Here is a 70,229-nt window from a genome sequence, read left to right on the forward strand (position 1 = left end):
GAGGGAATTTATACTGAAAAGGTAACAAAAAACATTAAAAGGTCAAAATGAAGGCTAAGCATTCCAGCTGACCTGCTACCAGGCTGGCTTTCGGATGGACAGCGCGCAAAGAGTTTGACTTTGAACTCCAATTTTGGGACAGGACATTTTGTAATATCTCCAAAATCCTCCTAGGATGGTGCCAATAAAGCAGGGAGAACAGCACTACCCCTTCCACACAGATGCTGTGCAGGTAACTGTACTCACATGTGAGGTGCACAGATACTACAGTAATTAGGGCCATATCAACACCCTACGCAGAAGCACCCCATATACTTTCTCTGTCCCATTCATAGAACATCACCCGTGGGATTAGTCACAGGCATTTTGATGGTGCTGCTTCTGCCAGAGGCCAAGACGCTGCTGAACCAAGGGTAGGTCTCTCTCTCTCACACACACTTCCTGCAGGCTCTGAACGTAAAGGTGATCACGGTAGCTCCACAATGCACAGAACCGCCGCTAGGCTTCAGTGCTGCCAAGGCAGGAAAAGCCAGCAGAGCTCCGAACGCCAGTTAAAGGGATGGGAGGGTGGGTCTCAATCAAGCTCCCCTGATCTGAGCCTCTGCCACGCCATCAGGGTTATTTTGTGGCTAAGGTGGAGGAACAGGAGTCACGAGGACTCTGGGTTCTCTCTCCAGTTCTGAGAGGGAGGTCTGGTGGTTGGAGCAGGAAGGGCTGGGAACCAGGATGCCTGGGTTCTTTCCCCAGCTCTGAGAAGGGGGTGAGGTCTAGAGGGGAGAGGCTGGAATCAGGACCTCTGGGTTGTATCCATGCCTCAATTCCCCATCAGGAAAAGGTGAATGATACTTCCTTTTTCTCAACCTTTTGCCCATCTTGGTCTATTCAGGCTGCAAGCTCCTGGCGCAGGGACGGCCTCTCACTGCACCTGTGCATTACCTGGGACTGATCTCAGCATGGTGCTACCACAGTTCAAAAGTCACTGCTGGGCACAGAGTAGGGTCTAGTGGGTTAGAGCAGGGCATGAGGCGGAAGGTCAGAACTCCTGGGTTCTGTTCCCAGCCACAGGAGGGCAGTGGGGTCCAAGGGTTAGAGAAGGGCAGAACTGGGAGCCAACTGGGACTGGCCTTTGCCACCAACTTGCTCTTTGACCTCAGGCAAATCACTGCACCTGGGAACCGCAGTCTTCCCCAACCTCCTTCCCCGTTTGTGAACTGCCACTGACCCCCCCACTCCTACACACACTGGGGCCTAATACGGACAGATGCTGCCGGCACGGTGACGGCTCCGGGTCTGATCGCAACAGATGCCCTCTTCTCCTCACAAGGGCTTGGCAAGATGCAACCATTCCATGGCCCCTCCAGCCTTCCGACCACCCCGACCCCTGGAAAATGGAGGAGCCCAGTGAGCCTCGGGGAAGGTAGGTCCTGAAATCACCAGCCCCCAAACAAGGGTCCCAGCCAAAGGAGACCCACCTTCCTGGCACAGCAGAGCGCAAGTGGCTCGTGTGGGACTGATGACAGCAAGACACGGCAGGTGGGCACCAGATTCCATCCCAGCTGCAGGATTACTCTCTATTGGCCAGTAACTGGGGCTCCACTCCAGCGCCCAAAGTCTTGGCTACACCCAACGGCAGAGTATGTCTGTTTGTACAGGACTCTAGTGTTACAGATACTGCCTAGTGGGTAAAGCACTGCGCTGGGGCTCAAGACATCTGGGGTCTATTCCCGGCTCTGCCACTGGCCTGCTGGGTAACTGTGGGCAAGTCGCTTCCTCTGCCCGTGCCTCAGTTTCCCCATCTGACCTCCTTTGTAAAGCGCATTGAGATCTATGAAAGGACAGAGCTGTTGAAGTGCCAGGGATTATTATATGGTTGTGCAAAGCTCCTAGCATAAGGGGGCCCTGGTCAAGGCTGCGACGTGCTACTGCCCTACAGATATAGTCACCAGGAAGGGCGGCGGCGGGGGAGGGGTGTGTGTGCATGGGACAGTGGTCTACTGCGTATTTGCCTCCTCAAAGACATCACCTATTGGACTCATTTGAAGGTTGGATAAGGGGCTAGATGGCCCCAATGGTCTGATTCGACATGGCAGGATGGGGGGGGAGAAGAGATTGGTCTGACCCAGTGAGGCAGGAACGCCAGTTAGATGGATTTGGTACTGCAGAGGGGGGGCGGACACCAGGCTAGATGGGCCCTTTGGTTGGATCTGGCATAGCAGGAAGTGTGCCTATATGGGGGAAGGAGGGGAGACCGGGACTGGTTCCATCTGGGATGGGAGCAGGGTTTGAGGAAATATCGGGCTGCATGAGCCATTGGTTTAGTGTGGCAGGGAAGCCAGTGTTAGATAGGCCCATTGCTCAGATCCAGGGAGGCCACACTAGCCAACAGTCTCCTGGAAGAGCACACAACCAGACAGATCAATGGCATGGCAAACCCTGTGTGCGTGAAAGGAGATTCCCCTGTGGCACAAACCTAGCAGGGAGGCTCTCAGACAGAGCTAACTGCCTAATAAAAGTCCCTGTGAGGCTCGATTTCAATAGATCATTTTCATCCTTAGGAAAAATCACAGCACCGACGTTCATTTTTACAGAACCTTTTACTCTTTCCTGAGCTCCCTCCTGGCAACAGCTTGGGCTGCCTCGGCTCTGGCTACGCAGCCCCACAGACTGGGGTGCTGGGATTCAGCTGCCGGCAAAGCGATGATGCTACCAGCCTCAGCACCAGCACTCTGCCCTGCTGCTAGACAAGCTATCCCCGGGATCTGTCCGATTGGCTCATCTCCTTATCCAGCCGAGGGTTCAGAAGAGTCTCTCTGAGCAACGCAACTTTGAGCTCCACCCTGCATCTTCCACAGGGGCGCATTTGTCTGTCTGTCCTGAGCTCTGGACCCTTCCTTTGTTTTTAAAAGAGCCAGCTCTCTATTGTCAGCGCCTGAGTGCAGCCTGTCACACCTGCCTAAGAGCGATCACAATAAAAGCAAGTTAGTTTCAATGCACATTTGGTACTTGAGGCTCTCAGTGAAGTGACCAGCAACTGGACATCATGAGAAAACAAGATCTAACTCCTTTGTGCCCCTCTGGAGTCATCAACTCCCAGCCTTTTCCCTGCCAGGACCCTGCTCCCACCTCACATGAGAGCGGCAGGGAGATGATGACCCAGAGGCTTGGGGTCACTCCCCCCATCCACTTTAGACAAAATATTTTGAGACTTAGACCAGTTAGGTATATTCTGAGGGCTGAAGCATATTCTCCAGCAGACAATAAAAGCATGAAGCCAGCCAGCAGTCTATGGCCAATTCCTCCTCCCACCCTGAGCCCCATGCTGCTTCACAGAGTGGAACAGGAACAGAGATCTAGCAAGCGGAGCAGTGAGAGCACCCATAGAGATGTCAGACGCCACTGGATGATCCCATTTTATACTGCCAGCTGCACCTCTCCCTTTACAGCACCAGCCTCCGATCGGCAAACATTCATTTACTAGCAAATTTTGGGGAGCGGAGACCCACGACCCCCAGGGCTGGTGCTCCCTGAACCGGCCGGACAGGATGCAGGCAGTGGGACTTCTATCCAGGCAATGCAAAGGGATCAGGTAACTGTTCTCAGCTCATGGCTGGAGGGGGAGGTGGGTGAGGGGGGAAGAGAATGGGACACAGCAGTTACGAGGGGATGTGTAGGAGTGGGAAGGTGAAGGACAACGGAGGACCCCAACAAAACCACCCCTGCAAATGCGTCCAACACCTGGTTGGAGAGATCAGGGTGCAATGCTCCAGGGCAGCAGTCAACCTTTTTTCATTTGCAGACCCCTAAACATGACTGAATGGCCGTGCTGGCCCCTTTGGAAATTTTAGACAGTCTGCGGAGCCCCAGGGGTCCGCAGACCACAGGTTGAGAACCACTGCCCTAGGGTCCCCACAGCCCCCACCTGGCCTCCCCTGGGACCTAGAACCAGAAAGAGACACCTGAGGCGTGAATGGAGAGGGGTGTCCCAGACACACGATGAGGTGCGGTCGGTAGGTGGGGCGCAGGCGGCAGCAGCAAAGAGCAGCAGCGTGGGGCACAGAGGGGGACCGGGCAGGGGGCACAGGGACGGCAGAGGCTCTAGGCTACGGGCTGGGGGGGGGGGGGGGAGATGCAGCCAGGGCGGCACAGAGCTGCTGGGTGTCCCAGGCAGGTGAAGGGGGCGGGGGGTGCCTGACCTCGGCACGCTCACCCGGCCGGGGCTCACCGGGCCCAGCCCTCCCTTCTCCAGCCCCGCTCCCCCAGGCCCGGGCAGCTCCCCGCAGCCCCCACGACCCCGGGCCTGGTCGCTCCTAACGCAGGGCGGGTCCCGCCTTCACCGCGCCCCCCGCCTCACCCCCGATCCCTCTGCACGCCCCGGCCGGCCGGCCCCCCACTCCCCGCGGGGCCCCAATCCCTCCACCCGCCCCAGGGCCCTGCGCTCCCCGACCGGCCCCCCACCAGCCCCGGGGCCCCGCGCTCCCCCATCCCCTCGGGGCCCCGCTCCCTCCGCCGGGCCCCCCACCAGCCCCGGGGCCCCCCGCCGGGCCCCGCACCGCCCCAGGGCCCCGCGCTCCCCTCACTCGGCCCCCCGGGGCCGCGATCTCCCCGCACTCACCGCTCTCCAGCTCGCCGCCCTTCTTGGCCGTGGCCGCGTTGCCCATCGCGGCGCTGGGGCCCGGGCGGGGCCGGCTGCGGCTCCCGCTGCTCCCTCCGGCGCCCGCTGCCCGCAGGAGGCTCGGCTGGGCCCGGCCAGGCCCCGATCCCCCCCCCCCCGCCGCCAGGCGGAGCCGCCGAGACCGGTGTCGCCTCCCCTCCCCCCGCGGCGGCGGCGGCGGCGGCTCCTCCTCCTCGGGCTCCGGACCCCGCCCCAGCCCGGCGCACCATTGGCCGCCGCCGCCGCCAGCCGCCCGCCCGAGCCCGGCGCCGATTGGCCGAGCGGGGCACCCCGCCGCACCATTGGCCGACTGCCGTGACGCGCGACGCTCCCTCGACGTAGCCCCGACCCTGACTGGGCCCGTCCACCTCGGTCGGCCGCTTTCATTGGCCGACGGCCATGTTTAGCCCCGCTCCCGGACGCTGATTGGCCTCAGAGGGCTGAGGTCGCAGCGTTCTATATTTAGAACGTCGGGCCAGACAGCGTTCGAAAGAATGTTGAACGTGAGAGGCGGGGCCGTGGGAGGAAAGGGGCGGGGCCTGGGAGCTAAAGGCGGGGGAGACAAGAAGGGGGGCAGGGTGAGAGGGGCTGAGATATAGACCCATGGGGGTGGGTGGCATGTGGCCAGGGGAGGGGGTCTAGGAACCGCCCTGCGGTGCTATGGGGACAAGGGAGGAAGCCTAGGAACCACCCTGGGTCGGGCATGGGGATGAGGAATCATTCTGGGGTGGTATGGGGACAGGGAAGTGGGGCTAGGAGGCATCGTGGGGGGGACATGGGGACAGGGAGCGTAGGAGTGACAGAACCATTCAGGCTGACGGGGAGCCTACAGAGGAGGGGTCCACTGGGTGACTCATTTGTGGGTGCTGCCCAGGGGCACCCTGGTTGCCCCTCCCCCTTCACTCAGCCTTTCTTGACAGGGGGTTGAGCAGCTGACACCTTAGGCCTGGGAAGAGGAACTGCTGTTAGTTTTACCTGCCCTGCTGAGATCTGCTGCCTCTCCAGCTCCTGCCCCTGGGATGTGCCTCCATGACCTTGCTGTTTTAATAAGCATCATTCCTCAGGGGACACAATTGGGGGCCAGTTAGCATCTGGGCTTCCGCTGCAGTGCAGCCCCGGGGTGGGGAGGCAGGTTCTCCTCCCTGGAGATGTTCCCCCCACCCTGTCTATTCAGACTGTGAGCCCCTCACAGCAGTACCCAGCCCATTGGGGCCCCAATCTCTGTCAGTGGCTCATAGGTTCTACTCTAGTTCAAATAAATAAATAGCTTGGTGAGGCCTCGGTCCCAAACTCAGAACCTCTGTCTACAGCTTGAGCAAGTCTAAGTCCCCCTAGATGGGAGCTGCAACAGATTCTAATGCTCTGAGGATTGGATGGGCCGGGGGAGAACCCAACGCATAGGAAAGAGGGGCTCTTCATCCACATGCCACAATGCACCATCAGGGTGATGAGCTGGGGGGGGAAGGGCAAGAGGGGGGAAGAGATTTCCCTAACCCTGTCCCCCCCACCTGACTCTCAAATATGTCTACAGAGCCATTTGTCTTTGTCTTTCACGTGATGTAGATGGCATCCACTGGCAGGTACTTCCCAGGGCAGGATTACCCCCTTTGCCCGAACCCCCATTTCAGATCACACTAGACAGGGCGGCTCTACCAATTTTTACCACCCCAAGCAGTCGCCGCCGAATTGCTGCCGCGGGACACGGACTGCTGCCCCATTCTGAATGCCACCACAAGCACCTGCTTGGAAAGCTAGTGCCTGGAGCCAGCCCTGGCACTAGACATATATCCCCCACCCCATGAACCAAGTATACACTTAGCTAGCTTCATTCAGGAGCCTTTGCCCAGGAGCTGCTGCCACTTGTCTGTTTTGAGAAAGCATCTGTTTAAACAGAAATAGGATTCCCCCCTTGGAGTCCCTGCAGCACACTCTCCCGAAACACTCCTCCTCCCAGGCATGGGGCTTTAACACACCCAAAGGAAAGAACAGTTGAAGGATTCCCTCGCTAAGACATCGGCAACATAGCGAATTGCTGTTCAATCCACACAGGTGTCACTGAGGACAGAAATTTGCACTGCTTCTCCCAATCCAGCAAGCTGATTGGCCTGGGCAAAGCCTTATGGAAGCAGCTGCTACAACTGAGATTTGGGCCCCCTGTGCTAGGTGCTGTAGTTCCACATAAGCCCCGGAGAGCTCTATACCGGCTGTTGCTGGGAATCACAATAGAATCCATCTCCCCCATTCCATCAAGAAAGGCTGGTCCTGTAGTTAAAGCACTGGGCAGGGACCATATGTCTCTCACTGCCAGTGCAGCACCCATGCTGCCAAGGCCTTGATTCCAGCTGCAGCCTGAAGTTACTACTGCAATATTAAATGAATTGCTTAAACTGTAATATTTTAATGTCACCAACTCTTGTAATTTTAGCGTGACAAGCGGGATTGTTGATGTTTAAAGCCTCTGCTCATGGACTTGTGGGATTATGCAAAAAACTCAGCGTTTAGTTTCTAGCCTTCATTGCTGCGGAGAGGTTGAAAAACATGACCTCTAAAGCCTCAAACACACAATAGGCAAAACAATAACCACCACCCTCTTTATTTTAAAGAAGCTCATGGGTGTTTTTTAAGCCAAGTTCACCCTTTTGAATGCTTGCAGTTAGCAATACTTTTCCCTTGACTCTGCTTAGTGCTCTGGGCTTTCTAAAAGCAACTCCTCCATTTAATAGAAGCTGCATCTTCCCAACGAGGGGCCTGGTCGCTCGCCCACTTAGGAGAAAGGAAAGAGACAGGCACAAAATAATAACTGAAAAGCAAAGTCAGACCACCAAATCATTGTGCTTGATGGCAGATGGGATGTGCAGCTGGCAGCTGAGGTGAAGTTATGTCCACATGACTCTCTCCCTCACTCCTTCCCCTGCTCACAGCCTGGGAAAACTGTGCCCTGATCTAAACTAAAATTGATTGCGCACAGAATGACCTAGGAGGCAATTGACTTTTTGATCAAGATAGCAAACCAGAGCAGCTGCTGTAAGGCTGCATAACTCCATTGACTTTAGTAGAGCCACAGCAGTAGAGGATCTGGTCCAAAGGTTCCAGTGGAGCCATGACTGATTTACAGCAGCCTGGGATTTGGCCCAGACTTTAATAGGAAATGAAGGTTGAAGGTTAGGCAGTTTAACCTCAAAAGGGGATTTTGTAAAAGCTCTGAATTGATTCAGTTTTGAAACATTAAATCAATACAAGATGGGTTTTTACGAAGCCTGCTGGAATGAAAGCAAACTCACTGGTTTCAGCTTATCCCGGCAGCCAACCACAGCCTGGTCTCTAGGAAGGAAGTGAAACTGACAAGAAAGTGTGACCTTGTGGGTCACCTTGAGGGACAACAAGAGTGTAGCAAACAGCACCACCTCTGAGAAGACAGTTTGATCTAAGAGACACAGGTGCGATTAGCTGAGGGCAGGCCACTGGGGTTTTAAAGACAGATGGGCTGCAGAACTTGAGGTACGTATTGGTTATGCTTCGGGGGCCTAAATCTCCCTCTTCAACAGAGCCCTTCCCACCATTACCTGTAGTGTAGTAACACCTAGGAGGCTAGACACACAAAGACCATCCCTACCGCAAGCAGCTTAGTCTAGTATCACCATTGCACAAATGACAACATTGATCCCCCCTAAAAATATATAACAAATCACACACAAAGAACCCCATAGCCCTGAGTTTTGCCCTGACACTGGAGAAGAGCTAGAGCTCCCATGAAGCCCACTAGGGACTTAACATGGAAGATGCTCAGGCCCTACGGGACTGGGTGGCTGTTTGTGTGGTGTGAGACAGAAATGGCAATTTCCTGCAATATCCTTGAGAGGTTTATGTATTAGTGGGGGCTGGGGTTGTATATAACCTTTCCGGGGGCAGATGTGACAAATTGAGACCGGGGAGTTCAAAAGGCTATTAAAAATGTGCCAGACAACTATGGACTGTTGGGACAATACATTTTAAGTGGATTTCCTGGAGAATCCCTAGAAGGGAACATTAATGCAAATTTCTCCAACTCCAGTTATCCAAATACCCAGATTGGTGAAGCTATGCTGTGAGGAAAGGGGCAGTGTCTGCTAGATTACCTGTCCCAGAAGGCCAAGAGCAAAGGCCAAAGCTGTGTAAAGAAACAGCTGATCAGCCCGACCTGGGTTCCTGATCTAAGATAGGTGAAGTTGTAACCACTGGAAAAACCCAGTTGTGGGGCATTGAAGGACTAAAACCTGCTAGAGCCCCATGTTGGAGTTGGGGAGACCTCTGGTGAGCTTTTTAGCCTGCGTGTAGATGCTTTTATTGTTTTAATGTTTTCTTTGTAATGTTTTTCCCTTAAGAATAAACATGCTTGCTTCGAAGGAGGTGAGTGGCAACTTGCACCTGTGGGCAAGGCACTTGTCTCAGGCCTCGGAGAGAAAGCAAAGCAGAGGCAGTGGCCTTCTTGGGGTGTCTGTATTGCTGAGGACTGTACAGTGCAACGCAGGGAGCTGGGAAGCCTTGAAGCCTCTGGTCAGGAGGGAGAGAAATGTGGGTGTCCTCCCAAGAGAGGAGACAGCTAGACCCAGAAACCTAAAGTAGGGACGTTTGGTTGGCCATGAAGAGGGAATACAGGTACAGCTGCCCTGAAACCGTGACGGTGTATGGAGGACTACTTGGAATTACAAGCTGTCATTTTAACAGGGTGGGGTTCCTGGTCCTGCTTGCAGGGTTTAGGCTCCGAAGGGAAGTGTGCAAGCAGTCAGTCTGAAACGAACCAGCCTTGAACGAGGTCGGGTGGGTTATGCCTTGCTGCCTTGGGGAGCAGCCTGCTTTGTCGAGTTCTGAATTCTAAGAAACAAAAAGTCATATTATGTTAGAACCAGGCAATTTAGGTTTTTATCTAATCTGTGTGTAAGATTGGAGTTTTATACTCATGTTCCTAAGGTAGATTCAGACATCTAACCATCACCTGCATAACATATCACTATCTAACTCTTATATAGCACCTTTCATCCATAGATCTCAAAGCACTTTGCAAAGGAAGTTTTCCCCATTTTACAGATGGGGAAACAGACACAAAACAGTGACTTGCCCAGAGTCACCCAGATGGCCAGCAGAAGTGCTGAGAATGGTAGCCAGGTCTCCTGTATGTCAGAGCACCATCACACTACTGGCTAAGAAGCAAGTCAATTTCCATTATTCCTAAAATAAGATAGCCTGACACTGCAAAGTGATCTGTCATCCGGCTCACAGCACCTGCTCAGCAGAGTCTGATTTTTGTAGGGCTAGAGCTGTTCAGTGTTTTTAGACTGACCCCTTAACAGCGAGCTGCGTGCCAGAAAGAGTGGGGCACTCTTTCTTTACAATGGAGGAAGGAAGTCTGAAAAGTTGGGGTACCCAAACCCCATTAAATGAGGGAATTTTCCTCCTTGATTTTCTCCTTGGGAATATCATTAGTGATCTGACAGGAACAACTTGAGGCCACAACTGAGATCAGCACCTCATTGTGCTAGGTGCTGTGCATGTACCTAGTGAGAGAATCCCTGGCCCAAAAAGCTTCCCATCTAAATAGAAACGATAGAGGGTGGGTGGGAAACCAGGAAGGCAGAAATGACGTGACCAAGATCACACAGCAGATCAGTGCCAGAGCTGGGAACAGTCCCCAGCTCTCCCACTCTTGTGGTTGCTTGCTACTACTGCGATAAGTCCTCCAGAGTGAGTGTGGCGATTTCACGGCCCTCAATGGAACTGCATGTCAAATTCTAACAGAGATGTCTTTTTCCCCCGAAGCATCCATATGGCCCTAGAGTCAAAGAGGCATTACAAAGTTTTGAGCAAGTATGGAAAAAGTCACTTCCTCTTTTAACTTGTCTGGCTGCCCTAGGATGGCTTCTGCGATCTGACATTCTTGGCAGTTCTCTAATTTATACAGCCTCTCAGGAAAAATAAGTTTGACAAAACCCGCATTCCTCATGTAAAGAGAAAGATCATTCTGGCTGCCTGACGATCAGGAAGCAAAACCAAAGTAGAAATAGAAGAGGCAGCAAAGCCATTCACTCCGTGTGGTTCACCTTTCGCACAGTAAAGGGTGAGATTAAACACCACATTCTGTGGTACTGAAAGGTGACAAGTTCAGAACTGATCAAAGGAAATACTTCATTCTTCCCCATGTGAGCTGGGGAACGTACTGCCACTGGATACTGAGCACAAGAGCTTAGCCGGATTATTATTACTTTAAAAAGATCAGACATTTATGTGGCTAATGAGACCATCCAGAGCGAGAACAGAGAAGATTTAAGCAGCAAACAAGAGATCTAAATCCTTCCAGGGTCATAAGCTAGCCTCTAAATCTTGCAACTTCAGAGGATGCTTTGGTTATGCTGTCAGTGCAAGGTACATCCACCTTCCTCTTAAGCAGCTTGATGCTGGCCTGTCAGGAAAATGGGCTGTATGGGCCATGGGTCTGATACTACCAATGGAGTCAGGGAAGGAAGAGATGCAAGCAGAGATCTCACCAAGAACGGGAAATGCACTTTCCCTGCCATGCTGGGAGTTCCTGGCTGCTGCTTGCCTGCCAAGGCACAGACAAAGGAAATTGCAGCATTGGGGACTAGGCTCAGATTGGTAAATAAGCATTTGATTAAGGGCTCAGGCCGCTCCTCCCATGCTGAAGGGCTGGTTTGGCGCCACTGGCGTGATTCCCATTAGACAAGATCAAAACAAACCGCAAACACAACAAAAGGCAGCAATTTTCCTCCTCTGTCAGGGCTTGGTAGCTCCTGGCGGCTGCTCACTGAAGGCCTGATGCAAAGCACAGTAGAGGCAGCATGGAGAACAAACTCCCATCAACTCTAGCCCTGTCTTCATTCGTGGACCTTCTAGGGGCCTGGCTCAAGTGAACAATTGGTGCAGGGAGGGAGGCAGGTACGGTGCCCTGCAGTCTACATCTCTCACAATCGTGTGGGAGAAGAACAGCAGGGAGCAAACCAAGCAGAGATTGGTGGGTAAAGATTTGCAGGCAGGGGCTCCCCGCCCACCTAGATCAACCCCCAACCTCAGCTGGGAGTACTACTGCCCAAGTTGCAGTTTCACGAGCCATCAGTATTCAAGTCTCCACCGGCCTTGGCAGAGACCTCTGGCAAAGAGAGGATCTGCTGTTTCACATTCTCCCCCAGGCACGAGAGGGCAGAGGTATAATATCGTGCCTCCAGCAGAGAAGGCCTGTTAATACCTGCTTTCCCCTTTGCAATTGACCTTTCACCTTAAAGGGGCCACACTCAACACTAGCCAGACATGGGGTAGCTCCTGATCCTGCTTTACCCAAGGTGTACAGGGAGAACGACAGCCAGGAACTGAATCTGATCTCCTGAGTCCCAGTCCAGTGTCTTAACTGCTAGTCTATCCTTCCTCAGTCCTTGCACACACTTCCCTGGGACACCATCTGGGCAGAAGGATGCATACATAGGATCAAGGCCTTCTTTCAGTCCACAGCAATTGTTTTTCAGTAGCCAGAGTGATTCATTAGTTCCTATAGCAGAGTAGATCATTAAGCCCATCTCAGCTCCTGCCGTGATATCCGATGCTTCAGAGGAAGCCGACTAACCTTTTTAATACACTCAGCTAGTGGTCTGTTGCTGCATAGATGGTGGTACCAGTCCTCTCCCTTGCTGGAAAACAAGCTTGTTAATTGCAACAGGAAATCCCTGGGGGTGGGGGCGTCTGTGATTGGAAAGATGTGTGAGGAAGGAAAAAAAAGGGGGTGGGGGTGGGGGTAATGGATGTTTGTCCCTAAATCCTCCCTCAGGCACCCAAAAACAGTTTATTTTACAGCTTCGGGGCTAAAGCAAAGCATCAGAGAAAGTTCCAAAAAATTCTCTAGCACAGAGTTTAGTCACGCTTTCTGGACTCAGCAAGTGCTTTAATACAAAGGTGACCTTGAAAGGATCCATATAAAATCAGGCGTGTTTCTTTTTTTTGATGGAGAAGTCAGGCTTGAGAAGTTGGAAGTTTTACTGCATTTTTTTTTTTAAGCCTTAGAAGTAATCAGAAACACTCAGCTGGGGCTTCCCCTGGTATTGATTGAAGATCAGAAGAAAGTTTGTGATGGAGCCTCTTGAGAAGGAGGCTTTCAAAAGGAATGCTTCCTCACTGGTGGTGTCATTGATGTTCAGGTGTTTACAGAACACCAAAGGGTCTTACACGGTTTGAGGTCTTGTCTGTGCTGGGATCACATACCCAGGATGAGATGTCTGACCATGCACTAGAAAGCTGCAGCTGTTTACTGTTCAGTTGTGCCAGGTGCTGTACAAACACTGAACAAGATTTTAAGATGTTCAGACACTGACCATCTAGATTTAAAAGTGATCTGGTTAAACTGATGCAAACCCCTAATGTAGACACCCTTAAACCAGTTTAAGTCTCACTCAGACAGGTTTAGCCAGCGCCAGAACATTGGCAAATTAAGCTATGCGTTTCCATTAGAGGTATGCCCTGGTTTAAAATCTAGTTAAGCTGGTGCACCTTTCTAGCATGCACCTGGCAGTCATGTACACCAATGTGAGCTGGGGGACAGGTCATTGCCATTTTAAATTAGCGAGACAAGGTAGGTAGGTGAAGTAATATCTTGTAGTGGGCCAACTTCTGTTAGAGAGAGAGAGAGAAGCTTTCGAGCCACACAGAGCTCTAGATGCCGTGTGGCTCAAAGGCTTGTCTCTCTCACCAACAGTAGTAGATCTAATAAAAGAAATTACCACACCCACCTTGTCTCTCTAATATCCCGGGACCAACATGGCTACGCCACCACTGTATGTTAATTTAGTAGCATTTTTACACTCCCTGTGCACTAACAACTGCACAAAGCACAGCTTTAAGGGAGAATCTGCCCCCACCGGGCATGATTTGGGCAACTGCTTTACACCCCTATACTTGAGGTTTGCACTGCTGGTAGCAACACCAGCGTGGACACAGCTCACCAGCTCACCTTTCCCTCTTGTGATGAGCCTTTCGCCAGTTCTCCCACCTAGGCAGGACCTGAAACGTAACCTGGAAGACACAGACAGAACCCGCTTGGCTGCTGATGAATAAAGCATGCAAGAGGGCACATGCCCAGGCCTCTGACGGCTGCATTATTCTGGAGCCTAGAAGTCTCAACTGAGAGGCTGCACAGACAGAATGTGAGACAGTCCGTGCCCCACAGAGCTCACAGTCTAAATAGACAAAGTGGGAGGGGAAACTGAGGCACAGAGGGGCAAGGGACTTGGCGAAGCTCACACAGAGTCAGTGGCAGGACTAGGAATAGACCCCAGGACTCGTGTCCCATCCACCACACCCATTTCTCAAACTTTTCAGGTTGGCAACCCCTTACCTGAAGTCAAAAATTCTCATGACTCCCTCCCTGTCTCACATTGACTGCAAAGAATAAAAAAAAGCACCAGTGATGATAACACTAAGCCTGCATGTGCGTGGAGAGGCTGGCAGGGTACTTACCTTGAAGAGGACAGCTACGCAGGTTGTCAGGGAGTGAGATTCTCTTTGCTTTAGATGGCAATAAGATTTGTCAATGTCTCAGGACCCCATCCCCAGGGTCACGACTCACCAGCTGACAGACCGTATTGGACTGTACTGCCCAGCTAGAAGCACTGTGACTATGAAGGAAGTGGATGAGGCCATGCTGCCAGGCCCCGCACTGACACCACGCTGTTTGCTCCAGTGCATGAGACAGCAAATCGTTCCAAGAGCTTTATTCCTATGTTGACTTAAGATACTTTCAATCGTTAAAAAAACAACAACAAAAAAAACCACGTATGCAAAGAGAGCTCCTACCACATCAGAGAGGGAAACGGACAAGGTCAGAACAGGGCACTTCGGAACAGAACTGAACTAGCGATTCCCCCAAATAATCTCTCTTTTCCCCCATGCAGGTTGGTAGAGGGCTCAAGATCCCAGCTGGGTTTGTAACTGGCCATTTACTCTAGAAAGCGAATAGAATCGCCATCCCACAGCCAGATGAGCAGGGGCATGCTCCATTCCGGATCAGGCTGCAGATATTGCTCTAAGAGCGATGGATCAGTCTAGTGGAATAGAAGCGGGTTTCCTAGCGCAACACACCAGACCAGTAGGTGTTGCCAGAGCGGCGTTATCAGAGGCTCTTCTTGAGGGTGAAGGAAGGAAGTCGATCCATCAGGACAGGTCTGATTCTAATGCACCCTAATGCCGATCAGACAGCTCTTTGCCACACGGTGCCGTGCATACCCCCACCCCTGAGGTCAAGCTATGTGATCACAAGGGCTCTGTATGTTGGTGCCCCTTCACCCCAAGAAAGGCTGTACAGAGGAGAGATGCTGGAGCGAGTTGTGCTCCAGAGGGGCTGGTAGAACCATGATGTGCCACAGCTGGGATGAGACACAGTCTGATGCCCCCCAGAGGTGGGGATCTCAATCCTCCAGCTGGAGGGAGCTGCTATAGAGTTATTGGGATGCTCCCAGGTAGCAGAGCAGCAGCAGCGCTGCAAAGCCACAGTGGGCGGCATGGGGCTGGAGGGGAGAGCATATCACTGCCCAGCTAGAGCCAGTGAAGGAGGGGTCTGACGGGGAGTCCGCCTCAACTGTGGCCAAGGATACCAGGCAGGTGCATGTCATGGCTGCAGCCACCCTGGAAGGAGCAGAGCTGGGTCAGCGAAGGGGTGGGGATGGTTCCCAGAGACAAGCCAATGGAGCTGGCTCACATTCCCGACAAGCCACCCAAGCCCCAGGAGCTCCGTGAGCTGGTGGCCTGATGCAGGGTGGGTGGGACTAAGTGCTTGTCAAGGATGATTCCTACCGAGCCAGCAGTGATTGGTGCAGAGACAAAGAAAGTGCGGGAGGAGCCCAGCAGACCTACAGCTCCCATTCCTCCCTAGCCCAGCTGCAAAGCAGGTGCCCCCAGTCTCCTCACAGATCATCCCCTAACGCCTGCAGGCTAAGGGGAAGGGCCACAGTCAGACATCCCATTGGTTAAGGAGAGGCGTTAACCCTTTAGTTACCCCACTAGAACATGTCCAGGTTTCTCCGCTGACTGTGGTACTTGGATGCAGCCCCCTTGAAGCCAGTCAAATCCCCTTCCCCACGCAGTGGCTGTGTCCTGGGACTCCCGTGTCCAGGTCTGGCCGTGCCCTGGATCACATGCAGTCCATGGAGTTCTCAGCCAGGATGCCGAGAGCAGTGCCCGTCCCCTTGGCTGAGGTGCAGCTGGCAGACAGCACACCCTCAGGCTCCGGGTCCACGTTCTCGATGTCCTCCATCTGATCGCTGGGGCCATCCCAGTTGATGTGGAAGCGGGTGACGCGGGGGTTGGAGGCCAGAATGTTCCTCTGCAGCTAAGCAGGGGGAGGAGGAGTCAGACAGCTGCAGAGCTTGTTATACAGCAATCTGGGGGCTAGAGACACCTAACAGCCCCCCAGCCTGTGTAGGAGAACCCTATGGGGAGAGAGATACTGGAGAATTTCCAGTCAACCAGCTGGCTGTAGGGGCCCTTGCTGGGATTTCATGCTATGGGGAAAGAAGTGCAGCCTTCCCACCCGCAGGGCGTACCCTGGCCTAAGTCAGTTGAGATGGGAGAGTAGGACAGCACTGGGACATAACCAGGAGTCAAGTCTTTTCTTCCTTAACCAAGGGCATGGCTACACTTGCAGATGTAGAGCACTGCAAGTTAACCCAGCCCTTGGAGAGCACAGCAGGGAAAGCGTTGCAGTGTGTCCACACTGTCAGATTCAAGCACACTGGTATGGCCACATTAGCAGCTCTTGCAATGCCACAGAGAGCAGTGCATTGTGGGAGCTATCCCAGCATGCAAGTGGCTGCAACATGCTTTTCAAATGGGGGGAGGGGTGGAGTGTGACAGGGAGTGTGGTGTGTGTATGTGGGGGGCGAGAGAGTGGATTTGTGGGGGGCTGAGAGCATGTCAGCATGCTGTCTTGTAAGTTCAGACAACAGCAGACCCCACTCCCCCCAGCTTCTCTCTCTCACACAATCACAGCAAGCAACATCGTCCCAGAGAAGATAAGCAGCCGGCTGTCAGAAATGGAGCTTTGAAAGGGCACATCTGCATTCCTACAGCCAAGTTCAAAACAATGACAAGAGTGGCCACTTGACTTAAGGTGATTATGGGACTTTCTGGAGGCTGATCAGAGTGCAGTAATCCAACACCTTGGTCGCGGGGATGCTGGGGTGTTTCAGCCAAGGCACAGCAAGCATTGTGCTTCTCATGGAGGTGGATTACCAGAAGCGCCCCAGCTGCAGAGTCTAGGCACTCTAAGTGCCTTGCCAGTGTGGATGGGTCGTGAGTTAGGGCGCCTGGGGCTGCTTTAATGTGCTCCAACTTGCAAGCGTAGCGAAGCTTAATAAAGGTCTAAAGTACCAGCAGCCTTGCTGCACAGCGGGGGAACCGAGGCACAGGGTAGCAGGGAAGCGACTTGGGCAAGGACCTACAAGTAAATTGGTAGCAGAGCCAGGAAGGGGACCCAGGTGCGCTGATTCCCAGTCCCCTAGCCAGGCAGGGACCAGGAGCTTGAAATGCCGCACTAGGGCTCAGAGCATCAGAGAGCTCCCTGATTCCAGCCCCCTCACCCCATGAGGAACTGGGTCAGACCAAGGCTCTGTAGTGGCAAGAGCCTCCTTGCCCAGAAGGCCCGAGGTGCCCCTTACAAAGACCCCATGGGCAGGACGTGAGTCAAGAGCCCCCCTCTGCCAGCTGCTCGTACCTGGGAGAAGTCTGGCTTGAGGGGCGGGTTCTCCCGCAGCTCAGGATCTGTGTACTCGTTGTTGACGTAGTAGCCCACACGGATGAACTCCTGACCCAGGTAGGTGCAGGTGATGAGCACCACAGTCACCCCCACCGCGTCACTCTCAGGGATCAGGCTGGGGTTGGGGGCTTCGGCCTGGAAAGGAAGCGACATTCCCGCCCCAGGGGAAGATCAAAGAGCGTCAGAGGAGTACCGAAAGCCAGTCACATCGGTGAGTTTTTAAGCCAGAAGGGACAACCAGATCACCCTGTATGACCTTCTCTCTATCACCAAGCCAAACAGCCCAGATCAGACCAAACTATGGGAGACCCAACGGTTGAATGTCACAGGGAGAAAAGAGGAGGGACTGAAGTGCTAGCGATGACCGGGAATTGATTTAGTGAGATCTAACCAGACGAGCTGAGCAGGGACCTCTGCTACGCATGGTAGAGAAAGGCGAATAACCACCAAGGTCCCTGCCAATCTGACGGCGGGGTGAGGGTGGGAGATTTCCTCCCAACCCCAAACCTGAAGATCAGCGTGACCATGAGTACGGAAGCAAGACTCGCCAGCCAAGCATCTGAGAAAGAATTCTCTGTACTCCCTCAGTGTACCAGCCCACGCTGTCCACAGTCCATCTCCAGCTGTGGTCAATCCCTGATGCTTAAGAGGAAGGACAAAAATAACCCTGAACACACTAGGGGAAACAAGTTTCAGAGTAGCAGCCATGTTAGTCTGTATCTGCAAAAAGAAAAGGACGACTTGTGGCACCTTAGAGACTAACAAATTTATTTGAGCATAAGCTTTCATGAGCAATTCGCTTCCTGATTCCCGCTGGCTAACATTGCTCTCTGCAGAAATCATGCTCAGAAGGGTCTTCACCAGCATAATAAGGTGTTGCCCATTTATCCTGCCTCCCCACTCAAAAATACTGCCACAGATTAAGAGTCCCAAGCTGCTTTGGTTGCATTTCGCCTATCCAGTTGCTTCCTAGCCCCAGACCAGGCCTTCTAGCCTCACCCAAGTCTTCCACTAATGCCTCTTACCTCAAACACAAACATGTGCCTCCCAGCTGGGACAGGCCCCACCAGCACAGAGTCAAGCACCTGGTCATACTCCTCACTCTCCGCAGAGCCCACGTAGATGATTTTCCACTCCAGGTCTGAAAGGGAAGAGGAGCGCAGTGACAATCAGCAGCAGCCCCTGAGTAATGCTGGGGAACTGATTCTGCTCTGGATTTACACCAGTATAACTGAGCACAACACCCAGATTTACACCAATGTGATGGTCTGACCCCGTCCCTTGTGTTCCCCATCGGTTCCCCATCCAGAACTTAATAATCAGTGTCTCACAACCACCAACCCTTTTGTGCTGGGCACTGCCCAGACATGCTAGGACACCACCACAAAGCAGACAAGATAAAGGAAGGGTTATTAGGCCCTTTTAAAGGGACACTGAGGCACAGCAAGCTTAAGTGACTTGCCCAAGATCCAACAGACTCTGTGGCCTGGCCCAGAACCGAATTCTGATCTCCTGAGTCCCCAGCAAACACCTCAAACATGAAACCATCCTCTGAGCTGCAAGCTCCTTCCCTTCCTCCTGCCAACCCGTTTTTTCGAGGGATAGGGATCACAGGGGACCCCAGAAGGTTAGATTCTCTAGACCACCAACAAGAGATGGGAGACCTTTTGGTATGAGGTGAGACCAAAGCACTGACCAGAGTCTCCGACAAGTGCAGCCCCAGTGGGAAGGGAGTCAGACTCTGCTACAAAGAGCAGACTCTGCTCTTTAAAGCTCATGAGAGATTTCCTGATTATGGGCCAAGGGATCTTCTTAAGCATTGCCTGCACTCAAGGCTGCACCAGTTACAGCCAGAATGGTTTCGTTGCAAGACCCCATCTGTCTATCTGGTTCCATCTGCAGTTCCTTGTCTGATACTTAGTTCGGAAGCTCTTTGGGGCTGGGTCCTTCTTTTTTGTTGTTTGTACAGCGCCTGACACAATGGGGTCCTGGGTCATGTTACCTCCTGTGTGGGTGCTCTTAATTCCATTTACATTAAGCTCAACTCTGGTTTTAAATCAAGTTAATAATCAGTGCTCCTCTGAATATAGGCACAGGCACTAGGGTTGCCAAGCTGTCCATTCCAAGGGATGAGTTTCAGCTCCGAGCAGGATCTGCCTTCTTTTACCAAAGCCTGGTACCCAAACCTAAGAGGCGCTCAGGCGTGTCTAAGCCTGAGCCAATGCCAGGCCTATGCCCCCATGCACAGACCTCAAGCTAGAACAAGTGTGCGTATGGGAGGGTGGAAGGGTAGTTTTCACTTCCACACCCGAGGGAAGCATGCCATGTAACGTAAATATTTCCCAGGAGACTGGATCAGGGTGGCCTTTGCCAGGCAGAGTAATGCCACATAGCCGGGGGAGTTCGGATGAAGGGGGATATGTAGTTTCTCAAAACAAATCAGAAACAGCAGCTTTTCACATACAGAAGCTGTGTAATTTACAAGAGAGGGGATGCATTAGCCAGACATTACATAATAGGCTAGAGTAGCTTACTAACAGAGGGAAGCCTTCATTGAGGAACAAACTGCAGCATATACCCTCAAGCCGCTACGAGCTATAGCCCCCTTTCCAGAATAGAGAGTAGTGGGGAATGATCCCACGCAAGCCCCTAAGAGTGAGGAAATTCAGTCTGACTGAGAGCTAATCCCGTCCCCAATGCACTGGAAAGCTTATCCAATTGATTTGCAGACAGGTTTCCCAGAGTGGCATGGCCTGTCCTGTTTGGAGAAAGATCTCCCCACAAGGCAAGCCACAAAGTAAGGCAAGCTATGCAGTGGGTGGCGCCACCCGTATCTGGATGATAGCCTTGGAGAAGATGGACGGTCCAACAGCGTGTCAGCGTACCTGCTGTCCCCACTCAGCGGGGCTGTGCTCAGACTCTGCAAACAGCCTATTTTCAAACTGTAAAGCCAAGGAGACATGCCAATTTCTCAGCCCCAAAGACGGCAGAGAGATTTGGCTGCCGCCACTCCACAGCTCTGACACCCCCTGAAGTTAAGAGGCTCAGGGCTTAGGCCATAAAGGGCTTTGCAAGCTACGCTTTCGTGACAATACTGCTCTGCGGCGTGACATCTCACATTATCCTCACACCTTTTGGAAAGTTTCTCTTCGACCCCTGGGCTCCTTTCTTCAGAGAGAGAAGCCAGCCTCCCCGAGATGCCTCAGAAGCACTCAGATCTCTTAATACGATGGCTCTAAAACTGCAGTCTAAGGGCCCTTTTCCTTGATGGGCTCCTAAGAAGAGGCAAGAGGGGGTTTAAGGTCTTTTGGGTGGGAAATCTTAGCGGGGCAGGGCAGACAAAGAACTGGAAACATCCCTGCCAACATTCTACCTTTCAGCGCCATCACTTCACTGTGTTCAGTAATGTCTCATTCACGTGTTTATTGCTGGAAAACATTCAACCCAGGAAGATGGGTCCAAACTAGTTCTGGCTACACTATGCTCTGCAAAAGGCAAATGTTTCTGCCCCTAGGAGTCTCCGGACCAGAAGGGTTCTCTGGCCACGGAATCAAGCTGCGTGTGGCCTGCTTTTCAGAAATACTGGGCACACGTGATTCTCACCCATCAGGGCATAATGTACCATTTAAGCCTCGATGTTTGTAGAAACTGGCACCAAGCAAACAGAAATCTGCAAGGTTTCAGAGTAGCAGCCGTGTTAGTCTGTATTCGCAAAAAGAAAAGGAGGACTTGTGGCACCTTAGAGACTAACAAATTTATCTGAGCATAAGCTTTCGTGAGCTACATCGGAATGCATCCGATGAAGCGAGCTGTAGCTCACGAAAGCTTATGCTCAGATAAATTTGTTAGTCTCTAAGGTGCCACAAGTCCTCCTTTTCTTTTTGAGAAATCTGCAAGCAGACTTCCCCGGGGGCCAGTCAGGTAAGAGTCCCATCCCCACTGGTAAGGGGGCAGGGCTGGGCTGGCAGGGTTAATCAGGGTAGTTCAGCTCGGTTACTGTAACCCCAAAGAGATCCGCTGCAGAACGTGAGGGGTTTCACCTCCCACTCGCGTCCCCAGCGTGGCCCCGTCTGGGCGTTTACACGCTCCGGAGACCTCGGAGGGCCTGACCCAGGCTGGAACCCAGCAGCCTCCTGCCGGCTCCGGGAACAGTCAGCCGGGTTCCTGCGGCCGGCGCCTTGCGGATCAGAGCGAGCGAGGGGACTCGCCCCAGCGCGCCCGGCACGGTCCGGAACCCAGGCGTCCAGGCCCTCGAACCAGGTGTATCTGCCCCTCCCCCACTCCCCCGGGGCAAGCGCGGGGGGGAGGGGGGGCAGGCCCGGCCCATATCTGGGGGCGCCGCCGGATCCGACCCCAACCCCGCAGGGCAGGTCCCCTGCCGTGGGCCCATCCCACCCGCTGGGGAGACCCCGCCCCCGTGCCGCCTCCAGCGTGTGCGGGGGGGGCTCCAGGCCAGGGCGGAATGGGAGCGGGGGGGCAGGGGTGATGGGGGGCTCCCAGGCCTCAAAGGTCCCAGGGCCGGACCCGGAAGGTTCCTGGCTGCGGGGGGGGGGGCAGCCGGGTGCCCCGTTGTGGGGGGGGGGGGGCTCCCGGCCGGCCCGGACTCACCGTGCGGCAGCGCCTCCCCGCACTCGAACTGCACCTGGAAGCGCAGCGGGCGGCCGAACGGGCTCGGGTTCTCCAGCACCGACACCCCCAGCACCGACACGCGGGACATGCCGCCGCCGGGACCCGAACCCGCCGCCGCGCGCCACAAAGCGGCCCCGCCGCCCCCTCGCGCGCGCCTGCCGCTGCCGCTGCCGCGCGCCCAGCCGGCCAATCCGCGCGCCTCACCCGCCTGCCTCCGCCAATCCCCGCCTCCGCCCCACACCGACGCGCCAATCACCGCACGGCGCGCCGGGACCAATCCCCGCCCGGCCCGCTCACTTCCTGCCAAGCGCCGCACCCCTCCCCTCCGTCGCCAATCGGCTTCCCCCACTCCAGCCCTGGCGGGAGCCGGCTGCCACCAATCCGCGTCCGCCTCGCGTTGCTCCCCGCCAATCCGCGCGGGCGCCGCTTTTTGGGCCGCGGACGGCCAATCACCAGCCAGGTCGCGTGGACGACAGAGGCAGGAGGGAGGGGGGAGGAGAGCCTGACCAATCAGAAGGGGAGATGAGGCAGAGGCGGGGGAGCCTGGGTGGGGGACTGTAGGGGGAGGTGCCTGGGCCTTATAGGGCCATATGGGACTGGGCGTCCATTCCTGCAGGGGCTGGTGGGAGCCAGGTGCTAGGGGGCGCTGGAGGTGCCAGCCATCGGATGAGATTTAAAGCCCCGGGGGAGGGAGCTGCGGGTCGGGATCGAGGGGGCATTGCGGGAGCACGGCCCTAGTGCCGCGCTGAGTCTGCTCTGACTCAGAGAGCAGAGTGCCCCCTGCTGGCTCACGGCATCCACCCCCCCACCCCACCCCCCGGCTTCTCCTCTGAGTGTCTGACCCAGCCGAGCCTCGGTAACTCCGCTCTGCCTCCCCTACTCCCCCCTCCTGCCGGCTGGCCTGCATCCAGGGTTCTTCTTCGCTGCCCACCTGGTCTGCCGTGTGGCCGTTCAGCGAATGCCAGGCCCCGCCCTGCATGGTGCTAGGCGAGCAACCCCGGTGTGTGACTGTTACACACCTGCTGTGCCACTCCCCAGACGTAGCTGCATTTCAGTGCTGGGTGAACTATCCCCACGCAGAGTTGCTGTGTGACTGTTACATAGCTGCCATGTCCCACCCCAGAGGTGGCTGGATTTAAATGCTGGAAGAATCGAGACCTGGACCCACCTCTTGGGGTTTCAGAGTAGCAGCCGTGTTAGTCTGTATTCGCAAAAAGAAAAGGAGTATCCGTGGCACCTTAGAGACTAACAAATTTATTAGAGCATAAGCTTTCGTGAGCTACAGCTCACTTCATCGGATGCATTTGGTGGAAAAAACAGAGGAGAGATTTATATTCACACACACAGAGAACATGAAACAATGGGTTTATCATACACACTGTAAGGAGAGTGATCACTTAAGATAAGCCATCACCAACAGCAGGGGGGGGAAAGGAGGAAAACCTTCCATGGTGACAAGCAGGTAGGCTAATTCCAGCAGTTAACAAGAATATCAGAGGAACAGTGGGGGGTGGGGTGGGGTGGGGTGGGGGGGAGAAATACCATGGGGAAATAAGAAAAGGAGTACTTGTGGCTGTCTGTAAGCAAGGACTGATCTATCTCCCAAGATCTGAGAGAGCGATGGCTCGTCCTTCAGGATAGGTTGTAGATCCTTGATGATGCGTTAGAGAGGTTTTAGTTGGGGGCTGAAGGTGATGGCTTGCTTACAGACAGCCCCCCAATCTGAAGCAAATACTCACCAGCAACCACACACCACACAACAGAACCACTAACCCAGGAACCTATCCTTGCAACAAAGCCCGTTGCCAACTCTGTCCACATATCTATTCAGGGGATACCATCATAGGGCCTAATCACATCAGCCACGCTATCAGAGGCTCGCTCACCTGTGCATCTACCAATGTGATATATACCATCATGTGCCAGCAATGCCCCTCTGCCATGTACATTGGTCAAACTGGACAGTCTCTACGTAAAAGAATGAATGGACACAAATCAGACGTCAAGAATTATAACATTCAAAAACCAGTTGGAGAACACTTCAATCTCTCTGGTCACTCGATCACAGACCTAAGAGTGGCTATACTTCAACAAAAAAGCTTCAAAAACAGACTCCAACGAGAGACTGCTGAATTGGAATTCATTTGCAAACTGGATACAATTAACTTAGGCTTGAATAGAGACTGGGAATGGATGAGTCATTACACAAAGTAAAACTATTTCCCCATGGTATTTCTCCCTCCCACCCCACCCCCCACTGTTCCTCTGATATTCTTGTTAACTGCTGGAATTAGCCTACCTGCTTGTCACCATGAAAGGTTTTCCTCCTTTCCCCCCCTGCTGTTGGTGATGGCTTATCTTAAGTGATCACTCTCCTTACAGTGTGTATGATAAACCCATTGTTTCATGTTCTCTGTGTGTGTGAATATAAATCTCTCCTCTGTTTTTTCCACCAAATGCATCCGATGAAGTGAGCTGTAGCTCACGAAAGCTTATGCTCTAATAAATTTGTTAGTCTCTAAGGTGCCACAAGTACTCCTTTTCCTCTTGGGGTTTGTGAGACTTCATCCCTTTGTGTGTGTGAACGCTCTGAGGTGTAGCGAGGAAAGGGGTGGGGGAAGCACTATTACCCTTTACCAAGTCTTGGGCTTGGGACAACGAATCTGGACGAGTGCGGTAGCTAAATAGATGGTTAGGTGCAGGATGGACAGATGGATAGATAGAGAGTGCGGGGGATGGATAGAAGAGGTGTATGTAGATGGAGGGAGGGGAGGAGGAAATGGATAGAGGGTGTGGGAACGGGTGCGGATGTTTGAAGATGAATAGCAGGGATGGATGGATGGGGTGGGGGATGGACAGAGGGGTGTGGAAGGAGGAATGGATGGATGGGGTTGGTGAGTTGGATAGAGGGGTAGGGATGGGTGGAGGTGTTTGAAGGTGAATAGAGGGGATGGATGGATGGACAAGGGTGTGGATGGAGGGATGGGGTGGGTGGAGGGATGGATAGAGGCGTGTGAAAGGAGGGAGGGATGGGGTGCATGGGGGATGGATAGAGGGGTTTGGCAGGAGGGAGTGAGGGATGGGGTCAATGGGGATGGGTGGGAAGTTTGATGATTAATAGAGATGGGGGTGTTTATAGATGGATGGATGGGGTGGGGGATGGACAGAGGGATGTGGATGGAGGGATGGATGAGGTTGGTGTGGATGGATAGATGGAGTAGGGATGGGTGGGGGTGTTTGAAGATGAATAGAGGGGATGGATGGATGGGGTGGGGGATGGAGGTATGGGGTTGGTGCGGGATGGACAGAAGGGTTTAGATGGAAGAATGGGTGGATGGGGTCGATGAGGATGGATAGAGGGGTAGGGATGGGTGGGGGTGTTTGAAGATGAATAGCAGGGATGGATGGATGGAGGGGGGGATGGATGGATGGATGGGGCGGGTGGAGGGATGGACAGAGAGGGTAGGTATGGGTGGGAGTGTTTGAAGATGAATAGAGGGGATGGATGGATGGGGTGGGAATGGACCAAGGGGTGTGGATGGAGTGGGTGGAGAGATGGATAGAGGGCTGTGGATGGAGGGATGGGGAGATGGAGGGATGGATAGAGGCTGTGGAGGGAGGGAGGGAGGGAGGGAGGGAGGGAGGGATGGGGTGGGTGGAGGGATGGATAGAGGGGTGTGGATGGAGGGATGGATGGATGGGGTCAGTGGGAATGGATAGAGGGGTAGGGATGGGTGAGGGTGTTTGAAGATGAATAGAGGGGATGGATGGATGGATGGATGGGGTGGGGAATGGACAGAGGGGTGTGGAGGGGGACAGACAGCTGCACACACTCTGTTACCAGGCACGGTCTAACCCAGACAAGGCCAACCTCCAGGACTTGGATCAGGCCTGGGGAGCCCCAATGTCGGTGACCCCCCACTCTAGCCAGCCGGCCTCCGCCCAGCCCCCTGAGGAGGCTGCTGTCCAAACCAGATGGACAGACAGAGACAAACTGCAGACAAACGGGGGGGCAGTTGGGGGGCTTGTCACACCACTGACAGGCAGGCACCCGGCAGCCACGCAGGATGAGGGGGTGGGGTCAGCATGCCCTTCCCCACCTCCTGCTGCACGGAGCGGTCGGAGTGAGCAGCCCCAGGGCAGCCGCGATCGATTGGATCCATCACCAGGCTCCCTCCCCAGCTCCCCTTTGGCCCCCAGCCGGCCAAGGGGAGCGGGGGCTGAGGCCGGGGATCCCCGCGTACCTGACAGCTTGTCAGCCCTGCCAGTGAGTCTCACTCTGCTGAAGGCAGGAGTTCCCGACCCTCGGCCTGGCCCGCTCCCACCCCCATGCTCCAGATGCCTGGCGTGGGGGGTTGGATGGGGGAGGAGGGAGAGCCCAGATACAGATTTCACAGGGGAGACCAGTATTTCTCACAGGGGGTCCTGACCCAAAGGGGAGCTGCAGGGGGTCCCAAGGTTATTTTAGGGGGCCCAGAGGGCGGTGGCTGTTGGCTGGGCACCCAGCTTGGTAGGCAGCGCCCCGTCAGCAGCAGCGCAGATGTAAGGGTAGCAATACCGCAACCCCCCCTACAATAACCTTGCGACCCTCCCCCCAACTCCTTTAGGGTCAGGACCCCGACAGTGACACCCTAACAATTCAGATTGAAATAGCTGCAATCATGAAATGTATTATTTTTTAAATCCCATGACTGTGAAATTGACCAAAATGGACGTGAATTTGGTAGGGCCCCACTCATACTGCAACTGCACGCACCCCGCCTGCCCCCCAACGCCCGGAGCCCAGAGGCAGTGAAATGGCCACGGGTGCAACCCTCCCTGTGGCCAGCAGGTGGTGCCTTCGCCTCACCGTCAGGCTGCAGGCCCAGTGAGGTGGGCACCAGCCGGGTCGGGCTGTGGGGCAGGGAGAAGGGCTGGGGGAGGCAAAGTGGAAGTCGAGGGCCATAGCGGGGGCAGCGGGGGGATGCCTCCTTCCTCAGCGCTAGGGGGAGGGGAATTATCGACATCACCACACACACCCCCATCCCTCCCTCCTCCCACCCCATGCCTCCATCCACCTCCACACACGACACACCCCACCTCTGCCTCCCCGAATCCCCCCCATGCCCATCTCACAAACCCACTACCCACTCCCACGCCTGCCCATCCCTTCCTCCCTTCCCACACTCCCATCATCCCCCACGTCCCCATCCCTCCTTCTCCCCACCCTATGCCTCCATCCACCTCCACACATGACACAACCCCTCTCTGCCCCCCCTCACTCCCTACCTAGGCATCCATCCAGCTCCACACACAACACACTCTGTCCCTGCCTCCCGAATCCCCCTCACCCATCCCAGAATCCCTCTGCCCACTCCCACACCTGCCCATCCCTCCCCACACCCATCCCTCCCTCCCTCCCTCCCCCCCACACCTCCACATATGACACACCCCTTCCCTCCCTCCCTCCCCACACACCCATCACCCCCCATGTACCCATTCCCACACTAAGGCCTCCAACCTGTACCATGGTGGTGGTTATCCTCTCACAGCAGCTCTGCCAGTGCCCCTCAATCCCGACACGCAGCCCCCCGCTCCCCTCCCTCTACAGCTCTGCCAGTGCCCCTCAATCCCGACACGCAGCCCCCTGCTGTTCCCCATTAGCGGAGACCCCCCTCTGTCCATCCTTCCTTCCCTGGACACCCCGCTGTGGCCATCCATCTGTCCCTGGACACTCCCCTCTGTCCATCCGTCCCCAGACACCCCCCTCTGTCCATCCGTCCTTCCCTGGACACCCCCCTCCATCCATCCTTCCTTCCCTGGACACCCCGCTGTGTCCATCCATCTGTCCCCTGGACACTCCCCTCTGTAAATCCGTCCCCAGACACCCCCCTCTGTCCATCCGTCCTTCCCTGGACACCCCCCTCTGTCCATCCGTCCCAGACACCCCCCTCTGTCCATCCATCTTTCCCTGGACACCCCCCTCTGTCCATCGATCCCCCTCTGCCCATCCGTCCTTCCCTGGACACCCCGCTGTGGCCATCCATCCTTCCCTGGACACTCCCCTCTGTCCATCCATCCCCCTCTGCCCATCAGTCCTTCCCCAGAGACCCCCCTCTGTCCATCCGTCCTTCCCTGGACACCCTGCTGTGACCATCCATCCTTCCCTGGACACTCCCCTCTGTCCATCCATCCCCAGACACCCCCCTCTATCCATCCATCCCCAGACACCCCCCTCTGTCCATCCATCCCCTTCTGCCCATCCGTCCTCCCCCGGAGACCCCCCTCTGTCCATCCGTCCTTCCCTGGACACCCCGCTGTGTCCATTCATCCTTGCCTGGACACTCCCCTCTGTCCATCCGTCCCCAGACACCCCCCTCTATCGATCCGTCCAGGAAACACCCCCCTCTGTCCATCCATCCCCCTCTGCCCATCCGTCGTTCCCCGGACACCCCCTCTGTCCATCCCAGGCTGCATCTGTCTCTTTAGCGTCTGTCTGTCCTTCTGTCTTTCTCTCTGTGCTGACCCCGGAGCTGCGTGGCACACGCCCCGTCTTCCCAGGCCAGGCCCAATTCCGGGCAGCCTCGTTCCGGCCTCTGTTCTGTGCAACAACACGGGATTGTGGGGTGGGTTTGGTTCTAGCCACGTCTTTCTGGCCATACGGGCTGTACGCCCACCCCCACCACCCGGCTGCACCCACACCGTTGAGGGAGGGGGCCACCCCTCTGCACCCCCTCGTGGCCAGGCGTGGCCCTGCAGGTGCACCCCACTTTCCTTTCCCCCAGCTGGGGGTAACCAGAGGGGTTGCTTCGAGCCGGGCAATGAGATGCCAAACACCCAAATGACCGTGGGTCTCTTTTCGAGGCTGGGCCTTGGGTCCCAGACCCGGTGGGGGTGGTGGTTGCGTGTGGCTCTTTTGAGGCTCTGGCAGGTCACTATGTCAAAAGCCTCCCTGGAGGGGGCGAGTCAGACCCCTGGGAAGTGGTGGGGTTCAGGGTCCAGTCTGGCTCGTGTTGAGGTGATGTTTGTTGGTGTGAAGGATAAAACCTCTCCCAGCTGCAGCACTTCTGCTGCTTGACACCGCAGAACTTGGTCCCTCATCTGGCTTTTCGGACAAGAATTTGGGGCCCCTTGAAGGTCTTGGGAGGGGGCGTGTCCCCTTTGCACCCCCAGGAGTTCCCTATAACACAGCCCCATGCCAGGGGCACAGGGATGGCAGTTAAAGGCTCTTGCCACTGAGCCCAAGTTCGGCTGATCCAACACATAAATGTCCAAAGGAAAACGGCTCGGGGTCCTGTCAGGCCTGGTCCGTGGCTGTGACCTGACGCTGGAGGCTGTGACCGAGGGGGAATGCCCTGGGACTGGCTTGTAAAATGGTGTGGTCTGTGATCTGCTCCTGCGATTGGGGGGGGGCGGGGGATTGGGATCTATGAACCCACCCCCAGAAGTGAAAGATTTCCTGGCCCACCACCCTGACATGCAGGAGCTGTCCTGGGACAAAGGGTTGGACCCCAGCCCAGCCCATGTTCAGCAGCCTCTGGGGGCGGCTGGGACTTGCTCAGTCCTGAGCCTGGGGCCCTGGGCCTCAGACCAGCACTGAGGGGCGCCTGGTGATCTGTTGGTGTGGGTAGGGCATCAATAGAGCCATAAGGGGGGGACGGTGCTGCCCCCCCGCACAGCCTTGCTCTCAAGAACTCCTATGATCGCCCGGGACAGTCATGCTAAGCGAAACCCCTCAGTGCTGGGAATGAACGCCCCTCCCATCAGCTCCAGGCCCCAGGGGCTGAGATCCTCTGACCCCCAACCCGCTTCCCTGCCAGCCCTCCAAGGCCACCCCCCGGCAGTCCCAGCTGCCCCAGCCCAGCATGCGGGAAGCAGCTGCAAGACTGCCAGGCAGGGAAGGAGCCAGCGTGTCTGGCATTGATCAGCTTGGAGTTTGTCCGCGTGGGAAGCTTTTAAATCCTCGGTAATTTCCCTGGGTGTTTTGAGCAAAGTGGGGAGGGTCGGGGTGGGGTTAGGGCCGAGGACTGGGGGCTGACCCAATTGTAACAGAGACCGGAGCCCTGGAGGTGCCTCGCCCTGGAAATGGGAAAGAAAGAGGCAAAGAAAAAGAATGAAAAATAGAGGAAAGAAAGAAAGAATCTGAGTCTCCCTGGAGAGTTGGTGCCTGGGTCTGTCTTTTAACCCTGCCCGTGGTTAAAGCAGCTCCCTCCGTCGCAAGGGGGCACCAATGCTGGACCCTTGCTCTAGGGCACCTACACTTTTTGGACCAGTGATCCAGACCTGGCAGCGTTTGGGGCACTTGCTCAAGAACCCAGTGACCTTTTGGACTCGTTCTAGCACCCGACACCACGTGGTTCATTGATCTAGGCTATTGGGGTTGGCATTGTTCTAGCCCACATAATTTTAGTGTCAATCTAGAGCATACCACAGCATTCTGGAGCCTGTGTCTAGAACACCGCAGTATTTTGTTGTTCGTGTTTACACTGGGGTGTGGTCAGGGATCACCCAGTACTGTACATACATGCAATAAAATGACACAAGAGATGACGGCCTTGGCATTTTGGAGGTTGGCTCCAGAAAACAGTGGGGGCAATGCAGCCCAGGGGCCAGCACTCTGCCCTGTGACTCAGAAGCCAACGGTTCTAGTCCTGGGTCTACCAGACCCCTGGGCTGAATAGGTGCCGCTCCATAGCCCAGTTATTACCACTTCAGAGACTGTCAAACAAGAGGGTTTCCATCTAAACCGTCTCTCCACCGCCATGGAAAGGGACCCAGGGCTAGTGTGGAAACAAAAACCCAGTTTAATACTTCACATCACAAATGCAGTCGCTGGTTTCCCTTCCCTTCTTTATCTTTACAAAGAGGTTTGAAGGATTTTTAGTGGGTTGTTTGCCAAGGGACTGAGCAGGGTGATGTCTCTGGATACCAGCGCCTGAACCTTGTTTAATGTGGGAGAGGGACTGGATTCTGTTACCGCCTTTGGGCCCCTGTATTCCAGCTAAATCAATACAGAGCTCCGACGAGACAATCAGGCCAGGCAGCCTAAGTGGGCTGAAGTGTTTCAGGCAGCTAATCTAGAACACCGCAGCATGTGGGGGCAAATACTCAAGAATGCCAGTGTCCAGAAAGAGCATGTCGTTTTGCGTCATTGCTCTAGAAAGCCACGTTACTGTGGGCTGCAACTCTAGAATCCCACGGCATTTGGACCAGGCCTCCAGACCCACCACATTATTATATCGAGAATGCCGTAGTGCTTGGTGCGACTGCTCTGGACCAGCCCTGTGTTTCTGGACATGACTCTCGAATGTCACAACACTCGGGATGATTATTCTGGAATGCCTCCAAGCCTTGGGCCGTGGCTCTAGAATATTGCGGGGTTTGGACCAGGCCTCCAGAACACAGCAGAGCTTTTGGGTTGCGGCTCTAGAACACCACGTTGTGTGAAGCCCTGCCTCTAGAATGCCAGGGCACATGGGGGCCCGTTACGAGAACTCTGCAGTATCTGGGCCCATCGTTCTAGAACACAGCAGCATCGCGCCCTGTGGCTCTAGACCGCCACCGTAAATGGGGTTGTGGTCTTAGAATGCCATCCAGGCCTGTTTATGTGGCTGTAGGTGATTCCCATCGCCCTTTCCTGTCTCTGCCCTACAAACTGTTCCCACCTTGATTTTTCAATCCAGATTGAATGCTGTTCTAAGAGATCTGCTTTAGGAATCATTTGGGGGATGTCCTAAGGCCTGTGTTCTCCACGAGGTCGGACCCAATGATCCCACTGGTCCCTTGGAAGCTCGGACTCTATTTTGTCCTGTTCTCATCACACTGGCCTGTTCAGCGCCCATCTCTCCCTGCGCTGCCCGATCTGTAAAGCTAGTTGTATGCATCCCGGCAGCCCTGACTCTCCATTCACAGCCACCTGGCCTGGCAAATTGGGCTCTTTGATACCAATTTTACTTTTCTGATTTGCTTTAAAGTGCCATACATTGCTCCGAGGCAGACTCTTGGGGGAGCACGGCAGCCAGGGCTCTCGGAAACAGGCAAAGGGAGGGGAGGAATAGCTCCATTTGAAGGAGGAAAAATAATCACAGCTTCTGACAGATGATGTGCTAGTGACGGGCAGTGTGAGCAGGGAGGGGTGCCGGCCCTTTAAAACAGGGAGGGGAATCCATTTCCTACAGCTGCTGGTGAAATTCTGGGCTTGATTTTTGGTGCCTAGCTATACTCTGGTTTCTCTTCAGATCGTATAAATCTTTCGCCTTTTACTAAAGATTTCCATGGAGAGGAACATTTATGAGTTTCTACTGACACAAGCCTGGGAATTATCAGAGCTCCCCCCACCCCACCCCCATAGTGATGGAGGGGCCCGCATCCTGTCCAAATGGCTGAATAGAATCGTTCTGGACCAAGCCCCAGCCAGGACTGATGTGGTCCAGTGCGTAGCACCTGGGATAGGAGTCAGGACATTGGGGTTCTGGCTGGACCTACTCTGGGCAAGCTGCTGCCTTTCTCTGTGCCTCAGTTTCCCCTCCCAAACAGTAGATTGTAAGGTCTTTGGGGGCAGAGGCCATCTCTCAGTGTGTCTTTCTGCAGACTATGGGGCTCTGATCTCAGTTGGGGTCTGTGCAGCACTTGACACAATGGGGCCCTCATCTGGGGCTTTCTGTACAGCACTGGGGACAAGGAAGCTCTGATTTCAGCTAGGGCCTCTAGGTTCTGGTGTGTTTTTAATAGCTCACAGTTTGGGAACACGTGACAGGGAGAATTATTTGGCAATGGGTTGGAATCATGGTTGGCTTTCCGTGCTCGAGGTCAACCATCAGCTATGGGCTGGAGGCAGGAGTAGCTGGGCGTCTTCTATATAGTGGTTCAGCCTGGAGGGCGTGAAAATCTAGGAATCTATGAAAGTTGCAAACAGAAAGAGAAGGGAAATTCCTCCAGTACATTATTTGTTGCAAACTTTTGGGCCCGTTCTAGCAAGGACACTGTTACCCCTTCCCCCCGACCGCCCCATTTCTGTGAGCAGGATGTCAGTCGTATGATGCATATGAAAGGCAGCACTGCTATTCCATGTTAGGGCATTGGGGTCAGCGCTGACTGAGAGGGGAGAGGCCCCCTGCTGAGCCCACACCCTGCTCCCTGCAGCACAACCCCCCCTAGTGCTGCACTGGGGCATTGGGGTCAGCGCTGAGAGGAGAGTGCCCCCTGCTAACCCCTCACCTCACAACACAGCACACTTCCGCCCCCAATTCTTTTCCCTGTCTGTGTGTCCCCTGTGGCCAGGCATCCCCCGTGAAAGGCCAATCACAAAGTGCCGACAGCTCGGCTTGTTCGGTTCCCTTCCTCCACCCTCCCTCTGTCTCATTTTCCCTCTATTTATTCTTGTTTTTTTCCCCCTCGAGAGAAAAAACGTTGCTCTCAGCACGAGAAAAAATAAATAGCAGTGAGCAGCATCGGAGACGGATGCAAGGAGCGGGGCGGCTGCAGAACATCCAGGGGAAGAGCTTAATGATATGATGCTTCCTCGCTAATGAACTTCTCCTTGTGTTCACACGCAGCCTGCTGTTCTAGCTCCCCCTCCAGCCCCCCCAAACAAACAGCCAGCCCTGCAGGTTTGCTATGGGGCTGCCTGGAGATTTGCCTTCAGCTCCCAGCTCTACCACTACCTCCCTGTGTCTCCTTGGGCACGTCACTGCCTCCATCTGTGCCTCAGTTTCCCCAGCTGCATCATGGGGTTAAGGAGTCTTCCTGTGTCTGCTTAGCTCTTTGGGGCCTGGCTGTCTCTCGCTATGGCCAGGTCTGCGCTAGACACATTTTGTGCCTACAGCTTTGATGGCAAACTCCCTGTGACAGGCTCAGCTCATTGCTAGCACCTCCCTCTGGCCAGGCGTGGTGTGGCAGCTCTCACTCTCTACTTCAGTCACCTCCTGCTGGCTGCTCCAGAGCAGCTAATCGGTGCTGGCTAGAAGTGGAGACTCATAGTTAGTGGGTTGCATTGTCCTGAATGCAGAGGCAGGATGGCAGAGGAGCCCGGGACCCCCTACGCCACCGGGCAGCGCTCCCTGGGCCACGTCCTTCCCCTACCTGGTCAGCCCCCTCCTGAGCTGTCCATTTCCCTTTAACAGCCACTTCCATCTTCATAGAATCATAGAATATCACGGTTGGAAGGGACCTCAGGAGGTCATCTAGTCCAACCCGCTGCTCAAAGCAGGACCAATCCCCAACTAAATCATCCCAGCCAGGGCTTTGTCAAGCCGGGCCTTAAAAACCTTTAAGGAAGGAGATTCCACCACCTCCCCAGGTAACCCATTCCAGTGCTTCACCACCCTCCTAGTGAAACAGTTTCAGAGTAGCAGCCGTGTTAGTCTGTATTCGCAAAAAGAAAAGGAGGACTTGTGGCACCTTAGAGACTAACAAATTTATTTGAGCATAAGCTTTCGATGCATCCGATGAAGTGAGCTGTAGCTCACGAAAGCTTATGCTCAAATAAATTTGTTAATCTCTAAGGTGCCACAAGTCCTCCTTTTCTTCTAGTGAAACAGTGTTTCCTAATATCCAACCTAAACCTCCCCCACTGCAACTTGAGATCATTGCTCCTTGTTCTGTCATCTGCTACCACTGAGAACAGTCTAGATCCATCCTCTTTGGAACCCCCTTCAGGTAGTGGAAAGCAGCTATCAAATCCCCCCGCATTTTTCTCTTCCGTAGACTAAACAATCCCAGTTCCCTCAGCATCTCCTTATAAGTCATGTGCTCCAGTCCCCTAATCATTTTTGTTGCCCCCCCTGGACTCTTTCCAATTTTTCCACATCCTTCTTGTAGTGTGGGGCCCAAAACTGGACACAGTACTCCAGATGAGGCCTCACCAATGGCGAATAGAGGGGAACGATCACGTCCCTTGATCTGCTGGCAATGCTCCTACTTATACGGCCCAAAATGCCATTGGCCTTCTTGGCAACAAACAGTCCCAAACCACTTCTTTCTCCACAGAGGGCTGGTCACCTCCCCGTGCTGTGCTGCCCAGTGCAGCAGTCTGGAAGCTGACCTTGTTCGTGAAAAGAAAAGGAGTACTTGTGGCACCTTAGAGACTAACAAATTTATTTGAGCATAAGCTTTCGTGAGCTACAGCTCACTTCATCGGACGCATTTGTGATCAATGGCTCCATGTTAGTGATCAATGGCTCCATGTCTAGTTGGCAGCCGGTGTCAAGTGGAGTGCCCCAGGGGTCGGTCCTGGGGCCCGTTTTGTTCAATATCTTCATAAATGATCTGGAGGATGGTGTGGATTGCACTCTCAGCAAATTTGCAGATGATACTAAACTGGGAGGAGTGGTAGATACGCTGGAGGGGAGGGATAGGATACAGAAGGACCTAGACAAATTGGAAGATTGGGCCAAAAGAAATCTAATGAGGTTCAATAAGGATAAGTGCAGGGTCCTGCACTTAGGATGGAAGAATCCAATGCACCGCTACAGACTAGGGACCGAATGGCTCGGCAGCAGTTCTGCGGAAAAGGACCTAGGGGTGACAGTGGACGAGAAGCTGGATATGAGTCAGCAGTGTGCCCTTGTTGCCAAGAAGGCCAATGGCATTTTGGGATGTATAAGTAGGGGCATAGCGAGCAGATCGAGGGACGTGATCGTTCCCCTCTATTCGACACTGGTGAGGCCTCATCTGGAGTACTGTGTCCAGTTTTGGGCCCCACACTACAAGAAGGATGTGGATAAATTGGAAAGAGTACAGCGAAGGGCAACAAAAATGATTAGGGGTCTAGAGCACATGACTTATGAGGAGAGGCTGAGGGAGCTGGGATTGTTTAGTCTGCAGAAGAGAAGAATGAGGGGGGATTTGATAGCTGCTTTCAACTACCTGAAAGGGGGTTTCAAAGAGGATGGCTCTAGACTGTTCTCAATGGTAGCAGATGACAGAACGAGGAGTAATGGTCTCAAGTTGCAATGGGGGAGGTTTAGATTGGATATTAGGAAAAACTTTTTCACTAAGAGGGTGGTGAAACACTGGAATACGTTACCTAGGGAGGTAGTAGAATCTCCTTCCTTAGAGGTTTTTAAGGTCAGGCTTGACAAAGCCCTGGCTAGGATGATTTAACTGGGACTTGGTCCTGCTTTGAGCAGGGGGTTGGACTAGATGACCTTCTGGGGTCCCTTCCAACCCTGATATTCTATGATTCTATGATTCTATGATTTGGAAGTGAAGTGAGCTGTAGCTCACGAAAGCTTATGCTCTAATAAATTTGTTAGTCTCTAAGGTGCCACAAGTACTCCTTTTCTTTTTGCGAATACAGACTAACACGGCTGCTACTCTGAAACTTGTTCATGAAGACAGAGACAAAAAAAGCATTGAGAACATTAGCTTTTTCCACATCCTCTGTCACTAGGTTGCCTCCCTCATTCACTAACAATTTTATTTGAGCATAAGCTTTCGTGAGCTACAGCTCACTTGCATCCAATGAAGTGAGCTGTAGCTCACGAAAGCTTATGCTCAAATAAATTTGTTAGTCTCTAAGGTGCCACAAGTCCTCCTTTTCTTTTTGCGAATACAGACTAACACGGCTGCTACTCTGAAACCTCCCTCATTCAGTAAGGGGCCAACACTTTCCTTGACTTTCTTCTTGTTGCTAACATACCTGAAGAAACTCTTCTTGTTACTCTTAACAGTTCTTGCTAGCTGCAACTCCAAGTGTGATTTGACCTTCCTGATTTCACTCCTGCATGCCTGAGCAATATTTTTATACTCCTCCCTGGTCATTTGTTCAATCTTCCACTTCTTGTAAGCTTCTTTTTTGTGTTTAAGATCAGCAAGGATTTCACTGTTAAGTCAAGCCGGTCGCCTGCCATATTTACTATTCTTTCTACACATTGGGAGGCTTTGTTCCTGTAACCTCAATAAGGATTCTTTAAAAAACAGCCAGCTCTCCTGGACTCCTTTCCCCCTCATGTTATTCTCCCAGGGGATCCTGCCCATCAGTTCCCTGAGGGACTCAAAGTCTTCTTTTCTGAAGTCCAGGGTCCGTATTCTGCTGCTCTCCTTTCTTCCTTGTGTCAGGATCCTGAACTCGACCATCTCATGGTCACTGTCTCCCAGGTTCCCATCCACTTTTGCCTCCCCTACTAATTCTTCCTGGTTTGTGAGCAGCAGGTCAAGAAGAGCTCTGCCCCTAGTTGGTTCTTCCAGCACTTGCACCAGGAAATTGTCCCCTACACTTTCCAAAAACTTCCTTGATTGTCTGTGCACCGTTGTATTGCTCTCCCAGTAGATATCAGGGTGATTGAAGTCTCCCGTGAGAACCAGGGCCTGTGATGTAGTAACTTCCGTGAGTTGCCGGAAGAAAGCCTTGTCCACCTCATCCCCCTGGTCCGGTGGTCTATAGCAGACTCCCACCACGACATCACCCTTGTTGCTCACACTTCTAAACTTAATCCAGGTTTCAGAGTAGCAGCGGTGTTAGTCTGTATTCGCAAAAAGAAAAGGAGTACTTGTGGCACCTTAAATACTAACAAATTTATTAGAGCATAAACTTAATGCAGAGACTCTCAGGTTTTTCTGCAGTTTCATACCAGAGCTCTGAGCAGTCATACCGCTCCCTTACATACAATGCAGCTCCCCCATCTTTTCTGCCCTGCCTGTCCTTTCTGAACAGTTTCTATCCATCCATGACAGTACTCCAGTCATGTGAGTTATCCCACAAAGTCTCTGTTATTCCAATCACATCATAATTCCTTGACTGTGCCAGGAATTCCAGTTCTCCCTGATTGTTTCCCAGGCTTCTTGCATTTGTATATAGGCACTTAAGATCTTAACTCGCTGATCATCCCGCTTTCTCAGTTTGAGGCAGGAGCCCTCCCCTCTCGCGCTCTCCTGATCGTGGATGGGGAGCTCTCCTGCTCATGCGGTGGGGCAGGGTCATCCGGGGCTGGAGCTGCTCTTTAACCCCTTCAGTCCCAGTGGGGGTTTAGTCACCCCGACACACTCCCTTGTTGGAGGTGCAGAGAGCTCTTGTGCTGATGTAGCTTATGCCAGAGACCCCAGCAGAGCCTAGAGGACCAAGCCCCAGCTCTCAGTCAAACAGAGCAAGGAGCAGACCCTAGGTGAGTGCACCGAGAGCTGGGCTGGGAGGGGATGCCCGTCTCCTGCACTGTTGGGTGAAATATTGCCAAAGATTCCCAACCTCCAGGCTCTGCTTTGTAAAATGGAATTCTTGTTTTCCAGCCAGGGTCTGTGCAGCGCCCGGCACAATGGGGCCCTGATCTCGGTCAGGGTCTGTGCAGCGCCCGGCACAACGGGGCCCTGATCTTGGTCAGGGTCTGTGCAGTGCCCGGCACAACGGGGCCCTGATCTCGGTCGGGGTCTGTGCAGCGCCTGGCACAACAGGGCCCTGATCTTGGTCGGGGCCTCCTGGTGTTACTGTAAGACAGCAAGTAAAGTGATGGTTCCGCTTATTCACAAACACTCCCCACTCCCTGGGGAACCAATCAGCTCTCTGCTCTGCACTGTTGGAGTCACGGCTCGCAGTGCAAAGCGAGTTCAAACTGCTCTGAAATCAGTCTGATTAGATCTGACACCTCTTGTGCACTCGTGTAAATGATGGCACAAGAGGTAGGAGTATGGAGAGCTAGGGCTGGGCCCTCCTAGAAACGCACATGCTGTACGTTGGGCTAACACACACAACTCTACATATACACACACTGTACACTGGGCTAACACACACCGTTCTACACACACACAGTGGTAACACACACAGCTCTGTGCACACACAGACACGGCATGATGTGCTAACACAACCCTACACACATACACACACGCGGTGCTAACACACACAGCTTCTACACACACAGTAGACCCCTGGGCACCTTGCCTCAGGTTTATTCCCTAGGCCTACCCTGACCCCTGCGCCTCTCTCCCAGTGGTGCCCAGTCCCCCAGAAGTACCCCCCCAGCAGTGCCCAACCCCCAGCAGTGCCTGTTGTGTGTGTGGGTGGGTGGGTGTGGTTGGGTGGGTGTGTGTGGGTGTGTGCTGGCGCAGGGCCCATGAATACTTGGTACCGCTCTCCACTCTCATTGTTTGCAGCTGAGGTGGAATTTGTCAAAGCTGGAATTTTAATATGAAAATAACAACCTGCAACGCAGCTAATTAATCCCTAATTAGAGGACGTGGCTGTGGGCTGCTCCTCACTTTGGAGCAGGAAGCGGGGCTCTGGCTGGGGGGGGAGGGGGGAGCATCCCCTTCCCCGCCTCCCAGCCTGGATTTCGGCTGCCCAAGACTGGGACATCCCATCTTGCCAGGCAGCTCCAGGCACTGACCCCCCAGATCACCCCCCCAAAAGCCCCTAGGTTAGGATCCAGGGCCAAACAAGGCCAAGCTCCTTGGGGGCCAGATTTGGGATCAGGCTGTTCTATAACTTGGGGGGAGAGGATAGGACCCAGGAGTCCGGGCTCCCAGGGTTTGAGCCACTTTATTAGGGAGGCGACAGTTTCAGGCTGAGGTAAGTTCACTCTGGGCAAGTCACTGGGGTGCTGGCTGGCGTTCCCCTGCCGAGCGAGGGCGGCTGCATGGCCCCACAACCTCCAGCTGCTGCAGGCCCCCCAAGCTCTGCGCTCACTTCTGGGGGTTGAGGAGGCTTCTGGGGGCACATCCCAGGGTCCTCGGCACCACTGAACCACCCAAAGGATCCTTTCCCAGGGGATTGTGAGTGAACTCTGCTGTCCTTTCTGGGTGCACGCGGGGGATTGTGGGAAGGCACTGGAGGATCGGCAGCGGGTGTGAGGCTTTAGTCTGCTCACACTGCAGAACAGCTGGCGGGTTGAGTGACCCATAGCTCATCCCCACAGGCTGGCCCACGCTGGAGCTGTGTCTGTGGATGGGACCCAAGTTCAGGGCAACACTCCAGGTAACTCTGCAGTGAATCCACGCCAGGAAAGCAGGAGCAAACCCACCAACCTACAGCTGACAAAAACCTGTGTTTCCTTCCCCAAACCACTGAGCATCCGCTCCAAGCATGGAGAGAATTTTCTGAGCCTTTATGAGCAAATTGGCTAATTAGTTTATGAGCAAAAATTAATTCAAGATGAGTCCTGTAGGAAATCTAACACCATTGGTTTTGCTCCAAATTATCTTAATAACGGAATGACTCAGACAAGTGTAACTTTCCATGGAGTTAAAACTCACAGACAGCTCAGGCAGCCAGAGAAAGCATTTTAGAATGAAATGTCAGTGCAAGTTAAGGCACCCAAACAACCTTAACTGTGCCCTAACAACCTTAACTACCTTAAATTTACTCTGACAACCTTAACTGTGCCCCAACCAATCTTAAATTTGGCCTTCTCCAGCCTTAACTCTGGAAATATTTGAAAATGGCTTTAAAAGTCATGCCCAGCTACCTTGGGCCCACAACAGCGCAGAGTTCAGGTTGATGAAGGGCAATGTCTGGGTACTGTATGGCACCAATAGTGGGCAGACAGCACGCCTTGATCTATTCTTCTCCACTTGCGACCATGCCGTCACCACTAAGGCGGCCCACCACTTGGAGCTGCTCAGTGCCTGGATGAGGAACAGTGGGCTGAAGCTGAAACTGAGCCAAACAGTGGTGATGGTGGTGGACAGAGGAAAGTATTCGGGGGAGTTTGCAGCCATGGGGCAAAGGTTCCTGTCCACAACTGGGCAATTCAGCCCATAGTCCAGGAGCACTTTCTGATTCCTTGATGATGCAGATCTCTCGAACGCAATGGCCATGGTGATATCTTCCGCCGTCGCCAGCTGGCTCGTACATCCCATCCTGGCGGAGGATGGGCTGGCTCCAGTTACCTGTGTCTTCGTCCGCCTTCGGCTGTATTCCCGCAGCGGGGTTGTGGCTCCACTCCTGTCCTTTTCCACACAGACAATAAGCCGGAGATCTGCAGGTAAAACATCCGGCGCTTTAATGATGTTCGTTGCCTTCCCGGATGGCGCAGCCTTGGCACTGCCCCCTTGCTCCCTCCCACTTCCCATGTCCTGCCTGTGCCTTGCACCCTCGGCGGTGAGCAGCTTTTTCCTCTCGCCAGCCTCCCCTCAATCAGCCCAGCTCCCACGCCTGGGTGCGCACAGGGCGAAGAGCTGTAGTAACAGCGATCGGAGCTTAGGATCAGCTGCTGGGCTCCAGAGCTCGGGCACAGTGACAGACCTGGGCACCAACCCTTCTGCCCCCGGGGAACGCCAGCCAGCGTGACTGCCATGGCGTGGCTCTTCTGCAGTGCCAGCTGCCCTTCCTCAGCGCCCTGTGCTGGCTGCCTAGCGAATTTTGCACCCAGGGGACGATCGCCAAAGCCTCCATGAGCTAAAGCTCCGGGATGAAGGCCGTGATCCTCGATAACAGCCCAGTGGGAGCCCCCCTGGCTCCTTCTCAGGCCCTGCCGGGAAGCAACATAGGAGCCCTTGGTGGCGGGTGGGGAGAGGACAGCCAAGCGCATCCCATGACATCCCCGCCCCGGCTCGTCCACTCTCCAGCTCCATGGGGGCTGCTCTGAATATTTCACAACCCTCCTGAATTATTAACCACACGTCACTGACTTAATAGACCAGGGAGCAGCTGTGGCCTCTAGAGGTTCGCAAGGGAGCTAATGGGCGGGAGCCTGGCACTAGGCAGAGATGCACGAATAAAGGCTGACAGCATGGTGTAGCGGGATGGCGGGGGGCAGTGAGGTATGGGCCAGGGGTGGGGAGAAGGATCAGAGCTATTTAAAGACACCTGCCTCCTTGTGTTTATTTGGCCCATGGCTGGGGGTGGGGTGTTGAATATTTGAAGGGCCAGGCTGGCGGCTGGGGAGAGGCTGGAGACGACTGTCCTCTCGTTCAACTTTCATACCTTGGTTCACCGTGCGGTCACACGCAGTCGGGGGGATGCGGCGCCCGGATCTTCTCCTGCTGGAGTGCAGCCCAGCTGTGCAGCCTGGCTGGCTTTGTCCGTCTCGCCGCATTGGAGTGTATGTGTGTGTGTGTGTGAATTAAACCCTCCCCCTCCCTGGTGTGTGCCCTTGTCAGTTCACCCTTCCCCCAGCACTGAGATGCAGCTGCTTCTGGGGTGAGACATCACGGCCAAGTTCCCCAGAGCCAACAGCTCATCAGGTCATTGGGTTAAGGCACATCAGTGGCCAAGCCAACTGTAACTGAGGGAGTGAGGTGGCCGGGCTCATGTCCCACCTCCTTTGGCTGCCCTAACCCGATGGATCAGGTCTCCATTGTGCACCTGGGTGAACTGGGGCGGGGAGGGGCGGGGCTTTCAACCCCCACCCACCCTTCTGGACTGTAGCAAAGTGCTTTAACCACTCAGTCACTGCACCACGGGCCTGTGGTCACTGCATATCCAGGGATCTGTTGTCCAGCGTTGTGATGCAGTCACCTCTGGGGTGGAGGACATGGCAGCTGTTTATACAGGTATTAGCCAACTGATGCTGAGATGCAGCCACCTCTGGGGTGGGCTGTTTATACAGGGATCCCTCACCCGGCACTGAGATGCAGCTCCCTCTTAGGTGGGGCGTAGGGGCTTGGTATATAGGGACGTCCTCGCCTGGTGCTGAGATGCCATTGACTGTGCGGTGCGTGATGTCAAGGGAAGGATTCCTTGCCTCTCACTGAAAAACCACTATTTCTAGGGCCCCGGTAGTGTTTACAGTGATACATTGCCTGGTGCTGAGATGCGGCCACTTCTGGGGTAGGATGTGGCAACTGTTTGTACAGGGTTCTTCCACCCAGTGCTAAGATGCAGCTGGCTCAGGGGTGGAATCCTGCCAGCCTATTCACAGGCCAATCACCCTGGGAAACTCCTCTGCTATGGGGAAAAGTGGACTACATCCACCCTGATCGCATTGGCCCTGTCAACACTCGTCCTCCACTTATGAGGTAACCCCCTTCTCTTCATGTGTCAGTATAACAATGCCTGCATCCATAATTTTCACTCCACGCATCTGATGAAGTGGGTTCTAGCCCACGAAAGCTTATGCCCAAATAAATCTATTCGTTTTTAAGGTGCCACCGGACTCCTTGTTGTTTTTGTGGAGACAGACTAACACTGCTACACCCTGATACTTGACAGAGCAGGGAAGTGATTTGGCCAAGGTCACCCGACAGGGCCAGAAAGAGAAACCAGGTCTCCTGAGTCCCAATCGCTTGCTCTCTCCATTAGGCCATGTTGCTGGGGAGGCCACCGGCTGATCAGAGCCCAGCAGCACGGCTGGGATTCAGACTCTTCTGCTTCCAAATTGCCAGCCACCGGAGCTAAAAGGCAGCCTCCTGTGGCAGTGCAGGGCCTATGACACACAGATGAGCCTCAGGGTTGCTTTAGTTAATGCTCTGCTCCCCGTAATTCCCTATGGGCCCTGGGGGGCAAAGAATAGCCACAGCACAGGGTACCCCAGCCACGCCCCATCCCGTCCACCTCCCTATGGGCCCTGGGGGGGCAGAGAATAGCCACAGTGCAGGGCACCCCAGCCACGCCCCCCGTCCACCCTCCTATGGGCCCAGGCTGGGGGGGGGGCAGAGACTAGCCATAACACAGGCACCGTGGCCACATTTCCAATCTATGCTGTGGGCAGGGAGCACAGAGCCACACCTGCTGGGGAGGCCAAATGAGGGGCTGGGGGGGCCATTTTCACCCCATATATGCTGCCCGAGAAGCAGGGCTGATTGAATCACCAGAACAAGCCCCAGATACGGACCAGTGTGTGCGTGTGGGGGGGGCCCTGGCTGCCTTTTCCATACGGCACCTGATTCTTCGCCTCCTGTCTCCCGTCCCTTTCTTTCCGGCCTCAGCGGCTAGCTGTGGAACAGCGCGGTGTGGGGCCTGGAGAGACAGGGGTTAATGACAAGCCATCTCAGTAGCTGTGGAACAGGGAAAATTGGGCAGTTAATATGCAATAAAGCTGCCCTGGGAAACTTCATTAAAAGCTGGTTAAGGCTGCAGCCCTGCACTGGAGCGAGAGATCTCCAGGGAGCCAGCATTCACGCACATGCACTCCATGCGCTCGGCTCTGGGCATGGGCCCCAGCTGCCCCCTCACCTCCACTGCCTCTGGGCCCTGGGCGTCTCCAGCCTCGGCCCAGCGGAGCCTGAGCCCTGCTTGGCAAAGCATCTCATCACCTGGGAGAGATGAATTCTTCTTCTTTGTATCATTGTAGCACCTGGATACCCTGACTGAGATCAGGACCCCGCCAGGTTCTGCACAGACCCAACTGAGATCAAGGGCCCGCTGGGGCACTGCACAGACCCAGCCCTGTATAAAGTGCCTGTAGACGTTTGCAAATACAGAATACAGATTTCAAAGTAGCAGCCATGTTAGTCTGTATTCGCAAAAAGAAAAGGAGTACTTGTGGCAGCTTAAAGACTAACAAATTTGTTAGTCTCTAAGGTGCCACAAGTACTCCTTTTCTTTTTACAGAATACAGAGTTGGATTTCCCAAATGCTTCGCTTCTACCTTATCAGGATCCACCGGGATCCCTTCGGGGACAGTACATACCTGAGGAAATCTACAGGGTTGTTTGAAGATACATTTTCCTGTTGGCGAAGTCTTCCCAATATTTTGTGCACATCCTGCTTGTGTGGGAGCTGATCCTCAGAACAGATCATGTTATATAGTTAGGCGACCGGATAGTGCTCCAACATACCCTCAAAACATCACTGATCAGGTGCTGAAAGGGGGCAGGTGCATTGGTAAAGCCCAACGGCATCATGTGGTATTCAACATGGCCATATCGTGTATGAAACATGGTCTTCCACTTGTCCCCTGGCTGGATCCTGACTAGATTGTAGGCCTCCTGCTCTGAGATCCGGCATAGTGAATATCTGGGCTGTTCTTTCTCAGTCTAGGAGCTCCAGGATCAGGAGTAGTGGGTATCGATTTCACGTGGTGATTTCGTTTAGGACACAGTAGTCTATTCACAGCCTCAAAGATCCATCCTTCTTGTTGTGGATGGGGGCCCCAGCTGGAGAGGTGGACTGGCTGATGAAACTATTTTTTAGATCTAGCCACCAGTTCAGACTCAGACCTGGAGTATACTCACATAAACGGGATCTTGGCGCCAAGCTGCAAGTTGATTGAGCAATTACAGTCAGGATACGGGGCAAGGTGTATGCATTCCCTTTTATGAACATGTCTGCGAAATCTTGGTATACCTCATGGGGAGAGACACAGGTGACCCTAGAAGTAAGAGAGCCCATCCTGCTGCTGGACCCTGTGCACCCCGCACCATACCCAAGCCTGGGTGGGAAGTCTGGCCGGGAACTCTGTGAACTTAGGCCGGGGAGCTAAAAGGCAGTTGGTGCAGCCATACTCTGAGCTACACATCATGATCCGCCACTGCTGGGAGATACCTGGGTCATGCTTGGCCAACCAAGTATCACAGGAAAGTGTGGGGACCGGATTAGGCTGGACCAAAGGAGCTCATGATGTTCCCCAATTACTGCTTCCAGAACCGTGGTTTCCTGACTGAGGGGAGCAGAGGCAAGCACTGAGCTGTCAACTGTCTCGACTGGGTCGAGGTGGCCTTGGCTGAATGGGGAGACCAAGTACTTGGCATCCATGAAATTACTCCATCCCCGGAGTCAATTAAAGCCCACTGGAGGGAAACAGCTTGTCCGGAGTCCTGAGGTCAAAGATGTAGGAGAAGAGGGATTTTGAGAAGGTGGGTGGATTCCTGGAAGGACTTGCCCAGTAGGGGTCACTCCCTTATGGGGGCTAGGCGTATCTGCTGCCAGGTGTCAGAAGCAGCCCACAACTGCTGATCCTGGGGCCTGATGGAGCCTCTGTCAGGCCACCTCTGAGGTGCAGGCCCAACGTGAGTCATCGAAAACTGTTGCAAAAGCCCCCAGGAAGGAGTCCCAGGGAGCACTGCAGGATGAACCTGTCCTAACAGAGCAGACACCCAATCGAGGCCTTCTCCAGTGAGAGGCTAATGACCAGGCCTAGGTGGCCTGGTCTGTCACGTAGACATGAGGCCAAAATAGAAATAGGAGTCTACACTGATTTATGAAACCACAAAACTTGCTGCAAGTATCATCATAACGCTCCTGTAGAGGCACCATGGGCTCGGGTACCGCGGGAGCTGTGGGCCATGGGAATGGGGAAGGTGGCCCCATTTGCAGCCCTGTAATCCATGCCTGAAGGGTGCAGGTTTCCATCTGGAGCCGGCCCATATTGGCCGGTAGGACTTGGTTTTCCACTTGTAGGAGGCGACCTTCTCCTGGGGACTCGCTGTTCTTGAGGGCACCAGTGACGCTACCCCTGCAGGTTCCATGCCCACTTCCATGGAGCAGGGGCGAGGCCAGGAGGAGACCGAAGGGTGGTCTGAGCAAACCATTATGCCCGGGAGGCAGGCGAGCCAAAGGCCGGTCCTGGTCAGTGGTCAGAGTTCCCGCAAGGGAGCCGATGGCCAGGCGAAGCAGCCCAAGCGGGAGATACAGCGAGCGAGGCAGCTGGCGGGATCAGGTGGGTTTGAGCAGCCACTAGCGGATGACAGCTCATTGCTCAGACAAGGCTAGAGGGGAGCAGGACGTTTATATATAGTCTCCAGCCAATCAGGGTCAAGGCCATGTGGCCAGTCAGGAAGCGGGTTTGGAACCCTGGAAGCTGGCCCAGGCCCATCCACACCTCTAGTTCCCTGAGAATCAAGGCAGTGCTGCCGGAAAACCCCATGGGCCTGTCCTGATGTGTGTGTGCGTGTGTATGTGTGTGTGTAAACCCCGGGGTGGCCTGTCCTGACTCTATGTGTGTGTGTGTGTGTGAAAACCTAGGGATCTGTCCTGACTGTGTCTGTGTCTGGGTGCAGAGAGTGCATATGTGAACGTGTGTTGGTGGAGCAGGCATGTTGGCGCATATCCCTGAGGAGGGAGAATGCGTGTGGATCTGTGGAAGGGGCGGTGTGTAGGTGAGTGGGTATGAATGTGAATGGAGGTGTGTGTGTGTTTAGCCCCTTGTTAGACCCTGAGTGCTGTGTCTGTCTGTGGGGGTCTCCTGTGGGTGTGATATTCACAATACCCCCAGTTACTCCATGCAGTACTCCATCAATCCCCGCCAGTTACTCCAGGTGATACGCATCATTCCTCAGCACAATACTCCCAGTTATTCCACATAATACTCACTATTACTTCACACAATATTCACCATTATTCAGCCAATACCCCCAGTTACTCCATGCAATACTCATAGTTATCCAGCCAATCCTCCCAATTACTCCAGGTGATACTCCGCCAGTTCCCCCAGTTATTCCAGGTGATACTCAACAATCCCCCCAGTTACTCCAGGCGATACTCCGCCAGTCACCCACTTACTCTATGCAATACTCTGCCAATCCCCCCCCCCTGCAGTTATTGCAGGTGATACTCAATCCAATACTCCCAATTAGTCCACGTGATACTTGCTGTTTCTCCACACAATGCTCAGTGTTACTCAGCCAATCCCCCCAGTTACCCCACATGATACTCACCGTTACTCAGTGCTGTACAAACACACCATGTAAATCAGCTCTGAAGGCAGTTGAGTGACACCGATTCCTGCCCGTGGGGACCCTGCTCCCTGGCTTGGGCTGTCCCGTGTCCTCAGTGGCTGATAGACAGGATCCCACAGGGAGCGGGACAGAACAAGCCCCCGGATTGCCTGGCCACCTCCTCCCTCTAGGCCATCACCAGCCCAGCGCAACCAGGAGCTGCCCTGGTTCCCTCCCCACACTGGCCTCTGGGTGGCGCCGCAGAGCCAAGGGGCGGGGGGAAGACGTCAGACCCAGGCCAAAGCCGGGTATAATGGAGAGGCAGGAATTCTCCCACCACCCCAGAGCCACCCCTCTTCCGCTATTGACATATTTATGAGGCTCGCTCCAGAGTGAGCGGCTTAACCCGCCATCGACCTCCCACAATGCACTGTCCTTTATCTTCCCTGGCTAGGCTGTAATGAGATATTCATGAGCCAGCCTCGTCCCAGCCCGGTGTTGTTTGCTTAATTCCGTCTGGCCTGGAGTGGATGTTTTATTAATGCCTGCACGCCCCAACCCCCTAGATCTTAGAGCAGGAGACAAACACACACACTGTGCGCCGACACTGACGGGCACACAGCCGAGAGACACGCAACACACACAAACGCACCTATGCAGACCCATGTGTGCACGCACACCCATGCACACAAACACCTCCACAGCCACACAACGCGCGCGCGCGCGCACACACACACACGCAGGGAAAATGTAAGGCAGCAGAAAATGTCTCCTGCGTTTGGACTGTTACCAAACACCGGCCCCTCGCCCTAAAGCGGGGTCTAGCCGAGGCTCCGAAGGCGCGACGTTACCGCGTGTTAATGGACACGCGTGACAAGTCCGGCGCAGGCCTGGGGCCCTCCCTGCCTTCACATGGGCTGGGCCAGCTCAGGCCGAGGGTTCCGCGCGCCACGTCTACACTGGGCTTTTCCAACACTCGTTAGAAGGTGTTTGCTAAATTCCGGGATCAACTAGGTCTAACCCTGGCCCTGCATTCAACCCTGATGGCAGCCTAATGCTAGCTCCAGCCCTCAGGTCATCCCAAACGCCAGCCTTGGATCGCCAGCCCATTGCTGCAGCACAGCTTTCGGCCGAACTAGGCCGGGACACCCCCTCTCATGGGTGCCCCCTGCTGGCTAGTGAAGGCAGCTCCCTGCTTAGCGTGGTGTCTTTTGGGGATCCTGTTCTCAGGCGCCGTCTCTCCCAGTCGGTGTACTGGGAGCACAGGGACCTAACTCAGCTTTGTGGCTTGCGGTGGTTTTCTAGGCACTGTGGGGCCTTGGTCGCTCTGTGCCTCGGTTTCCCCATCTGTAAAGTGGGGTTCATGACTCTTGTCCTCCTGTGTAAAGTGCTTTGAGATCTATGGGGGAAAAGCATTAGAACAGGGCTTAATTTCAGACTTAATAATAGCATTAATTAGTGCTAATTATTGATGCTATTGCTTATTAATTACTCTTAATCTTATCAATTAGCATTAGTATAAATAATTATTGTTCTTAACCAATGTTGTCATCAATTCTCAATATCATGGCTCATAAATAATTAGAATAGTTATTAATTATCTCAATGAGTGTGAATATTTATCAGCAGTGCTAGTAATTATAATTATTATTAATCATTGTTATTATTGGCTCTTGTTATAGATTGTGATAATTAATTAGAGGTGTTAGTAGGGGTTAAAGCATTGCCATTGGTATGGATATTTATTGTCAGTATTCATAAGTACTGTCATGATTGTTAATCATTTGTAACCTCAATTAATTATTAATTATTATTAGGACCCTTCTGATTGTTCATTATAATTATTACTATCCTCATTATTATTTGACATAATTATAATTATTACCATCCTTGTAATTAGTCATTATAGGGATTAGCGTATGTATTATCGTTCATTACAATTTCAATGATTAGCAACATTATTATTTGCTTTCATTCTAATTATTAGCTTCTTTATTATAATAATTCTTTCTAATTATAATTATTTTCATCCTTATTATTAGAATCTTTGTTGTTCATTATATTTTCTAGACTTCTTATTTCTTAAAATTCTAATGACTGACATCATTAGTCATTATAATTATTAGCATCAATATCATAATTCTTTCTAATTATAATTATTTGCACCCTTTATTTATTATTGTTTGACCCTTTTATTTATTATTATTAATTATTATTCTTTAGTATCAATTATAGTCATTGGCAGCATTATTATTCTCTATTATTCCTATTAATTATTATAATTATTATAATTATTAGCCTTATTATTCATTATATTTTTGTATCAGGATTATTCATTATACTGCTAGTTATTAGAATCAGAATAATTATTCTAACTATAATTATTGCATCATTGTTATTAATAATAATTTTAATGATCATTACTTTTTTATTCAGTTTAATATAACTATTCTTTATTACAATTCTAATTATTAGCATTGTTATTATTTACCCTAATTATTGGGATCCTTATAATTTATTATAATGACCATTATTAGCATATTTATTGTTACTGGTCATTAGCATCATAATTATTAGCATCATTATTATTTGTTCACATCATAATTATTGGCATCCTAATTAGCAATTATTGCCGCTGCTATCCATTATTAGGACTGATTGTTTCACTCTTATATTGCTGTTAATTGTGATTATGGACAATTAATAACAACTCCACAGCTGCAAGCTCCAGAACTGCCTTTGGGGGTTGCTTGGCTTAGTTGAAACCCCTCAGTAAAAACCCTGAGTTCTTTTTCTAGATTTCCAGCGGATTTGGGGTTCCTCCCAAGTGTTTGATTGGCATCTGAGCCATAACGAGCTCCTAGAGGGGTGTGGCCATTTCCCAACCAAAGCCGCACCCAGTGGGATCCAATCCAGCGCCGGTCAAAACTGGCACCAGCCCGAGCGGTGTCCATGTCCTCAGGGTACAGGCTGGCTCAGCCCGGAAGGGTGGTGCAGTGGCCCTGGATAGCCCGGGTTCACCCTCGCTCTACCCTCTGTGTCCCTGGCCAAGTCACTCAGGCCCCGACTGTCAAAGGGATTTAGGTGCCCAGCTCCCATCAGTGAAGCCCATGAGAGTTAGGTGTCTGTTGGAGGAGCTGGCCTGTGTGACTCAGCCAGGGAAGCCCCATGTTTAGCAGTGAATTCGGCTCCGGTATATAAAGGTGTTAGGGGTCTAACGGTGGGGCGAGGAGCCTAGCAGGATTTCCTCATTCCTGCTGAAATCAGTGAGAGTTTGGCAGATTGGAAATGCCCATTAGGCACCTATCTGCCTCTTTAGGCACCTAATCTGGGCCTTTGTTTTGCTGGGTCTCAGTTTCCCCATCTGTGCAATGGGGATAGTATTGGTGCCCTGGGTTGGGAGGGAAAATATGTGTGGTGCAGAGATAAACATTGTAGGGCTGAGGGCTCAGTACTGCCCTGAGAGAGCCAGACTCCCCTTGCCCATCCCACCCTGGGCCTGGGAGCTCCTTGTGGCAAGGACCATCTCTGTTCTGTGTCTGTCAGCAGGGTCATGGGCCGTGGCTGGGCTCCTAGTGCTACCGTAATACACCTAATAAATAATGTACAGCACCTAGCACAATGGGCTCCTAGTGCTACCATAATACACCTAATAAATATTGTACAGCACCTAGCAGAACGGGGTTGTGGGCCATGGCTGGGTTCCTAGTGCTACCCTAACACAGACCCAGCAGGTATTTGACTTTCAGGAGGGCTCCTGGGGTGAGGGCTCAGCCCCCGGCTCTGTGCTGGGGGTCAGAGTGCTCAGCACCGGGACAGAGGGAGCCCTTGGGGGAGTTTGGCACCAATGTCACTGCCCCAGTGTACAGGAGCCCGCCTGGCAGTACCCAGTGGGCAACACAGCCTGTGCGGCCGGAAAGCCTGAGGGAACCGCAGGGTCTCGCAGCTTCACTGGAGAATCCCCCCTAGAGTAAGCCCAGCTCAACTCTGCCTCCAGGGAAACCTTGTGATCCCCGTACACCCCTCTCCATCCATCCATCCCTCCATCTGTCCATCCACCCATCCATCCCCATCCACCCGTCATCCGTCCATCCATCCAACCCCATCCACCCCCTCCATCCCCATCCATCCATCCCCATCCACCCCTCCGTTCATCCATCTGTCCCCATTTATCCCCTCCACCCATCCATCCCCATCCACCCTCTGCATCCCCATCCATCCATCTGTTCATCCCCATCCACCCACTCCATCCCCATCCATCCATCCATCCATCCATCCACCCCCTCTATCCATCCATCTGTCCATCCATCCCCATCCACCCGCTCCGTTCATCCATCTGTCCCCATCTATCCCATCCACCCATCCATCACCATCCACCCCCACCATCTGTCCATCCATCCATCCCCATACACCCCCTCCATCCCCATCCACCCCCTCTATCCATCCATCTGTCCATCCATCCCCATCCACCCGCTCCGTTCATCCATCTGTCCCCATCTATCCCATCCACCCATCCATCACCATCCACCCCCACCATCTGTCCATCCATCCATCCCCATACACCCCCTCCATCCCCATCCACCCCCTCTATCCATCCATCTGTCCATCCGCATCCACCCCTCTGTTCATCCATCTGTCCCCATCTATCCCTTCCACCCATCCATCCCCATCCACCCCCGCCATCTGTCCATCCATCCAGCCATCCATCCATCCCCACCCACCCCCTCTATCCATCCATCTGTCCATCCCCATCCACCCCTCCGTTCATCCATCTGTCCCTATCTATCCCTTCCACCCATCCATCCCCATCGACCCTCGCCATCTGTCCATCCATCCACATCCACCCCCTCCATCCCATCCATCCGTCCATCCCCATCCACCCCCTCCATCTGTCCATGCATTCATCCTTTATCCATCCATCCATCCCCATCCACCCCCTACCATCCATCCATCTCTATTCATCCCCTCAATCCGTCTATCGGTATGTTGCCCATTAAGTCCATCCACTTCTCTGCTCCCACCCCCACTGTCCCCCTGCCCCCACTGTGCCCGTAGGACTGGGGCACTGGTGATGCCCCACTGCCTGTGCCCATCCTCGCCGTCAGGTCAGGTGTGTTTGCTGGAGGTAACTTCAGCTGTGAGACTAATTCCCCCCGCCCTTTGCACCTTCCTCTTTTTCTTCTTTTCTCTCCTTCACCTCCCCCATATCATCCTCACCCCCCTTCCCTCCCTTTTATCCTGCTCCCGGGGGGTGGGTAGAAGGGGTCCTTCCTTCCGCCAGCAGGGCCCGGCCTGTCCACCTCTCTGCTCCCCTCCCTCCCTGTCTCTTGCCCAGCTCAGCAGAAATGGGGGGGATGCTGCCAGGCGAGGCCGTGGGGTGGCTCTGCCCTGTGCTCCCCTAACCAGCCCCATGGGGGGGAGGTTTGGGGGGGGGGGGGGGTTGGGGCTCCAGGCTTCCTTCTCTACTCCCAGGTCCTGATGGCAGGAAGCCTGCAGGTCTGGGGGGTGAACAAGGGCAGGAACCCCTCGTTGATTCCCCCGGCTACCCCTGCCCTATGCTTCCCCCTCCGCAGGTCTGCTGGTGCCCCTCAATCCTGACTTGCAGCCCCCTGCCAGCCCAGCACTAGAGGGGGCAAGCTGTGTGTGTGAAGGGGGTGAAGGTGGAACCCCCACAGCTCCAGGGAAAGGAGGGCCAAGTGTCCCTCTGCCGTTCACCCCTCCATACACGCCAGGCCCATCCCCGGCATTGGGAAACACCCCAAAGCCCCAAGGGACCGTTAAAGGGTTTGGGGGAGGGAGGGTTTCCCAGGAGGCAGCAGGCCGGGTGGGGGGGGAGGGGGCACTTAGAAAACACCCCATCTCTGCAGATTCCCTGCCCCCCAGCCTGGGCAGCTTCACCAGCTGACACCCACTGCAAACTGCCCCCCCCCCGTGACCCCCCAGGATGCACCTCACCTCCAGCCCTCACCTCCAGGAGTTCTAGCTCAACTGGGGGAGAGTGGGCTCTAGTGGTTAAAGTGGGGGCTGGAGGAGGGGAGGGGAAGGAGCCTGCCCGCCTTGGAGGAGCCCGGCTGGCGAGCACATGTGAAGAGCTACGGCTTTAATAACACCCCTCCATCAGCCACCCCGTTAGGCCCCAACTCCCTTCACATCAGCACCCCCCCCCACGGGACCCCTCCCCCACAGGCGCTTGCAGCTGGGACGAAGCTGCATGGCTCCTGGGCCTGGCTGTGGGGGGGCTGGAGGAGATTTAGATTTTGGCCCGCAGCCCAGAAAATCCCTCCCCCAGCAGAATGCCCCCCGCACGGTCCCCAGCCAGGGCTGCAGATTGGGGCAGTGGGGGGGTGGGCGTGACTCAGGGGAACAGATGGCCTCAGGAATCACATGCTGCCAATGATTTACCCCCTCCCCTGCACACACACATGTGCATGGGGGTGTGTATGGGGGGGCTGGTGGTGACTCAGCAGCAGTCGCTCAACTGGGGTCCTTCAGAGCCATAGGTGGGGGTGGGCCCGATTTGGGATGGGGAGTCCGGGGGGATATCAGGGAGGAGCTGATCTCGGCAGCGGGAAGAGACTCTCTATCTGCTGCTCTGCCCTTGATGTGGCTGCACCACGGCTGGGCAGAGGCACGAGAACACTCAGCCCCTTGCCGAAAGCCCCAGCTCCTGGAGTCATGGGACTGCAGCAGGCTCACCGCTTTCATAAAAGGGAAAAGAGAAACCCAACCCAACTTTTCTGGCCCTCTTGGGTGGGGAGAAGCCCCTGAAGACATGAGCAGCGCTTCCGAGTCTTGTGATCTTGGACACGTCGCTTCAAGCCCCAGCTCCCGGAGTGAAGGTGTTTAGTGGAGAATCCTGGCTTCTGCTACAAAAGAAAACCGAAAGTTTCTAGCCATGGTGGGTGCAGAGAAAGGCTGGATGATGCGACCCTAAAGGGCTGGGACCCAGGAGGTGAATCAAACCAAACCTCAGGGATTGTGGTTTATTAAAAACCCAAGGTTTTGGGGGGGGGGGGCTGAGTCAGGATTTTTGAATATTAGGGTGAGTGAGACTGTGAGTGTCACTGGGGCAGTGACGCTGCCTGGGTCTGCCGAGAGCCTGAGCCCATTGCCCTGTGGAGGGAGGTGCCTCGTGACCTCAGTGTGGGGTGAAGTTCGAACACCAGTGCACTGTGGGGTCCAGCCAGATCCCTCCAGCATGGGGCAATGTGTAGCGAAGGGGAGAGAGAGCACGGCGGGCCCCCATTTGACACTCTGGCTGCTGGGGAAGTGCTGCCCTCCCTCTCCCAGAAAAGGACGAGTGCTCCTGCCTCTCTGGAAGGGAGGGTCTAGGTGATGAGGTGGGGCTTTGGGGCAGGAGCAGCACTCTGGGGGTGAAGCCACAGGGCTCACCTTCCATGTCCAATCCAGGAAGGGAGCAGGGCCCTGATAAGGGGGCAGTGCCAGGGATGGGTCACCTGGTCATGCAGGGGGGGTGATTGGGGACCTAGGGGGTGGTGGGCCAGAGGACGAGAGGCTTGGGTCATGGGGTGGGGTGATCGGGGGCCTAGGGGGTGCCAGAATCAGGGTGGGCACCTGAATTATAGGGCAGGGTGATTGGTGCCCTAGAGGGTGGGGTGCCCAGGGGTTGGGGGGCCTGGATGATTGGGGATCTAAGGGGTGCCAGGATCAGGGATGGGGGTCCTGGGTCATGGGGGTAACCAGGGGCCGAGGGAGTGGAGGGGTCAGGGGTGTATTAGTCAGAGCGCTGAGGTCTAGTAGGTGGAGGGACCGGTGGGGTGCTCCAGGCACGGGGGGTGGGGGAGTCTGGGGGACATGGACTAGGGCCCTGAGAATGGGGTAGCTGGGGGTCTAGGGGCAGGGAGAGGCCTGGTTGGGACCCAGTTACTTGGGTGGGGAGGAGCCATTTCAGGGCAGCTTGAAACTGGTGGGGGGGGCAAGGGGAGGGATAGTCAGAAGTGGGGGCACAGCTGGGGGGGCAGGAGAGAGCGAGCAATGTGGGGAGACTCCAAACCCCAGACAGGGCGAAGGAAGGAGGAGGGTTTCTCTGTCGGCCTCTCCCTCCCCAAGAGGCCTGCTGCTGAGTCTCCCCTTCTTGTTTCCCCCTCCACCTGGACCCTGGAGATTTCCCCCACCTTCCCCCATCCCCTAGCAGGGTCTTGGGATTCCCTGGGGTGGGTCCCAGCGTGTTGGGAAGCCCTGGGGTCAGATGCTTCCGCCTCCGGACCATCACGCTTGGTGCTGGGACAGACAGAGCCTGGCAAATGACAGAGCCTCAGCAGGACAGACCTGCCACGAAGACACTCACTGGGGAAACTGAGGCACAGAGTGGGGCAGAGTCCATCTCTCTCTCTTTTACTCCTTCTCCTCTCATCTCTCTTTCCATCCACACACACTTGTATCATGTCTATCCCCATATACCCTCATCTGTCCATTCCCATAAACCCCATCTATCTATCCCCATACACCACCCTACTATCTATCCCCATAGAGCCCATCTATCCATCCCCATATGCCCCCATCTGTCTATCCCCATACAGCCCCATCTATCTATGCCTATATACCCCATCTGTCTATCCCCATACACCCCACATCTCTCCATCCCCATACAACCCCATCTATCTTCATAGACCCCCATCTATATAGCCCCATAGATCCTCATCTCTCTATCCCCATAGGCTCCCCATCTGTCTATCCCCATACACCACCCTTCTATCTATCCCCATAGACCCCCATCTGTCCATCCCCATCCACCCCCCATTTATCTACCCCCTTCTCTCTCTCTTCTGTTCCCCTCTCTCTGTCCCCGCACCCTCTCCACCTCACTCCCCAAAGCCCTGTACAAGCCCCTTGCTGGCAGTGCCCGGCCGACCCAGTGCCGCGGGGCGCGTGCCCTCCCTGCCCTCACCTCCGCACCCCGGGGCCGGGGCTGGTCAGGGAGCAGAGAAGCCAAATGATAGTAAATGTCACTGTTTGGGGGCGGGGGTGAGAGTGGATGAAAGGCGTTGAGAGCATCACAGCCCCCAAAGGGTTAATGCCTCTGATCCCTGCTCCCCCCGCCCTTCAGGGATTGGCACTGACCCTCCAGTTGGGCTAATCCCCACAAAGAGCCTCAAAGGTACCCCAGGCTCTGAGCCTCGGGGGAAGGGGGCGGAAGCGCTGATGGGGGATGGCACTGGGGGCTGGGCCACGGATTCTGCCATGGCTGGTGGGTGTCAGTGTGTCCCCCCCCCGTCCATCCGTCCCCCCCACTGGGCAGGCAGACCCAGTTCTAGGCTCAGAACGCAGGGGGGAAGCGCGGGGGAGGGGACCCTGTGACAAAAGGAAACTGAGACTTGGAGTGGGGCCAGGACACTCCCTGGGGCACATGGCGCATCAGTGGGAGGGCTGGGGATAGAACCCAGGCGTCCTGGCTCCCAATCCCTGCTCCCCCCGGCCGCTCTAACCACTAGATCCCTACACACAGAGCAGGGCTTGTCCCTCCAGCAGGGGACAGAAGGGACACACATATGGGTGTGCACACCCACACACACACACTGTATTGTGACAAGGACCTGCAGAACTGCCGGTGTGCCCTGCAAGCCAGGCCAGGCAGAGCTGCCCATGTCCCAAGTGCCAGGCCACGTGGTGCTGCCCATGTCCGACGTGCCAGCCCACGTGGAGCTGCCCATACCCCATGTGCCCGATGGTGAGGAGCTGCCTGTGGCCGTGTGCCAGGTTGTGTGAAGCTGTCCTTTCACATGTGCCACGCCATGTGAGGCTACTCATGCCCCATGTGCCAGGCTGTGCAGAGCTGCCCGTGGCCGTTCACCAGGCAATGTAGAGCTGCCCATGCCCCATGTGCCGGGCTGTGAGGAGCTGCCTGTGCCCATGTGCCAGGCTGTGCGGAGCTGCCCATGGCCCATGTACCAGGTGATGAGGAGCTGCCCATGGCCATATGCCATGCCATGTGTAGTTGCCCATGTGTCAGGTGCCAGGCTGCAGGGAGCTTTCCATGCCCCATGTGCCTGACCATGCGGAGCTGCCTGTGCCCTGTGTGCCAGGACATGTGGAAATGCCCCTGTCCCAGGTGTCAGGCTCTGCTGATCTGCCCTTGCCCTGTGTGCCAGGCTGCCTGGAGCTGCTCATTCCTCATGTGCCAGGCTCTGTGGAGCTACCCATGCTCTACGTGCCAAGCTGTGCAGATCTGCCTATGCCCCATGTGCCAGGCTGCGCGGAGCTGCCCGTGCCCCATGTACCAGGCTGTGCGGATCTGCCCGTGCCCCAGGTGCCAGGCCGCGCAGAGCTGCCCGTGCCCCATGTACCAGGCTGTGCGGATCTGCCCATGCCACATATGCCAGGCCGTGCGGAGCTGCCTGTGCCCCACGTGCCAGACCAGGCAGAGCTGCCTGTGCCCCACGTGCCAGGCCATGTGCAGCTGCCCGTGCCCCACGTGCTAGGCCGTGCGGAGCTGCCCAGGCCCCACATGCCAGGCCGTGAGGAGCTGCCTGTGCCCCACGTGCCAGACCAGGCAGAGCTGCCTGTGCCCCACGTGCCAGGCCGTGTGGAGCTGCCTGTGGCCATGCAGGCAGATCATGGCTGGCGTGTCGGAGTCGTTTGTTGGAAGTGTTGTCTGGGCGCGTGCCATGCCAGGTCCCCTGGAGGAGAGGCTGCTGCCAGCTATCCAGGCTGCCCCGGTACTGAAGGGTCAGGGCAGTTGGAGAGGAGCGAGCCGGGCAGCTCTGAGGTGCCTGGGGCCAGCCAGATCCGAGAAGGGGCCGTGGGGAGGGCAAGTAGGCAGGGTGCAGCCTGACCCCCAGCCCCACGGGGTGAGAGGATGGACAAGCCCCTGCTCACTTGCTGTCCCCGTGGGAGGGGCTGGCCCTGGTCGTTCTGACTGAGGAAGAACCGCCCTGGATCCCCCCAGAGCCAGGCCCCAGCCCTTGAATTGAGTTTTTGGGCGAGTTTGTTCCCAGCCTGGCTCCTGAGCCTGGTCCCAGCTCGGGTCAGGGCAGAGTGTGTGCGAGGGGTCGGGGGAGTCAGGACACCTGGGTTCTAGCTCCAGCCTCCTGCTCTGGGAGGGGAGGGGTCCAGTGGTTAGAGCGGGAGGGGAGGGCTGGGGGGCTCAGAACTCTCTGGGGTCTGCGTGAACATTTTTCTGGGAGCCTGAGGGTGTCACCCCCACCACCCACTGGAGATGTCTGGACTGAGCTGGGGGGCGCGTGGAAGGGGCTGATGGTCACAAGGTGCTGGGCCCCGGTGGAGCAGGAACAGACCAAGCTAGTGGGCTGGAAAATTGCGATTTACGGCTTGATCTGTCCGAGGCTCCAACGCAGGCTCTGGGGGACGTTCCCCCCACCACAGCCAGCTCCTTGCCCAGCCCACCAGAGTGCGTTTGTTGGCCCCCCATTAGCTTGTCAACCAGCGGGAGCACCCTATTGACCCTCCCCAGTGCTCAGCTTCATTATCCCCCCCCACCCCAGGGGCTGGAGCTCCAGCAGCATTAGGATCCCCAGGGGTTAGGGCCTGTCTCCACCCTCGTGGTGTAGCTCCAGCTGCAGGGATCGAACGCGGCCTGCCCCTTGTCACGGGCCCTGCAAAGCCCTGAGCTGTGGGCGCAGCTCCACTGGGCTCTAGAGCAACGTATGTGGCCTGGCTGCTGGGGGCTGGGTGGGAGACACCACGGTGCTGTGCGGGCCTCCTGTGCGGGACTGCCATCGCTGTCAACACCCAGCCCCCCCTCCAGAGTGTCCCTTCGCCCAGCAGGAGTCAGGGGAAGAGACGAAGCTGGGTGAGCCCACACTGATGCCCAGGTTGGGGCCGGAGGCCAAGGTGACAGGCTCTGTGGGGGGGAATGTTTCGGGTTACCATGGCACCATGCACCACTTGCTGGTTTGCTGCCCCGCAGCACCCCTCGTAGGTACCTATAGAAGGGAATTGAGTCACCCTGAACCTTCTCTGTTAAACTAAACAATCCGAGTCCCCGGGGTCTCCACGGCTGGCCCCTTTTCCAGCCCTTTCCCCGTTCTTGTGGTTCTCCAGTGACCCCTCCCCAGCTGAGCGGCTCGCGCCAGGCGCTGTACAGACCCACTGCGCAGAAAGCACATGGCTGGCCCTGGGACTGCGGGAAGAGATGGAAAATGTGGCTGGGCTATGCCCCGAAAAGCTCAGCCCCCTCGGAGGGCAAGGACAAGAAGCCAGTGGCAATGATCCTGTTAAACATCCGGAGTTCTTAAGCCAGTCTAAGGGAGAGCTGCACCTTCCCCTTAGTGACGCCCGAATGCTCCTGCCTCAGTGACCCCTAACGTGAAGACCCCCCCTCCCCCGCACCCTGCTCCCCCAACTGCCTTCCCATCAGCCGCCGGACTCAGCATCATGCTTGATGGTGTGTGTGCATCTGCCCTGGCCCAAGGGTTACAAGGTGGACTTGCGTCTCCCACCACAATCCATAGGGCAGCAAGCCAAGTGTATGTGGGGGAAGAGGCGGTCCTGAGTTCAAATCCCGCTGGGGCTGGGCAGCTCTCGGCACTCGAAACGACTCAGTTATTATTACTTCATTTTCTCAAGGCCCAACCCCAAGTCGGAGTGAGTCGAATGCTCCTGAGCTCTTGGGAGCAGGGCTGAAAGATCATAATTAATAACTGATAATTAATAGCCAGCCCTAGGTGGGCCTGTTCTGACTGGGGCTGGTCAGGCCTGGGCCATACAGCCAATGATTCTGTAATTAACACCCAACTATTGATCCTTGCTCATTCACCAGACTCTCCCCAGAAGTAGGCTGCATTTGGGCCTGGTTGCTGTTGACTGGACAATAAGAGCACTAATTATTAATTAATAACCAATCATCACAATAATTAACAGCCCATCATTAATAAACTCCTCTCCCCACTACTCAAGAGCCTCTGGCTTGTCTGCTGGGCATTTGGCAATAAGCCCATTAATCATAATTGATCACCAACAATTAGCATAATTAACACCCTCTAATCCACAGGGTGTTGTCCCTGGGACTGACCCTTGGGTTCAGGCCACTCAACCTGGACCCCATAGGGACCCCCCCTAAGGGTCAGGGGGCACAGTTGCTGGTCTCTGGCTGCCAAAATCAGTGGCCAGGGGTTGTGTGCTGTGGGAGGGGTTAGGCACCAGGCTGAGAGCTGGCAAACTCATTTCACTCAACAGCTTGCAACATGCCCACCCGAAGGTCATCCCAGAGGGCTGAGAACCGAACCCCAAGCTCCTGAAGCCCAGCTTGGGATGGCAGCTGGGAACCCCCAGAAGTTTGGGGATTCATTGAGGCTCCCCGGGTCCTACTCTCAGATACAGACGTGCCATCCCTCCCTCCCCCAGGGCAATCCTCCCCCTCCGCCCATTCCAGGCAGGAGATATTTGAACAGTCCCTGGAGGCTCTGCCTCCCGACCCCCCGGCAGCACTATGGTGTCCCCCCCGGCTGGGGGGGGGAAGTTGGGGCAACTGGCTCTACATGGCTCTGTGGGGGGCAGCAGCAAGCTGTGCCTGCCTGCCAAGGCTGAGCCTCTTGCAGTGCCCCCTGTGGGTGAGCAGGGCTGGGATTCACCCGTCACAGATCGAACAGGGATTCTCCATCCTGGCTGTGGGTCCAGGCCCCAGACAAACCCTGCGGTTCCCATGGGCTGCCCAGCCTGCGCTTCTGGGTATCACCATTAGGGGGCTCCCTAAGTCGCTTTGATCTCCGCAGCCATGGGTGGGGCCTTAGGTTGCATTGCCCCTCCCCCCCATGCCCTGCCACCCCCCAGGGATTATGGGAAGTCATTATATGATGCACGCACTGAGGGTGGGGCACCCCTCCCCGTGCACCCCTCCGCTCCATCCCTCCCTCTCCCCCATCCCCTGTGCACCCTTCTGCTCCATCCCTCCCCATCCCCCATGCACCCCTCTGCTCCATCCCCCTCCACTCATCCCCCATGCACCTCTCCGCTCCATCCCTCCCTCTCCCCCATCCTCCGTGCACCCCTCCGCTCCATCCCTCCCCCCTTCCCCTCTCCGTGCAGGTTTTCCCCAGCCTGGAGCTGTTTCACATTTTGTCCCTGAGCATTTGCCAATCGTGGCTCACGGCCTTCAAGAAGTGGGGGGCCTAAAGGTTCCCAAAGCTCCTTCGATCCTAGGGGCACTTCACCCTGGACTGAAATGCAGCCACCTCTGGGGTGAGGTGCGGGGATTCCCTTGCCTGGCACTGAAATGCAGCTGGTGCTGGGGTGGGGTATGCTAGCTGCTTAGCAGCCACCAGGTCCTTCAGATCAGCAGCTTAGGGCAGGAAGCGAAGGACAATCCCACGTCCATATGAAACTGCAGAGAGGCCTGCACACAGTATATCCAGGGATCCCTCACACAGTGCAGAGATGCAGCTGCCTCTGGGGTGGGGCAGGGCAGCTGTTTATACAGGGATCCCTCGGCTGGTGCTGAGATTCACAGGTGCAGAGATTCATAGGTTTAAAGGCCAAGAGGGGCCACTGGATCTCGGTATCTGGCCTCCGGTATAACCCAGGTCGGAGAATTCACCCAGTTCCCTCCGAACTGAGCCCAGTAACCTGGGCTTGGCCGGTGTCTAGAGTAGGGGTGGGCAAACTTTTTGGACTGAGGGCCACATTGGGGTTTCAAAACTATATGGAGGGCCAAGTAGGGAAGGTTGTGTCTCCCCAGACAGCCTGGCCCCCACCCCCTATCCTCCACCTCCCACTTCCCACCCCCTTACTGCCCCCCCTCAGAACCCCATCCAACCCTCCCTGTTCTTTGTCCCCCACCGTCCCCTCCTGGGACCCCCGCTCCGCAGTACCCCACCCCCTATCCAACCGCCCCTTCTCCCTGTCCCCTGACTACCCTGACCCCTGTCCACACCCCCGCCACCTGACAGACCCCCCTGGGACTCCCACGCCTATCCAACCCCCCCTGCTCCCTGTCCCCTGACTGCCCCGCCCCCTATCTACCCCCCTGCCCCCTAACAGGCCCCCAGGACTCCCACGCCTATCCAGCCCGCTTTACCCTGACCTCCCGACTCCAGAACCTCCACCCCATCCAACCGCCCCCTGCTCTCTGTCCCCTGACTGCCTCCCAGGATCCCCCACTCCCCGCCCCTTACCATGCCGGTAAGGCTGAGGCTGCGGGGGAGGGGGGACAGCAGGGGGGGGCCGGGGGCGAGCCTCCCGGGCCAGGAGCTCAGGGGCTGGGCAAGACGGTCCCATGGGATGAATGTGGCCTGTGGGCCGTAGTTTGCCCACTTCTGGTCTAGAGCCTCTTCCAGGAAGGCAGCCAGGCCAGGAGTTGACGAATCCACCCCAGTGCTCAGTCGTCTCCCAGTAACCATCCGGGCCAGCTTCCCAGTCTGAGCTTGTCTGGCTTCAGCAGCCAGACGGGCTCCTTTTGGCCTCTCTCCGCTAGACCAAAGTGCCCAGCAGGACCCGCTGTTTCTCCCCGGGAAGGTCCTTCCATGCTGGGAGCCGGGCTCCCCTCCAGCTCCGCTAACCAGCTCAAGGTCGTTAAGTCTCCCCCAGCCAGGCCCTTGTTCCCGCTCTCGAGTCTCATCTCTGCACCCTGCCCAGTGTGTCAGCAGCCGTATCGGGATGTGGACACCAGAATGGGTCGCAGTGCTCCCGTCTGCGCCTCGCCGGCCGGCGCTGTCTGCACAGGGACAATCTCCTCCCCGCTCCTGATCCCAGCTCCCCGTTTACACATGGAGCCCACTAGCCGTTTGGCCACAGCATCGCACAGGGTGGCCACTATGGCCTCAGATCCTTTTCAGAGTCACTGCTTTCCCTGAGACAGCTGCCCCTTTAATGATAGCTGGTTAGGTGGGCTGTATGGAGATAGATAGATAGATAGATAGATAGATAGATGGGAGTATGGGATAGATAGATAGATAGATGATAGATAGATAGATGGGTTATGGGGATAGATCGATAGATAGAGGGGATGGGGTGGGGATGGATCGATAGCTTAGGCTCAGAGTAAGGCCCTTGGTGTGGGGGGCGGCATTTTCCCGCAATCAGGGTACAGGTGGAGCTGTCATATTCAGTCCCTGGCCTGGCACCTCGAGATTAATCCCCCCCCCCCCCGCCTAATCATTGAGGCCACCCCTGAGTGCCCTTCCCTGGCTGCTGGACTCAGGCAGGGCCTGTGTGTGAACACCCCCCCACACACACACACCCACACACTTACACCCGGCGCTCCAGGGACTCTCCCTGAGTTCACCAGGCAGCAGCAGCTCTGGCTGAGCTGTCCCCACCCCAGTTCCCCCGGCCCCCCAGTGCTGGGGGTTGGGGGCTGCAGGTGTCTAGGGCCAGCCCTGAGCGAGGCCCCAGCCAGGTTCCAGGGAGCTGGGGGTCTCAGGAGCCCTAGAGCTCCTGGGATCCCAAGGGTCGGGGGGCTGCTGGAGCACACACAACCTGCTTTCCATCCCGCCCCCTGGGATCAGATCCCGGGGCCTGATCAGAGCTGGCGCCCCCTGGAGGGGAAAGGTCCCGTGGCTCATTCCCAGCCCCCAGCCCCCTAGCTCCAGGGGGATGGGCCTTGTCTGCTCCCTGACGCCCAGTGCTGTTCCCCCCACTCCATTGGCCTCTTCGCAGCGCCAGCCCCACGTGGGACCCCCAAGCGCTGCCTACATTGCACTGGCCAGTGTAATCTGCTCGACAGCAGGGCGGGGTGGGGGGGAGTTGGGTATGGGACCAGTCCCCTCCTTCCCCCGCTCTGGGAGGGGAGTGGGGTCTAGTGGCTGGGGGGCCGTGAAGAGAATCCCTCCCCTATCCGGGAACAGAACCCTGGAGTTCAGATCCCACCCGACACACCTTCTAACCCTGGGCTCCCCCACACTCCCCCCAGCTTTGCTGGTGCCCCTCAATCCCGACCTGCAGCCCCCGCTGTCCCAGCCCTGGGTTCCCCCAGCCCAGCTCTGGCACTGCCCCTCAGCACCCCGATAATGAGCATGTCAATTCCCGGCTAATGGGATGTTAGGACTGACTCCGCACCCAGTGGGGGCAGCACTCGGAGGCCATGCAGGGAGGGGAGGACAGCACAGCACTGGCATGATCGGCCTCCTCCCTCCCCTGCAGCTCCCTCCTTTTCCTTCCCTGCCCCATTGCTCCCCCACACTTCCAGCACCTCCTTCTCACCTGTCTCCCTTGTTCACCCTGTCTCCCCCTCCGTCTACGCCCCTCCACGGACCCCTCCGCTCCATTCCTCTCCCCATCACCCCTGCACCCCTCCGCTCCATCCCTCCCCATGCACCCTCCACTCCATCCCTCCCCATGCACCCTCCCCTCTCCCCCATGCACCCCTCTGCTCCATCCCTCCCCCCTCCCTATCCCCCCTGCACCCCTCCACTCCATCCCTCCGCTCCCCCCTCTCCCCATACCTCCTGAACCCCTCCGCTCCATCCCTCCCCCATCCCCCGTGCACCCCTCTGCTCCATCCCTCCCGCCTGCACCATCCCTCCACCTCCCTCCTCTCCATCCCCCTCCACTTCATCCCTCCCCACTCTTCCCATCCCCCCAGCACCCCTCCGCTCCATCCCTCCCCCCTCCCCATCACCCCTGCACCCCTCCACTCCATCCCTCCGCTCCCCCTCACCCCCCCCGCACCCCTCCACCTATCCATCCCCTACACAATCCTTTATCCCTCCATCCTCCTGCATGACCTGCAACAACACAGTATGCAGGGTTCACACTCCCAGCCCCCCGGGATCTGTACCCCATGGCACCCGCCCCAGGATTCACATTCAGCCTCTTTGCAGAGGCCAGTGTCCCCGCCCCACATCCCTCTGTCCCACCCATGGCCTCGCGCACTAGGCTGGGGAGCATGGGGGGACGACGACACACAGGGGCTCCCCCTCCACCCCGATCTCCTGGAAAGAGCAGCCCAGCCCCTCTCCATGCAGGGGGCTACTGCCAGGCTTGGTGCCCCAGGGTTGCCTCAGAGGCTCCTCTGAGGGGAGCTGGAGCTGGTCCTGCCCTCCTCCCCCCCCCCATTGGTGGGACTTCTGGGCTTTGTCCCAGCTCTGGGAGGGGGGTGGAGTCTAGTGGTCAGAGGAGGGTGGCTGTGAACCAGGACTCCTGGGTTCTATCCCAGCTCTGGCAGGATCTTCTACTCTTTTCCTCACCATCCCAGGGTCTTTAATCCTGACCTGCAGATACTTAAGGGCCTTAATTCGCTGCCCCTTTAAGAGAGCAGCCCCCCCATCGTTCCCCTCCTCCTCCACTGCAGCCTGTGCAGGAGTCCTGGGGGGTGGGATCTGACCCGCTGCCGTGGCAGCCCACAGGCAGGCACCCTGCCAGCTGAGCCCCAGCAACTCGGCGCCCGCCAGCCTCCTTGCCAAGGAGACAGGCTCAGTGTGAGTTTCGGCCATGGAGACCCACAGCCCCCTTCCACTTTGTGCACCTCACAGCCCCCCTCCCATCCTGTGCACCCCAGAGCTCCCCATGTACCCCACAGACCCCGTGCATCCCACAGCCCCCTATGCACCTCACAGCCCCCTCCCACCCTGTGCACCCCACAGACCCCCCACCTTGTGCACCTCACAGCCCCTGTGCACCCCACAACCCCCCTCCCACCCTGTGCATCCCACAGACCCCCCACCTTGTGCACCTCACAGTCCCCTGTGCACCCCACAACCCCCTCCCACCCTGTGCATCCCACAGCCCACTGTGCACCTCACAGCCCCCTCCCACTTTGTGCACCTCACAGCCCCCCCATGCTCCCCACAACCCCTCCCACCCTGTGCACCTCACAGCCCTCTCCCACCCTGTGCACCCCAGAACTCCCCATGCATCCCACAGCCCCCCTGTGCACCCCACAGTCCCCTGTGCACCTCACAGCCCTTCTCTCACCTTGTGCTCCCCAGAGATCCCTCCCACCCTGTGCACCTCACAGCCCCCATGCACCCACAGCCCTCCTCCCAGCCCGTTCACCTCCCAGACCCTCCATGCACCCCACGTCCCCTCCCACCCTGTGGACCTCACAACCCCCTATGCACCTCTCAGCCCTCCCCACTCTGTGCACCTCATAGTGTCCCCATGCACCCCTAGCCCCTCCCGGGCACTGTGCACCTCACAGCCCCCCCCCCCCCGGCACTATGCACCCATAGCCCTCTCCCACTCTGTGCAACCCACAGAAGCCAGGGCAGGGACCCCGGCGACAGTTGTGCCCCAATGCAGCTGGGACAACCCCCAAACTCCATGCTGATGTTCTGGGGCAAGGGGGGGGGGACATGGGCCGAGATGGGGCAGGGATCAGAGGCGGTAAGGGCTTGTCTACATGGGGATGTTACAGCTGATTCACTTTAGCATCCACACAAGGCTTTGGTGTCTCAGGAAGAGGAAGCCCCCACGCCTGGGGGACTTTGCGGCTAAGTACCCCACTTCTGGGAGGCCGCTCACGCCCCTCCTAGCAGCTACAGCCCTGGCCTGGGTCCTACCCCCCGCTCTGCTGCCAGGTGACCTCAAGCCAATCCCCGCTGGGCTCTGTACCTCAGTTTCCCCCATCTGTAGAATGCTCGTGATTTTTAATCTGCAGGCAAAGAGTGTCTCAGAAGAGCTAGGGATGAGGACGGTGATTCTCGTATAATCCCCGACTTCACACCCGGGTCGGCTTGGCTGCATCCCGCAACGCCCTCCCAGCTGGGTGAAGCCCAGATTTTTTGGTTCTCTGGCAATTTGGAAAAAAAAACAAGGCAGGGAAGGGGGGAGTTCCCTAGCCCTTAGAGGTGTCGTGGAGCCCTGCAGAGCTGTCGGACTTGCCCTCTTCAGAGATCTCCGCTGGGCCCTAAACCCGCATGCTGAATTTCACGACTAGATGCAAATGAGCTCATTAAATAATTGCCCATTAATCAGCTTTCACACAAAAGCACCCCTAGTTGCTCAACCCACTCCTTGAAAACTTGCAGCGTGGCTGCTGCCCCCTGCTGGCTGGGATCAGAACTGCCATGCTGTGTGTCATGAAGCCCAGACAGCGGATGGAGATTGTCCAGCCCTAGAGGGGCTGGGCTTTGGGGCAGGGGGGCATCTCAGTGGAGAGGTGTCCCTGGGAGTAGGTGGCTGGCACTGCCTTGGGGACAAGCAGCTGGCACTGTTCTGGGCTGGCACAGCAGACACTAGAGCCGTGGCTTCCCACCCCAGCCCTGAGCCAGTATGGAGCTTGGTTTTCCCTTTCCAGGGAGGGTGGGCACCGGCCCCAGCTGGAATGGGCTGTGGAGCCCCCAGCGGGCCAAGCATCGATCAAGGCCAGGTGCTGGGTTGGCGTCGGCAGGGAGCTCATTGCCCAGATTGGAGCAAATGAAAACTCATCTGGTGACCAACGATCCCTCTCCCCGCCACCCCGTGCCACAGTCTCCAGGGACGATTCACCATGCAGCAGCTGCCACAGTTCCCATTCACCATTGCTAGCACTCACGGGGATTTCGGAGCCTCACACTTTGGGCGCTGGTTCTGGCCACGCAGCCGCGGTGGGAAATCCTGGGGGGGAGCGAGGCAGGGGCCCCCCTCCCAGCTGGGATGTCCTTGTGCAGCCCACCCCGTTTCCTCAGTGATCTCTGAATCCTGGCCTGGCCTGGCCCAGTCATGGTTGCACTGCAAGAGGAGAATGCTCCATTTCATCTCGCAGGCATCAGGCTGAACCCGGGGCCTTCCCCGTCTAGCACTGGGGCAGGGAATGGAAGGGCAAGGACATCCCAGGATGCACTTCCCACTTAGATATCCCTCCGTGGAACAGAGTTGGACCTGTCATGTGACAGCAAATGGGACTCGACTGGAACTGCCCAATCTGACCCATGGGGATCTTAATGAGTGCAAAGACGTGCCTATTTCACCCCAATCCCCTTAACTGCCTCTGGAGTATAAATGCAAAGATGAGTATTTCACCCCGATCCCCTTAACTCTGCCCCTGGAGTATAAATGCAGAGATGAATATTTCACCCCGATCCCTTAAAACTCTGCCCCTGCATTGTATATGCACCTTTCCATGTTCTTTTTATTACCTTAAGGTCGGTATCAAGATATTTCCTCTCAGAGCCCATTGCTAAGGGGCGAAATTGTGGCAGTTTGTATATTTATCAGCTGGCAGGAGCCTTTGGGAGTAAAGCTCTCGTGCGTGCTGTGATTTGATGACATTGTCTGCGTGGGCTACCAGGAAAAGTGACAATTCCTGCGTCTGTTGCTTGCGTTTGAAGATGCTCAACATGTAACATGCACGACAGTCAGTGTTTGTATTATGGCAGCTGTGAGGCACCAAGCAAAATCAGGGCCTCATTTTGCCGGGCACTGCAGACCGTGACTGAAATCAGGGTCCCCCTTGTGCCAGGTGCTGCACAGAACCTGACTATGATCAGGGCCCCCATTGTGCCAGGCACTACACAGACCCCTAATATGAGAATCCAAGCCCCAAAGGCTCACAGGGTTAACTGACAAAGGAAGGGTTATTTATTATCCCCTTTAACAGATTGGGAAACTGAGGCTCAGAGACAGCCAGGGTCATCCAAGGGAGTCAGTGGCAGAGCTGGGACTTGAACCCAGAGCTCACCAGGCCCAACTCCTGCCTCTCCGAGGGGGATTCAGCCCCCATTAGCCCCTCCCTGATGCTCTGACCAACTAAGGCTGGTGCTGTCCCCTCCGTGGAGAGAGCTGTGGGATGGGGGGGTTGGGAGGGCCAGCACCCTGCAATGCAGATAGAGAGGGGGTGGGGCCGCTGGATTTTAGCCCCTCCCTCTAGTGAAAATGTGGAGCAGGGCTGAGAACTTCACATGCTCAGAAGCTGCCTTTACAGGCCCCCACCCCAGCTTTGGGGGTGCAGGTGCAGCTCCCCACCCCCACCCGAGGCCAGCCCCAGTGCAACACCCCACCCTGGGGCCCAAGCTGAGGCAGAGGGAGCCAGGAGCTGGTCGACCTGGATGTGCAAAGGGGCCTGTGACCTGGGAAGCAGGGGAAGCCTGTAAAGTGTTTCCCAGCCTCTCTTCACCCCTACCCCTTGCCCCTAGGGGGGTGGAGAGGGGTCTAATTAGCTGGAGCCCCTGGCTGTGTGGGGAAGGAGAGTCAGGAAGAGGTTCCCTGTTCCTTGGCAGAGACAGGAAGGGGGTGGGGTGGGTCTGGCTGATTTTATTTAGAAGATAAGAATTACTGTGGTGGGGGCAGGAGCATAACAGCCCTGACTGCCAGGCCAAGGTCCTCCACCAAGGAGCTGGTGGGGGATCTAACTCGCCTTTACTGCTCCAGCCCCCGGCAGGGCTGGGCCTTGAACCTTTGACCCCAGAGCATCCTGGGCTCTGCTAAGCGCCGCTGCTGGGCAGGGCCCCGCCAGCAGGGGGTGCTGCCCCAGCACTGCCGCCAGACCCTATGACCAGCGCCCAGCCGGGTCCCGCTGCCTGCAGCTGCCCGAGGGGCATGAGGATGCGGGTTGGGTGCGATCGGTGGCCTGAATCAAGGCTGGGTGCCCGGGGCAGCTGAGATGGGGGCGGAGTAAAGGTGGATGCTGTCAATCTCATGCTGACGGCCCCCCTGCACCTCCCCTTTCTCTCTTCCCCCCTTCGCTGTCTCCTCCCCCAGGCTCCCCAGTTCCAGGAGCCATCGAATGTGTCTGGCGGCCAAAACGATCTGGGATCCCCACCCCGCACACGGTGCTGGGGCCTGGTGGGAGCCATCCAACCTGTCACCCCTTGAACAGTCACTCCACTGGCCCAGGGCGCCTTCCCCACCCATCAGCACCCAGGGAGTGCGTCGCAGCTGAGCCCCTGCCCA

At 55.7% G+C, this 70,229-nt stretch overlaps 2 protein-coding genes and 1 pseudogene across 3 annotated transcripts in view; 1 reads left to right on the plus strand and 2 right to left on the minus strand.

The window, feature by feature from the left end:
- The window catches only part of LOC119846030 (cAMP-dependent protein kinase catalytic subunit alpha-like), a 39,272-nt gene extending 34,278 nt beyond the window's left edge, over positions 1 to 4,994 (minus strand). The window contains exon 1 of the mRNA XM_038379146.2: positions 4,613 to 4,994. Coding sequence (XP_038235074.1) covers positions 4,613 to 4,658 — 46 coding nt within the window. The 5' untranslated portion in view covers positions 4,659 to 4,994. The remainder of the gene's footprint in view (positions 1 to 4,612) is intronic.
- Positions 4,995 to 14,382: 9,388 nt separating this feature from the next.
- On the minus strand, positions 14,383 to 22,367 carry ASF1B (anti-silencing function 1B histone chaperone). Of its 2 annotated transcripts, none has more exons than XM_038379390.2 (4): positions 22,041 to 22,367; positions 18,458 to 18,573; positions 17,391 to 17,567; positions 14,383 to 16,007 (listed from the first exon to the last, which is right to left on the minus strand). In XM_038379390.2, the coding sequence occupies exons 1-4, from the start codon at positions 22,147 to 22,149 to the stop codon at positions 15,810 to 15,812; spliced, it is 600 nt and encodes a 199-aa protein (XP_038235318.1). In that variant the 5' UTR covers positions 22,150 to 22,367; the 3' UTR covers positions 14,383 to 15,809. The 2 variants fall into 2 exon arrangements, with proteins under 2 accessions (XP_038235318.1, XP_043362752.1); XM_043506817.1 differs by lacking the exon at positions 22,041 to 22,367 and adding an exon at positions 20,806 to 21,075.
- Positions 22,368 to 32,258: 9,891 nt separating this feature from the next.
- LOC119846172 lies at positions 32,259 to 32,346 on the plus strand (annotated as a pseudogene).
- The last annotated feature ends 37,883 nt before the right edge of the window (positions 32,347 to 70,229 follow it).

This window comes from Dermochelys coriacea, chromosome 20 (assembly GCF_009764565.3).
Source record: "Dermochelys coriacea isolate rDerCor1 chromosome 20, rDerCor1.pri.v4, whole genome shotgun sequence".
Lineage (NCBI taxonomy): Eukaryota > Metazoa > Chordata > Testudines > Dermochelyidae > Dermochelys > Dermochelys coriacea.

Coding starts and splice junctions, on each gene's coding strand:
- ASF1B (XM_038379390.2), bottom strand. CDS start 22,149: ATGTCCCGCGTGTCGGTGCTGGGGGTGTCGGTGCTGGAGAACCCGAGC. Junction 18,574..22,040: donor CGGGGAGGCGCTGCCGCACG/GTGAGTCCGGGC, acceptor CTTCCCTTTCAG/ACCTGGAGTGGAAAATCATC. Junction 17,568..18,457: donor GGCACATGTTTGTGTTTGAG/GTAAGAGGCATT, acceptor CTTCCTTTCCAG/GCCGAAGCCCCCAACCCCAG.